General features: G+C 36.4%; 2 protein-coding genes across 7 annotated transcripts; one reads left to right on the forward strand and one right to left on the reverse strand.

Moving 5' to 3' along the window:
• Window positions 1–1,100: 1,100 nt before the first annotated feature.
• On the reverse strand, window positions 1,101–19,654 carry LOC112045725 (baculoviral IAP repeat-containing protein 2). Of its 5 annotated transcripts, none has more exons than XM_024082021.2 (3): window positions 19,433–19,654; window positions 16,015–16,089; window positions 1,101–3,305 (listed from the first exon to the last, which is right to left on the reverse strand). In XM_024082021.2, the coding sequence occupies exons 1-3, from the start codon at window positions 19,527–19,529 to the stop codon at window positions 2,242–2,244; spliced, it is 1,236 nt and encodes a 411-aa protein (XP_023937789.1). In that variant the 5' UTR covers window positions 19,530–19,654; the 3' UTR covers window positions 1,101–2,241. The 5 variants fall into 5 exon arrangements, with proteins under 5 accessions (XP_023937789.1, XP_023937808.1, XP_023937823.1 ...); XM_024082040.2 differs by lacking the exon at window positions 19,433–19,654 and adding an exon at window positions 16,458–16,594; XM_024082055.2 differs by lacking the exons at window positions 16,015–16,089; window positions 19,433–19,654 and adding an exon at window positions 15,219–15,564.
• On the forward strand, window positions 15,464–49,682 carry LOC112045759 (uncharacterized oxidoreductase YtbE). 2 transcript variants are annotated; one of them, XM_024082082.2, is made up of 6 exons: window positions 15,464–15,601; window positions 46,898–47,007; window positions 47,718–47,798; window positions 47,894–48,001; window positions 48,283–48,566; window positions 49,095–49,682. In XM_024082082.2, exons 2-6 carry the CDS (start codon window positions 46,929–46,931, stop codon window positions 49,446–49,448), a joined length of 906 nt encoding a protein of 301 aa, XP_023937850.2. In that variant the 5' UTR covers window positions 15,464–15,601; window positions 46,898–46,928; the 3' UTR covers window positions 49,449–49,682. The 2 variants fall into 2 exon arrangements, with proteins under 2 accessions (XP_023937850.2, XP_023937841.2); XM_024082073.2 differs by lacking the exon at window positions 15,464–15,601 and adding an exon at window positions 46,605–46,750.
• The last annotated feature ends 22,407 nt before the right edge of the window (window positions 49,683–72,089 follow it).

The raw sequence follows: 72,089 nt of genomic DNA on the forward strand, positions 1-72,089 counted from the left end.
TAGGCATTATTAGATATTTATACATAACTGAATGGCGCCTGATTATATTTTACGAACAAAACTTCTATGTCCAATTTTAAAACCACTCTTCTAAATTATGCTGACTGCCAAGCTAAGCTTAAAATCTAATGTACATATTTTAAACGTACTTACATATAGGTGCATTGTACTGTAGGACGTTTGGAAATTCTTACAGGAGGTTCAGACGTTCAGTAATAGATCAATAGATGATGTATGAACCTGTATTTAAGATAATATCTAGACGACCTCTTGGCGCAGTTGGTATTGCAGTGGATTTCAACAGAAGTCCAGGTTTCGAGTTCCAGGTCGTCGTCTAGATTTATTTCATCGTTAACCACTTGACGATATTTGCTTTTTTTTTGTTTGTAGAAAGTTAAAAATCTGTACTAATATTATAAAGAGGAAAGATTGTTAATGTTTGTTTGGATTGATTAGGCTCTGAAACTACCTACTGAAGCGATTTGAAAAATTCTTTCTCAGTTGGGTTGCTACACTATTATCGAGTGCTATAGGCTATATTTTATCCTAGTTTCCCTACGGGAACGGGAACTACGCGGCGCCTGCTAGTTTTAATATAATAAAAGTTAAATAGTGGACTTTAGTAGTTTCCTCAAAGTAAACGTTTATTTGAGCCGTGATATGACATTGTGATATGGTGGATATGACCTCTGCCTCCGTTTCCGGAAGGCGTAGGTTCGAATCCGGTCCGGGGCATGCACCTCCAACTTTTCAGTTGTGTGCATTTTAAGAAATTAAATATCACGTGTCTCAATCGGTGAAGGAAAACTTCGTGAGGAAACTTGCATACCAGAGAATTTTCATAATTCTCTGCGTGTGTGAAGTCTGTCAATCTGCATTGAGCCAGCGTGGTGGACTATTGGCCTAACCCCTCTCATTCTGAGAGGAGACTCGAGCTCAGCAGTAAGCCGAACATGGATAATGATGATGATGATGAAACGTTTACTTGAACTTTCTAAGCATTTGTTAATAGCCTGCACATTATCATAACTCATTTTACCAATATTGTTGCTAAGGAGCTGATTTTGAATAGCAATGAAAGAAAATAAAACAACAATTAATTTAATTTAACATTTTTTATCTTTATTAATAACATCAACAGGAAGAAATAATCGGCTTAATTATTATCTATGACAAAAACATATTACTGAATGTGACTCTTATAAATTCTCTCAATAATTAATTTCAGTGATATATTTAAATGTTATTAAGGCTAAAATTAAAATCAGTTCTGTGATACTATCAATTAGGTGAATTATACATGATATGAATAGTTTATTAATTAATTAAAATCTGTGCTTTCAAAGTCCAATTATTATTTCGCATGTCTTTAATTATTTTGTAATAGATATATTATAATTAAAATTTTAAATTAAATGCAAACTTTCGGTAAAACCATTAATAAAATCCCTAACAACTTCAGAAAATTTATTAATGAATTCACTTTTACGATTGAATAAAACCAATTTTATTTTTGGCTAAAATTTCTGAGCGTGTTTTACGACTTTACATTTCTTTTATCGTATGTCTACCTAATACTTTAATTTTCCCGTTATTGTCAAAATAAACTATTTACAGGAACAATTGTTTAACATCAAGTCATTTTTATGGTTCATTCTGCACCAACACAAATTACTAACTTACAATATGTGCAGTCACTAAAAATTGTATGGAAAAAAAATATTTCAATTAAATTCTATACATTATGGAATTAAACGTTACAATACATTTATAATGCAATACACAAAGTCACTGAATCTGTGCACTAAATCGAAGAATTAGATTGTTAGGATGTGTGCAGCGAACTATGGAGTCTACCGATGCCTAGTATCGTAATGTTAATAAATGCGCGACGACTTTGCCATTGCATTAGAAAGTTTCAATTCAAGGACTTTCATTTTTGTCGGTGGGACAAAATGATAAGCTAATATTTACAATAGATTTATTTACAATTAATGACATTTATACTTTTAAAACAATAAATAATTTAAAATCATTTCAACATCTACAATTAACTCCTGTTTTACCTCGGTCACCCGGAGTACTAGAATTGCCCCACCGCTTTGTATTTCAAATAGATAATTAATTACACCAAAAAAAAAAAAAATTAGATAAATCACAGTAGAAGCGGTCACGTGGTTTCAGCACGCGTCAGGGCCGCCCGGGGAAGTGACTAGCAACAAGTCCGGCTCCGGACGCGCCTCACGAGTAATAGAGGCGGACCGCGTTCGTGAACGTCCGTCGGCACACCGCGCATTTGTTGGTCGCCAGCGCGCACTTGGCGCACGCCACCACGTGCCCGCACGGCACGAAGCACACGTTGCGCTCCTCGTTGTAGCAGATCTTGCACAGCTTGGCGTCGTCCTCCGGCCGCTCCTGCTCCGCCGGCGGCGCCGCGGCCTCGGCCGTCGGCTCGGAGGTCGACGGGGCCTTCGCCGGCTCCGCGGCGGGGACGACGCACGCCTCGGATATCACCTTCTGCACGTACTCCTTCCCTTTGACGAGCTGCACGAACGCGCAGCGATCGAACCAGCGCGCGTGCTGCTCCCACGGCACGTCGTCGTTCTCCCAGTCCTTGAGCCCGCCGTCGCAGTAGAAGCACTTCGTCTTGTCACCGTGGCCGGTGTAGAAGAAGCCCGCCTCGGCGAGCTCCTCGGGCTTCTGGCGCATGCTTCGGGGCCAGTCGCTGAAGGTCCTCAAGCGCGCGGGCTCGGTCGCGTACCGCGGGTGGACGGGACCGGGCATGCGCACCGGGTTGACGGCGACGGGCGCGCGGGTTCCGCACTCGTCCCGCCCGGCGGAGGTGGGCGACGCCTCCATGGGCACGTTGCCGGAGCCGGCGTGACGCCGCAGGAACGGGCACTGCGGGGCCCAGCGCTGGTGGTCTTTCGCGGGGTCGTCGCCTTCCACCCACTTCATGATCTCCACTTTGCAGAACGCGCACCGCACCTCGTCCCCGCGGCCGAGATAATAAAACCCGTTCCTCGCGAGCAGTTGCGGCGAGAGAAACGCGACGGGCCATTTGTCGAACGTCTTCAGGCGCTCTTCCTCGCGGCGCATGTCGGGCGCGTCGGGATAGAAGCCGAAGGGGTCGCGGTTGTCAATTTTATCAGCGGAGGAGGTGGGCGAGGTGGCGGCGGGCGAGGCGGCGGGCGTGCCGGCGGCGGAGTCGCAGCCCGGCGCCAGCAGCGAGCTGAGCGGCGGCCGGGTCTTCAGCAGGTGCGCCAGCATCTCCGCCGCTATCGGCGACCCGGTATTCGTATTCACTGCGAACAAAAAAAACAACCTTTATAAAAACTGAATATCACAACAAAATATTCGGTACATTTATAAATTCTCTGTCAATGCGTACCATGTCCACAAAAAGGACGAGAAGGGTCTTTCAAATCATTGCGTAAATTAGTTTTAATAGTTATAGCTGCTATATCTTGAACGACCGGCATCTAAACTGTGATTGCAGTGAAATAGAAGTAAATAACAGATTTTATACCATGTTTTTCTGAGAACAAAATGTGATAACGGCTAACTAGTAAAGTACTGATAAGGCTATCGGTAAATGTAACACGTCATTACAGTTGCTAGTATTTCCCGTATATACCTACACCTAAACATATTTCTGAATTAAAGAATTCCATTAAACGTGAGGTAATCAGTATTGAATAATATTGTTTACAAATAGAGGATATTTGTCATAATATTTTTAAATGCAAGTACAAGATTAAGAAGTCTACCATATCCAGTGATGTGCACAACTATATTAACAAGGGCAAGGACAAGAATGATAATAGATAACAAACAAATAAATCTACTCAATCAAATAGTACTCAATCTAGGTAAATTGTGATTGTATAAAGTGCACACTTTTCATGAAAAGTTGATCAAAATCTCTGTAAATTGAACTAGACACCACACCAATACCATACTAATATTATAATGCGACAGTACGTCTGTCTGTCACACTTTCACGGCATTTGAATGAAAGTTTGTATAGACATAAATTGGACCTTGGAGAACAAAACATAAGTAGGCGTTTTTTTTCATCCCGGACAAATCCATAGTTGATATCAGGTAGATCATCAGCTTATTCGTCATCGTTAGCCTATTTAAATGGCTCATTACAGGCCCAGGCCTTAAAGGATATGGGACTTAAGCACACCACGTTACTCGAAAGTTGGTTGACGGGCATAGGGTTTTGTTTATGTTCGACTCTGCAGCGATCACTATCAGATGTTAATCACCATTACATAGAAGGCATTGTTCTGGAGCATGCTAGGAAAAATTTTGATATGTGACATTAAATAAACATAGGTAAGTAATAAGTAAGTATTGTCTTTCTTAATGATAACGACTGGGGCGACTGCTTATAATGAAGTTATTCGGTAGTCGACCAACTAAGAAATTGTAAGTGACCGGTTGTTCTTAACATTCTCTCTGAGGCCACGGGAATGTATGTATCATCACCAACTTCAGTATTCTTTTCAAACGACTCACTCGCTGAGTATTATTTTTTAAATCAGCTGAATATTTTACAGACAGACCAAGGATGTAGGTTCTCATAATCAATTGGCACATCTAGACCAACAAGGCAGTCAAGTATTACTGTACATTACATGAAAAATAGGCAGTATAACTTCCTATGACCACAAAACGTCGACAAATATGGAAACTTTATTTTCGAAAAAACGGGGCGAAATCAATACTTAACACTAGAGGGAAGCTAAACCCTCGAATACCCATAGCCCAATACATAAAAAACCCAGTGCTAGTTAGAAAGGTTCAAGCCTTAAGCTGTAAGCGGCAAACAAGTGTTCAAACAGTTCCACATAACAACAAGTTCGCGGCCGCTGGAGCCGACTGCGTCATCGACATTCCATTCCCGCAGCCTCCCGTCCCGCCCCCTCCCGCCGCCGCCCGCCCGCGCCCTCGCGTGCACTCAGTACGCATGCACCCAACGACCGCAATCAATTTTTACTCCCACAAATGTTTCAGGCCTTTTGAAGCCTTGGAATGTTCTTGAGTATCCCTTTTTTAGCTTTCACTTGTGAAATATTATGACGTAGATACCTATACACCTCGTACTTAGATTATATTTGAATTTGAATTATTCAATTTATAAAAGAGAGTTTGTCAGCCCATGATCCGAGACCTCCTCCTTATAATAAGTAAGTAATGTCATGTTAAGCAGATTTTTAGAACGAGATAGTCAGATAATCAGTCCATTCTCCTAGCATAGAGACTATGGAATTTGGACCGTTTTTTTTATTCTTTACAAGTTAGCCCTTGACTACAATCTCACCTGATAGTAAGTGATGATGCCATCTAAGATGGAAGCGGGCTCACTTCTTAGAAAAAGGATGAAAATCCACACCCCTTTCGATTACGTTAAATCGCTTGGCGGTACGTCTTTGCAGGTAGGGTGGTACCTAGCCACGGCCGAAGCATCCCTCCCATCAGTCACCGCTTTGAGAGGTTTCGGGAATTAAGACCGTCAACCGTTCAAGTATAAAACCTAATCTTCTCTCACCAATCCAGTGGGAACAATACTGGTGATTTAATAAACCTAGAAGCACTTATACCATTGTGTATTCTATGCTACCGGTACTTCTGGTAATTCTGGTGAGGAGTGATATAGGTATGCGTCTGCTAGTAAATGATATATTATATATCATAGTAAATATATTTATTATTATTATTATTATTAATGTCTACGTAATTTCGTAGAACATCTATCAGTTCTATAATCTATGGATCTATAATTTATTGGAAAGTTTTAAAGCAGCACTGCATCATAATTGTTTTGTTATTTTTTATCTAATTGAAGATAGATAGATTACAAATATATTGATGATACTTAAATACATATAATTACTTACGTACTAAAAAGTAAAACGTAGAACATAGTACTAATTAATAGTAGTAATATTAGCTGTGTTATTGTAATTTTATCTAGATTCAAAAGATGTTTTTTTTTTTATATATAAGCTTTACGGTCATTACAATGCAATCGCAGGAGATATAGCTCAAATTGCGTATGGGGTTCTATATGAATATTGACTACAAATCACTAACTTGATTTTACTTTCAATTAAGAAATGTTGAAACGGCATAAACCTGATGTATGCACATAAGATCATCTAGCCCCTACTTTATAACAACAAAATTAGACTTCTACGTGCCTTGGAGAATAAACAAACTTGTATCCAGTTACATTAACACCTAATAATAAAGATCTTGCATACCTAACAAATCATTAAAAAGACGTGTCTATATCTTATTCTTTGAAAGAAGATATTAATACACTTATTTAGTAGAGTTTTTATCAACAAAAAAAAAATCGTCAGACTATAGTCATCTACAGTTTAATAATATTCATGTTTGACCCTTTTTTTTTTTTAAATGTATTTTCCCGTTCCCATTAAACATGCCATTCCCGTTTCACAAAAGGGCACAATATCCTTTCGAAAACAATAACACTAACAGGCTAATGGCCGCTAGCGATCGATATTTACCATTTCTAATCTTGCAGTCGACTAGTATCGGCATTTTGTAGCTTTTATTACACTATATTTCCACTGAATCACTATAATTCACTTTTGCATGCTATCACGATTATAAAACTATATTTACATTTTTTTTTTATTAGAAATTTTTGGACAACTTTCGACGTGGCTCTGGCATTGCAGACTTCCCCATTTGTAATGTCGATATTGTGTAGGGTTGGGGCGACATTGAACTGTTCGCGCATGCGTCGAATAGGGAATAGGGAATATGTGGGGAACTCGGCACAGCTGTGTTGTCTACAATGGTCCCCCACTGTTATATTTTTCGGGCACATTGAAATGTATAATGACCAATGCAGTAGAGCTTTATGGTCAGGGTAGTAGGCACCAGCGGCGAAGAGTTCATGCAAGCCGATTCCCGCCGGGTTACCTTGCATATTCATTGTTATACTGTATCTAAATATATGATAAATCAGAGTTTGTATCACGCTATATGAATTTCCTTTTCTTTGGGACGGCTTACCTTCATCTAAATTCCATCCTTCGCCACTGGTACCTACCGCGATATTCAAAAAATCAAAAATCAAGTTGGCGCAGTTTACAAGCACTTTTGACACGTCAGTTGACTATTTGTAAAGATTCTACCACCGGTTCGCAAGGCAGGTTCTGCTAAGAAACCGGCAAGAAACTCAACAGTTGCTCTTTTTAAAAAAAAACATACAGTATTCCTGTAAACAGTATAGCAGATAAGGTATAAAAGGTATGGATGTAACGACAGGATATGTGGCTGGTCACCTATGAGGGTTCTGGACAACATAGCAGAGATTTGTATGTCGTGTTCGTAGCAATAACAAAGCTCATTATAGCCCAAGGTTTTTCACTTAGCATCAAGTGAATCATCATCCAACTGAACTAACTTTGCTTCTACTCTTTTCTGCGTCCAGACTTCATCCACGTGAAATTCTGTTAATTTTAGCAAAACTTTGTATCCTATATCAATGTAACAAGGCCTATAAAATTATGTTATTCCAAGCTACATTAAAACTCTTATAATGAATCTTAAAACGAATCTCGTCCCAAGATCTGAAATTGTAATGTTCTTATACGACTGAGAATGACCGCCAATGTGGAATGTGCTTGATCATGCCGACATAGGCTTACAGGGCTTTGATAATGACGATAATATATATAAACATATAATCTTCAGTATCAAAGTATGTATATCTATACATAGCTGTGTATGTATTATAACTAAATCGGGTACAAACTAACCGCTATACCTATGGATTTAGATAGAAATAGGTTAAAGTCTGGAAAATTTTATTTTAACAGACTATTACCTCAATATTTTTAATTTTATTTTTTACAAGTTAGCCCTTGACTACAATCTCACTTGATGATTATGCAATCTAAGATGGAAGTAACTTGTTACGAGGAGGATGAAATTCCAAACCCCTTTCGGAACGCTAAATCGCTTGTACGTCTTTGCCGGTAGGGTGGTAACAAGCCACGGCCGAAAGCTCCCACCAGCCAGACCTGGACCAATCAAGAAAACCTTTATCGGCCCAGCCGGGAATCGAACCCAGGACTTCCGTCTTGTAAATCCACATTTACAGGAACGAGATCTTCCTATACTTTTGTTACCGATGTGCCTATCTCGTTAATATAGCAACTGAAAGTCTATAAAAAACCTAATTTACACCATCAACATGACCAACGTGAAGTGAGCACAATTAATTATAAAATGTGTATATTTTTGAACAAAACAAATAAACGTGTATCACACGTGTGGTTGACAGATGTATGACCACCGCGATTCAAGCCTTTCGGTGCTCAGTCAGTACGACTATCAAGTATCAAGATTGAAGATGAACAGGGAGCGACTACGGTCTACGCGGGAGAGAATGTACTATGCACTATGTGGCCCGTAGTTCTCAATCGGGCGGTCGTCTGGATGCGACGTTGCCGCCCCGCTCGCCGGCGACCGGATTTCATTCATATTTGAGACGCGACGTTGCCGTGTGCAGCGGAAACCGCGACCACACAGCGTAAAAAAGGGCCTTAGGAATGTGGCGGTACTGCTGGGCGGGTCTAAGCTGTACCGAATAAAAAAAGCGACGCTGTGGAATGCGGACAGTACTTAGTGCTGGGTAGGGTTATGTTGGTACACTGCTGTCCAAATTCAATGCTCTCGATTGAGACGTTCTCATTAATGCTGTGAGCCTGGTACCTATTGATGATTATTTAGTGTTTTGTTGCTAATTAACACAAAATTTGTATATTCAGTAAGATTGTGTGTTAATTATTAGGCGTCAATACAATTTTGTCAACAATTTTTACACTTTAAAAAAATATAATATGTAGGTTTATTAAAGAAGCAAACTTGAAAAATCACTTAAAGCACGATGGTAGATGTATCTAATAATATTTTCTTGGATGGAAAGATGCTTACAACGAAGATAAAAATGTTGATTAACTAAATGGAAAATTATTTTATAACAACGCAGCACCGAATCCATAATGAGACAGAGTAAAATAAAATTCGAAACATCTAACAGACGTGTGGAACATTAAACGCTTAAGTCGACTGATTCTGCTCTGGGTTATTTTTAGATGTTTTTAACATTTTCAATGACGAAATGAACGAAAAGAAGAAATGAAAGACAAACTTCAAATGTCCTGTTGAACTTTTAATTGCATAAAACCAATTATAATTATAATAGCAATGAATGACCATACAATTTGAATTATCTATAAAAGAGATTCTATACTAGGTAATTATGGAAAAAGATAAATGAATTTTAAAATTTGCATCATTCCAGGTTTTCAACCAGATAAAATAAGTTCTTGCGACGTGTTTACCACATCACATCAATTAGAATTTGCACAACCCAAATCAAGACGCAAAAATAATCAGATCAGGGCAAAAGCTTTTAAAAAAATAAATGACAACATTTAAATACTGTGACATGTGTTTCATTCGAAATAAAAAAAAGAGTATAACAACAAAAGCAAAAAAGGTCTCGCATCCAAGGTCCATAGCACGTTGAGAGCAAATGAAATTCAGCATTGTGTCTTGAGACTCGAGACTCCGAGAGAGCGGGAGGCGGCGCCTTGCCGTGGGGAAGGGGCTACGACCGTGTTCTCATGCCTATGGGTGGTCGGCGCTCGGCTTTCGAATTCCAATGCCTCGCTGTAGCACCTACGCAGCTCTGTGTATACTGTATACCTACACTGTGCACCGGTTTGTAGTTGTACGTAGCTATATCATCTGAATTAACTCATTTTCTTGGAAAGCCTCGCTTAAATGTTGCACATACAGCGTTATGTAACCACGCCCGAATTGGCGTTTTTTTTTTATGGAATCGCGTGTGTAATTAACATACTGTTCGTATATGCTTCTATGCTTAGGGCCTAACAAAAGCTAATTCATGGTAAATGTAAGAACATGAGTTTTGGATAAAATCTATATTATCGCCATACTAAATGTAGAAATTGAATATTAATTGTATTCCTGTAAATGGAAACTTTTTCAGAATGAAAATTAATGTTCGTACATAGGTAGGTATGTACTTAACAATCTGAACCGGGTTTAAATTTAATTTTGCTATTATATTTTCTCTATACATATCCTCTACCTACACGTTATATTGTTTATGAATGGTCCCCTAACTACGAATTGGACTTTCCTTAAAACCGTGTCCTACATTTTCCTCTGTTCCCTTTAAACTGTGACTAACTATTGAGTCAATTCGCCCACGAACCATCATATGAAAACAATTAAACACTGTCCTGTCATCATAAAAAAGATAGAAAAACAAACCCCGAAGGATATAGCCCGGAAACGATATCAGAGGAAATGAGCATCCGCCAGATGCGGAGATTATTTACAAAGGCGGCGCAATGTTGAATATAAAACTGAATGAATGAACCATCAGCATCAGCTATTTTTGAATATGAATGAACCTTAAGAGGAATAGTACAATAGAGGGGTCTAATTATAGTCCAGGATTCTGGTCAATGTTTCAACAAATGATTGGCTATCAAGCATCCGTGAGTTGAATACAAAACTGAAGGAATGGATGGAAAGAATAATTCATCAGCATCAGTTATTTTTGAATATGAATGATATTATAGTCTAGGATCCAGGTCAATATTTCAACAATCGATTAACTACAAGCAAATTTTACGTGAGTAGTTTCATCTTCATGAGTTGCCAACGCAACGCAAATTCTTGATAGTGATAGCTGACATAGTTAGAATAGAATAAATTTTTCAACTAGGATAACGGACTACGTATTCTACGTATCATGAAAATGTTCAGATATGCAGCAAATAGAAATTGCTAATATAAGACCGCTTGCACCGAGACAGAATTTTTTATTCCCTGCTCCCTTGTTACCACATTTTAAGCATCAAAATAAAGCTACTCAGGGAAATTAGCATGATGGTAATAATTGTAATAGTGTTCCCAGTTTGCTAGACTATGATCGACGTATCTATGAAAATTTTCAGATAGGCCGCTTGCACCGAGACATAATTTTTATTCCCTGCTCCCTGTCACCACTCACGAAAAATTATTTCGATGATGATAATCTGTTGTAAAAGCGTTCCCCGGTTCCTAGACTATAATTTACGTATCTATGAAAATGTTCAGATATGCAGCAAATAGGAAGGCTTCGCTAATGTAAGGCCGCTAGCGCCGACCGCCGTGACGCTTCGTATAATGATACTCCAACTCCCACGATCGTAGTTGCGGGGCAGCATTCCATTCTCAAGTGTTTCTAACCTATAGTTTCCCGCGGCGGTTACATAGCTCTTTAGGCAAGTAATTGGATATGTCATGTCGGTACAGTAATAGAAGAAAGCTCGCTTGTGATGGGATGCAATCTTAGATATACTAATATCAATGCGAATATGAATGCGATTTTGATTTTTTTTCCACCAATGGATTGCATTATCATCGAGTAACACAGACTATATTTTATACCCTTATTCCCAAAAGAATAAAACGCGCGTGAAACGCCGCTAGTATGTATTTTTTTATCAGTGTGTAACTTCCTATCCTGCTGGACCGATTTGGATATTTTTTCATTGTTTATTATTTATTTGATGATTCGAAGATACAATTGAACCCGGTAGATGGCGTTGTGGTAGTTTTCAAATGATTCAAGAAATTTAAATTATGAAGAATAATAATTGTCTCATCCATTTTTATTGTTTAGTGTTTTAATTATATCCTGCCAACTGTCATACAAACAAGTCAACATTCCAGACAGGACATCTGTCAGCTATATTATAAAATACCTTATCGAATGATGAATGAAATTATTGATAGTTTGAAAAAACTGAAAAACATTGGAATGTTGTCAATTTTAATTGGCCGATGAGTCATTTTATAATGACACAAGGCTGTCCTCTTGGACCTAACATTTTCCTTGTAGGTCAACAAAGTCAAGCTGTATAAATTTTACTTCTTTGTGTCAGTATAAATTTCAAGTTGATTCTGTCAAGCATCTACCAATAACAAGTAAACTGAGAAGGTATTAAGTTTGCTAGCAATTGACGCTAAAAAAAGAATTTTTCTACATCTAAACCTTTGCGACCTTTGCAAGTAAGTAAAAAAGGAGTATTTAATATGTACATAATTTTTAATAATTCTAAGTACTAAATCAATGTGACAGATCGACAAAACAAAGTTGAATTAGCCAAATTCCTTGAGCTTTTCTATAAGTAAGGCATTCAATATGATGATGATATGGTTCAGATATAATTATACTGAAATAAGTGATTAACAATGGTACAAGGATACAATCACAGATGGCGTTTGTAGGAATTTAATACACAATGTTTTTTTTATTTATTTACAGCATAAATAGATGTCTTGTTGGAATATTTTTTTTATAAACCTACTCCTTTAAGTATGTAATGACAACAGACATATTTCCTTTTAACAACTTTATATGTATAAAAAAAACAGAGACAGTAGGTAACTATCAAAATCATTTATACCATCTACACACACGTCTGCACACAAAGCTACAATATTTGTGAGGTCATGGCATTATTTGAGGCACAAATTGGGTAAGCAAGGTCAAACTATACTATGACTAGCAGCTAACAAAAAAACATAGTTGATAAGTAAGTACCAACCTACCAAATAATAAGCAATTATAGGGTATTTCTGGAGTGTATAATTATAATAATTATGTAGGTAGGTAATTAATTTGTAACAATAAAAGTTCATATCGTGAAAAGTGAAAGAATTGTAGTAACTTGTAAACTGACATGACAAACTGAAATTTGTCTTCATAATGTATAAGCAAATAAGTAGGTAGGTTGGTATGTCTTCAAAAAAAAAATGAAAAATTTTGGTCAATTAAGACATTTTAAGTAAATTCCATTTTTTTTATATGCTGTATCTAGATGGCGCTACTAGTTGTTAAAAGTTAAAATATTTATTATTATGTATACATAACAGGTTTCAAAATCCATCAACAGATGTCACCACATAACAGGGCAGACTGGCAGAGACCAATGTTAATCCATAATAATTTATTAACTTACTCATATGTTATGTGAAAGTGAGTTTACTGTGCTTATGCTATGGATCTAATCATAAGGAAATGTATGCATATGCAGTCATAAGTACAGAAAAAGGTCCTAGTTTTTCAATAGGAAAAAAGAAACTTCTTAGACATACAAATCCAAGGGCATATAATACAATATAATGCAGCAAAGATTGTCATTGCTGTATTATATTGTAGTATATGTATAATATTGTGTTTTAGGTTTTATCATATTAGGTGTACTAGCCTGGAAATGTTTTAGTTTGAAACCTGTGTCTATGGAATGATGATTGTAAAGTAAAGCTTCAAATCATCATAATGACATGATCATGAAACATAGTATGATTTTTTATACTACAGGTACCTATGATTTGACAGTTTCATGTCATGATGACGTCACTGATTACATTGGATATAGGTATGAGGAGGATGAGGACCTAGTGAATGTGATTCGTAATTATAAATTCTAAGTATTATACAAAACAATACTTACAAATACTTGATATTTTCACACTCTAATCATCATCCACCTACTTGATGTGACAACAATAAAAGGTATACAACTACTTGATAAGATAGGAAAAGTTGAAAATCTTGGTTTATGTATAGATAATTCAGTTAAATATTTAGAAAATACATGGCATTACTAGCTTTTGCCAGCGGTTTTGCTTGCATTATAGATTATGTCAATCAATTCAATGCCAGATGTTTGAATATTATACTTATATCTTAAACAATATCTTTAAAATATTTCAAATTTACCTCGTTATACATATTATATTGATTTTATCTGGATGACCTTTGACCTGTCGATAGAAATATATACTGATGGCCTTTTCTATACCCTTGACAACATGTACCTAGTAAACGTTTCATTTTGATGATTGATGATTGGTTATATAGTCAAATAGATTTAATAGGTATTTCCCCAAGATATTTTATGGAGCTAGGATGGCAATGTATACCTCATGCTTCAGAGTGTATATTTAAGTTGTCAGTCCAGCAGGTTAATTCATTAACTTTGACATATTGTTAGTCAATATATACAAAATTGAGATTTTATGTATCAAATGTTGTCTGGTGCCTACTGAAATCACTTCGTGGATATCAACAGTATGTCAGTAGATGTCATTTCTCCATTGATTTGATGTTGTTTTTACCCTTAGCCCCCCACACACCGAACAGTAAGATGTATTGAATTTCCCATTTTATGTGTAATCTTCATACAAAATGGCTATTTTCTTGAGATATACCTATATTGATGCTGATACATCTTATACATAATACATAAAATAAATTCAGAAACCATAGATAAAGAGATAAGATTTTGATGGAGTGGCCTTTGTACATACTTTAGTCAACATTATTTTAAATTTTTCTTTATGTACATGATAGTTTAAAAACTCGTTAATAGATGGCGCTACTTACCACATAAGATTGTAATATAAAATTTATGTACAATACTTATTTAAAGCTGTGTATTTACAAAGAAACAGCATTCACTAATGCACAAGGTAATTAATAGATATTTATTAATTATTCTTTAACAAAACATCGTTTTTAGTACCTACTTTAGATTGTTAGAGTAGATAGGTAAGTCTTATGCTACGATTATTTTTTCCTTTGTAATTTTAACCATTATTATGATTTATGCGGAGAGAACAACATTAAATTAAGTTATATTAGAGGCTTATAGAAAAAAAAAAATTGTAATTTTATTGTGTACATTTCTAGCACTGAACAGCTGTTAACAAACCTTTCCATTGTAAAATAATTTAATATGCGAAAACTTAAATTACAGCACTAATCACTAGTACAATCACTAATCACTAATATTTTACAGTAAGGGTAGGTACTTTTCTAAATTCTAAAGATATGTCATTTTCGACTGGGCTAACGATGAGGTGAAAAAAATACCATGATAAACAAATAACCTAAAAATTTATTAGAGAAGTCGTTGAATCATTGTAATAAAACACACATTCCTCGTAAACGACATACGTGAACTGTAATCAACAGGAAAGTCAGTTTAATGACGTCGCCCTCGTTTCGAATCGCACAACAAATTACCGAAAAAAATGTAGTTGTGGTAAAGAGTAAAAAAATTCACCTCTTATCGAATCCATTTGGCAATTTGCAAATCCAAAAACAGTACACATCAACTCCCAACTCGCAACAGTTATTGTTCTCACTCACAAATATTACCGATAATAAAACTAACAACACAACTCTTCGTCCATGAGCGCGAAATCGCAACTGTCGGTGGAATCGATGGAGAACGGAATTGTACGGTACGGTGGCGCTCTCCGAGCACGCCGATAATACGTGTGCCACGTTCAGAAACGGTCTGTGGCGCTGCGCTGCGTTCCGAGCGCTGACTTCACTCGCCTGCGAACCCCGCGCCCGCCGCTTCACCGCGCGTCGGTTCCCAGTGCCAACTATTCTATCAGCTGTTTGTTATTTATTAATAAACATCAACAAAGAGATACATTTGTAAGTATTTTTATTTATTTAACCAAATAACAGTTCACTAACTTTGACAACAATTTAATGATTTTGTTTATTCTATTTTTTAATGTGCCCTGCTTTGAATAGCCTGCTTATGCCTAACCTACTCCACCTATCTAATATTCTAGTTACCAGAGTAGGTGCTAAAAAATAGGGACTTGTTTTATTTAAATTACTGTTTACTTCATTTTATTTGATTGACCATTTTCAACAATTCGTACGCTACGAGGAAAAAACAACCTAACCTACCTACTTCTGTATTTGAAATAGAGGTTTTCCCCTCGCACTACCTACCTATATTCTACAAAGTCTTCTAACGCTATTAGGTTATTACAAATATACCTACTTCAAGTGAAATAGTAAAGATGATGATGGTAAACATTAGTTTTTCATCTTACCTTTATTGACCCGAGATGGTCCAGCCGCTGCTTCTTCTTCTTCATCTTGATCTTCGGACGTTTCATTTTGCATTCCTGGAATAAACAAAAAACGTGCGTTAATTAGGTACATAGAAATGATACAATCGTAAAAAAATAGATAATTATGGTCTAAAAGTTCTACTTTATATTTATATCTTTAGGTAGGTACCTAAAAGTTACCTTTAAATTGGCAGAGTTTATTCACTGTTTTAGAAAATGGCACTAAATGTATGGAAAATTGACAACAATGACAAATGACAGAAAAATAATAAATTAAACAACCAATCATAGAAATAATAAAATACGTTCTTAAAAATTATCTCGAAAGATAATTAATAATTTGACAGTCATAGACATCATAGAGAACGGTAAACAGATTATTTATTAAAAAACTTAAAAAAAAACAAATGAATATTATTCACCTCGTAAAAATATCACAATATTATGTATTGCCAGATATTACAGTGCACCGGATTGACAGAAACACGCTTGTCGTTGTAAGCATGAATGGATAAACTGAGTTACAGATTGGTGTGATAAACACATCTTACGTAATAATAGGTGACGTTAGATCTACCTATACCCACCTAAGGCGGTATTTATTGTTTACATTTAACAAGGCGATGCATTATCACAATCATCTTGTTTTCGTAAGCTAAACGCCTGTTGCATATTTTCTTTGCTTACTCATACACAAGACTTTAATGCAATGCTACAAACAAAGGCTAAATAAAATTACAATTAGTGCTTAGGCGGGAAAATATAATTACCTATGACTAGCTAGTTCGTAAAAAATATAACTCAAAAAAAACTTCAACCCTTGAACACTAACCCAAAATTCTACCTTATGGGTTTAACCAATTTTTACAAATGTAACTTGAAAAATGAAGGACTTTCAAAACAATTTTTCAACCCCTATTTCACCCCTTTCTGATTTTGTTTTCGTGACAAAAACTATACTTTATTGTTTCAAATTGTGCCAAGTCTCATTTGAATTTATTCAGTAGTTTCAACGAGTAGCCCGGTCAACAAAAAACACACACACACACTACAGTATCGATCCTAACATGTATAATGCCCCCAACTACAGTTTTATTATAAATTTACATAACAGACGCGTCGCGGTTTCACCTGCGTAGTTCCTGTTCCCGTGAGAATACGGGGAAATAGCTTATGTTACTCGGTGAAGATATAGCTTGCGAATGATGAAAGAATTTTCAATATCGGTCAAGTAATTTTTGAGTTAATTCGTAAGAACAGAAAAAAATGTCTATAATATTAGCTACCATTTGAAACTGTTTTAATCCAAAGAACTAAAAAAGAAATGGCTGGAGCATTTGAAATAGGATATGTGAGTAAAAGGAGTAGATGATGAGATTACGCGTGATAGAAACGAATGAAAGAGAATTACATAAATATTACTCCACTTTTAAGTGGGAAGGACATGGAGATAATGATGATTTTAGAACCGCTTATGACACAGGTAGATTACAATTTTATAAATTCTTGACACGTAAATCCTTGATAATTAAACGTCTAATAGTAGTGTGGAGTGTGTAGTAGAGAACAGAATATATTTATTGGTGTTCAATATTTTCGATATGTGAGTTTACCTCGTCCCTCCTTTGACTCCCGCCTCGAAAACTGACAGATAATTTTATTTGTGAATGTTGATGCGATACTGGTCTGTATGTAATTGGTCTGAGGTCTGTGTCTACGATTATTGTAAACTAACTAATATTATAAACGCGAAATTTTGTATGGATGTTTGGATGTATGTTTGGATGTTTGTTACTCTTTAACGCCGCTACTGAAGCGATTTGGCTAAAATTTTGAACGGAAATGGATTTTACTCTGGATTAACACAAAGGCTACTTTTTATCCCGAAAAAATCCATGGTTTTCCGAAATTTGCGAAAACTGATGATTTTTATGATATGAATGTTTGTTACTCTTTCACGCCTCGACTACTTAAGCGAATTAGCTGAAATTTGGTATTGAGATATATTATAGCATGGATTAACACATAGGATACTTTTTATCCCGGAAAAATCCATGGTTCCCGAGGGATTTGTGAAAAACTAAATTCCACACATAGTCGCAGGCGTCCGCTAATATAACTATAAAAGCTTTGAATACTTAATCAAAAAAAAAATGAGAGCAGATGCTAATATGCCGCCTGGTAAATTGATAGAGGTTTTTAAAAAAATGAGGTAAAATTTGGCAGGTGCGCACGCAGCTTGCCTGGCGCGGGCGTCGCACAGCTGCCGCTCCACGTGCTTCACAGCTGTTGCCTCATCCCCAGAACCTTACACACAACTACTTTAGAAAATGCGTTGCAATAATATAACAGAGAACACAAAAAACTGCACAAAGCAGTTGCGTAATTTTTGTACTTAACTTTGCTTCCTCTTTACTTCGTTTTAGGTATTCTTTAATCTATGGTACCTTAACGTCTGAGCTTAGCATAGACAAGAATATAGTATTTGGTATTTTCCCTCCACGGAGCTTAGTCATCTAAATTACAAACATGCAGATTAACGTCTGGACGTCCAGGTGGACTGACGACATCATGCGAGTCGCAGGGATTCGCTGGATGTAGGTGGCTCAGTATCGTTGTTTGGTAGTCCCTACAAAAGGCCTATGTTCAGCCGTGGACGTCCATCGGCTGATTGAGATTTTCCATTTAACAGTGCTTCTAAATTTAAAAAAGAAAATTCTAAAGTTAAGAATACATAGTCGTATATACTGTGCCATGTGTACATAGAAGTCAGTTAAAAATATTAACAGTTCTGCGTGTAAAGCTCATTCCCAACCTGCCCATATGGCTAGTTCGGACTACTTTAGTATTTTAGTCGAGTACGAACAATTTTTGGATTTACCGCCCAAAAATCTACTAGAACTAGGCATTAGATAGCTAACTTACCTACATTACCTTAGATAGATAGCTAATAGATAGCTACCTCAGATCAGACCCAATAAGCTACCGACGTCGTCTTTAGATATCCTACCTATGTTTTCAAATTTCATTTCTAAATTCTACCTCATTTTACAGGGCCAAGATAAAAAATGTTTGCAATAAATACTGACTTCACAATTATCACCCAGATGTTCCCATGGACAATAACATTAAACCTGGAGAAATATAGGGAACTCTTCAAAGCTAGTCCCAGTTTATTATAATCATTAAATTGCAAACATTGTCAAACTGGGAGATCCCTAGGCCTACTGTCACTACTACATTCAATCAATTCTCCTTTCTTCCCAGCTTCCGTTACATGCACTGCGTAAATAGTTAAAGTTACACGAAAATAATATGTGGCCTTCAAAGCGTTCTAAACTGAAACATGCTAAGCCGGTGTGAGTCGCTAGTTCATAATATTAATGTAAATATTTACCTTCTGAGTCTGTGTTGTTTTGCGCACGCGAAGTAGATGGCTCAGAATCTCCATTACAACTCAGCAGTGATAGAAGCAGTTTACATGAAAAATTCATTGTTTACGATCTCACGATGGTTGCCGGCTATTGCCGGATTTTTCAGGAGCCCCAAGCGTCTGTTCTATCCGACATTTCCTGTTTCACTACTGTAGTATTACGGGAACAATGTAGGGCGACCGCGCCACTGGAAAATCGATTTACGTTACGCAAAATGATGCAACCGTCAAAGTGGAGTTTCCTACTGAATGCTGGCAAACATGTGAATAAAAAATACCCATGTTTTGTGTTTATAGTTGATTGAGTGAATGAATAATAATTACCTACGTAATGGATGTAGGATTAAATTGTGTTTACGCCCACAATTCTAATGTCGCGTCATCGATAAATAGGAACTTATTTTATCTTACACGTCTTGCATTAGGTAACTAGTTGACCCGGCAGATGGTGTCATGCCCTTTTCGGCACTGATAATCGTGAGAATCTAAGAAAGTGTGATAACTCTTTATGTACGAACTTGAACTTTAGAAAAGGATTTTTGCATTTTGTACAATTTATACTTTATCTTTGGCACACTACTGGTATTTAGTCGTAAAATAATGTAATCCTAAATTGGTATTGAAAATGTTTAGAATTGCTGATTCTAAGCATGTTTAGATTGTTATTGCAGCCAACGTTTAGATTATTATCGGATTAATCCATTCTCAGGTATTGACAAAAATAGTAACCAAATATCGTGAACCATCCGTAACTAAAATTTTGGATTACCAAAAGCAGGGGAATAAAAACATCCCGTTCAAACCTCCAAAAGTGCGCTACGCAAATCTAACATCGAAGAGCATTAAACCTTAAATAATGCCATCATCTGCCCATAGTGCTAGACTTATAACTAAAAGAATAGTTCATAATAAACACACAGGACTCAAATGAGGTCCTGTCTTTCATCAGTAAAACTACTCACATAATTATATTCACAGTATCAGACAGCTATAGTCAGTTGTGCGCGCCCTCCACTTTAGTATTTCTATCAAGCAGTGGATATGAAGAATTACTTATCAGCAAACATGAACGTAAAAAAGAAAAAGGTTAGGGAAATTAACATTTTAACGTAGTTAAAGCTAAAACTATCACACTTTTCGTAATCGTTACTACTACTACTACTGATACTACTGTCACAAAAAATTCTGAATACTTAAAATCATGTATCAAGGAAAGCAATGAATCCTATGGACTTAAACAATTATAATATCCTCACCAACTCGCTTCGTTTGTATGAATGAAACGGGTTAGTACCAAGTTGAGTATCTACATTCCACGTATTAGCTCGCTCGGGTTTGTGGTTATTCGTGACTGAACAATAAAAAGTTAGTAGTTAGGAGGTACCAGCATGGAGCTCCATATTATTTTACCTACCACCGATGGGTTACGTGAATTTGGGTGTTTTGGTACAACCGCAAGGATTATTCATCATCGAAAAAGACTAATATATTATGTAGTGTAATCTAATCTATTTATGGAGATCCGTTTAGCTTTAGATGAGTGGTAAGATGATAGAACAATTTCGATGGTTACTTTCCGTAGACGGAGATTTACACCTTACGCCACTAACTACTAGTATATTCAGACTTCCAAAAGTACATGCATAGTTCCTAAAGTTAATAGCATTACGTTTTGGTTTTCACCTACTAAGTTACTGACGGCATCTAACTATAGCCGTCAGTTTTTGTTATTAGCACGGCCTTTTATCACAAATAAAGGATCCCTAAGTCTGTCTTTTAACTTACTACATCTATCGGACGCGATTTTGTTAAATAAATACACTATTGAGATACACAGACATTCACGTTTAACTTATAATACTGATCATTTTTACGTCAGGTGTTAAACAGGGAGCGTTTCTGTGTTCGATTTTATACATGTAGCTTATTTAAAACCCTTGGTAAATACAAACAAAACTGCTACTAGTACCAATTTTTAATACATTTAATTTTACATTGGTACAGTGAACGACAAATATAAAAACAAACGATCATGAAACTGGTACTGTAGTACAAAACGGGTCTGAAGAAATAAAAGCGCTTCTGAGACCAACAAATTAGGTGTCGTACAAACGGACTGCAAGCCGTGAAATTCTGTTTTTATCGTTCGTTATCGTTAGTTTATTGCAATATTAATAAACTTTCTGTTAATTGATGAAACTATACCGAAATATCGAATAATTCTGTTTATTTTTGGCTGGTTAATGTTGGAAGTTATTATTATTTATCCAAACTTTCTTTGTAACTGTTTACTGTAGGTGTAGTCCACTAATCCAGTTAAAGCAATAAAGCGTTTTAATTTGAATTCAAAAACCGTGAAAGGCAACTGAGATTTATATAACAGAAAACGCAATTTATGTATTTTATGTTTTGAATAGACGCAATATACGTTATCAATGTGAAGGTTTCCATGCCTCATATTGAAATGGTAATTATTATGCTACTAGGTATAATAACAAAGAAACAACTACGAGAAAAGCTGTACCACCCACTGTCCCTTATACTTAGGCTGCTATTATAAGATCACCTGCGTAGAGTCTGGAAATACAAATTCAGTCAGTCTGCAATAAGCCCTTAAACGTACCTACATGGAGCCGCCCAATGGCGTCCCTCAGCGCGGTATGCGGCCTTCTTTTCCCAGAATCGTCTGAACGGCCGACGGCTCAAAGTACATACAAAAATACTTGAATGTAGAAAGCATCCTCTTTGCTCACGCATAAAATGAAACATGAAACTTATTTCCAAACATTTAGCTTTTAAAAGGCTGCTGTATTGTTTTACTTCATACAATTGGATGAATGCAGTTTTGTCCCCATAATTTTTTACTATGAGACTATAAATAATAATTTTCTGTTGCTATGCTGAAAGCTGTTGCATAAAAATAAAAATATAAAATGTCCACTTGTACTTCACTCACACACTGTACTTTAATGATGATTTAGATTTGTAATGTAATGGTGTATACTTTTACTTATTAAGGTACCTAGTATTGGCATTATTTACATTAGGCAACAATAAAACACAAAAATACAATTCATTCTATACATTTGTTAAGCTGTCTTGAGGTGTGAGAATGCGGCGAATTCTTAAAAACATTGGAATTTCTCTTCTACAGGTAGATGTGTTTTATGTCACGTACGATTCGTCAACAAGGTAATACAAATAGAAAACCTACCTCATCAATAGTTGCATAAGAAAATTGACGATAACCGAGCTCCACTTTTCAATTGACAGCAATATTATAATTATTCGCTTTTAATAGGTTTCTGAAATTGGAATGCTACACAAAAAACGTAACACAATACATTTCAATACAATGCACACTTTTTTCTATCCAAATCCGTTACATTCCATCCGCTGAAGCTGCGAGAGTCCAGAGCACGGAGCTATCTCGGCGAGATTTCGAAATTCCAAGAAAGGCAGAGCCTTATAAATTATCTCAAAAGCGCCGACGCGGCCCAACAACCAGAATACTTTTTTTTACTCCACAGGTAGGCTGGCGCTAAGAAGGCGAAGGAATTTATAGCTCGCCCCTATCGTCTCGAAACTTCACCATTAAACTTTATTTTAGATCAAACATAAATCGTTAAGTCTCTATTTATTCTGTTTCTCTTGAAGTTCAAAGCTACCTGACAACTTGTTACTGAGCTAAGTTATAAATCTTAAATTAACCTAACATATCTCTTGAATACCTTAGTATAAATGTACAAAATATAACGTTTAGTACGTATTAACAGTAATATAAACCAATTTCTTTGTAAATAAATACTCACAGTTACTTTTTGGCTAGCTAAAGTAGATATTTTTGTAACTTATCCATTCTTTATTTCCTTAAAGTTTATTATTCCATCATTAACGTCATGATTCGAGATATATTTATATCTAGAATGAGGCAATATCATATATTGTTTAAGTGTTATGTAAAAATTAAGAGATCTCACTTAAATTTAGAACAACTGAGAACTTCAATAATCAATTTCAATGTTATTAAAATTAACTAATAGCCATAACCAGACTTCCATTATTTTATAAAAGCTGAACGTTTGTCAGCTCAAACTCCTACCATACTCGTAGATGAGTATCTACGGTAGGCACCTATAGAGTTTGAACCATCGTTTGGGAGGAAGCAGGTTTCAAAGGTACCTTGCATTGTCCAAGCATGTAATTTTTATGTTTTTTTAAGGAACATCAAGATCAATTTCTCAAGTCGCCTGACATTTAGCTTCGTGACAACTTTGCTAGATACCCTTAAAGTTTTGATTTTTACCATTGCTTTTCGATGGGTTGCATAATTCATATAGTTTAACGGATGTTGGTATATCCAAGTTGGTATAGTTATTAAGCTTTACAAAACTTAGCATCATACCATTGCATCGTAAAGCTACGTTAACTAAACATCAAAATTGTTTGGTCCGTGCATCTTTTCTGAACGAACTACAAAAAATGCGCGTTGTGCCCGCGTGCACCACGATTCTTGGAAAATAGGACTCTTGAAACCATCGAAGACATTCCCGGGCACAGCCCTGAAGGTCGCTTCACTAATAATAGCAGCCATTGTACCAAGTACTGCAAGAATGCCATCAATTAAAACCAGAAAAAAATGTGCCTTCCGAACCGGTGGTGGAGTCTTTACTGTCTACAAATACTCAAAAGTGCTTTAAAACTAAAGCTTAGTTTACCTAGCCTACTTGAAATAAATAATTTTAATTTTTAAATGATCTTACATTTTCTTATAAAAATCTATTACATTAGATTAGTCTAAGATTACATCAAAGATTATAGAAACTATGTTTTACGGTTTCAGAAGGAATTGGAGACCAGATTGTACAAAATCGCTAGCCTCAGAAATGAGAGCAAATCGAATAGATTTCAACAACCATAAAGCATCTGCTAGACATTTAATGGTACAGACAGCTAAAGCATGGAACAACGGCTCTTTAACCTTCGGTGCAAGCCATTCTGGCGCTTGTGTGTAACGGGTTTTGGATGGTATTCCATTGAAGGTGTCTCTAGCGGATGGTGTACGAAGGAATTTGGGCCACGACGCTGACTCAACGCCGATCTAATCCCTTCCCTGTCGGAGGTATTCTCGATAGACTACGCGGTTACTGGTTAGACGCTAGTACAGATGTTAGGTGTCTAAGAAATCTGGTACATTCAAAGAATTTGCTGCGTAACGTTTAAAATCTTGAACGTTTACTTGAATCATAGCTTTTTTTGCCTTCGACATCGCTTAACGGCTTGTCATTCGCCTTTTTACAATACAGTAAATGCTGAAATATCTACAAGTATGTATCTCAAATCTAATTATCTTAAAATAATTAAATAGACAAATAATTAAATCAAAATTTGCTATCTGATGAGACTTGAGAGTATGATGCATGTATACCTACTATACTCGTATGTGAAACCAGTTGCAAATAAAAAACCGACCGTATTAAAGTTTATCAATTGCTTTGTGTAGGTTTGCGTTCTTTTTTGCTAAGATAACCAGTCTCCATTGTTTTAACCCGCATGCAAGAGCATGGAGAGTAATTTTATAACTTCATAGCCAAGATAAAAAGACGACGAAAACTAAAAAGGTGTTTAACTTTGCAAAAAATATGAAGCATTTAGGTGAAGAAATATTGGAATATGTAGTCCATGCCTTATTTAGCTCAATAACCATCAATTCTGATGCATAGATACATAATTTTCTTCAGATCACTAGTAACCCAAACTAATAGAGAGCATTATTTATTTGGTCCACCAGTGACTGTCGCAGCATTTACACAATTACAATCTAAAAAAAAACACAAACACAAGGCTCTGCACAATCAAATGAAGGTAGACACGGCATGCACATTTCCGTAATAATAAAATAAATTGACGATTACATTAAATCAGTTCATAAGAAAAAAAATACATTTTACAGTAACAAGAAAAGGAAACATTTTACAACTACTATTTGAATATACTATATAATACAAAAAATAAAATGGAATTGGTAAAAACAAAAAGAAAAATTAGTTTAGCAAATCTAGCAAAACTAACCTGCGATATGTCCTTGGTGAGTCTTTGTGGATATCTATAGACCGACTAAGTGCGTTATATAATTTACATAGCCTGGGCATAGTAGAATAGGCGCCAAAAACAGTTCTAGTGCGTTGCGGTACAAGTAAAGTAATAGCTTTGCGAGGGTATCTACTATTATTGGCCCCTTTCATAATACAATATATCCTAAGTTTAGTTTACGATTAAATTATTAATTCTCTAAAAAATAAGGGTAGATCGAAGTAACATTGGATGCTTTACTAGAGCTAAAATATATTTCTTTTATAGTTTCACCACGTTTTACTCCGTCTTTTGTGAACTGATCCTATTTCTATAATTTCAATTGTATTTTGTAGGTATCATTCTTTTACTATAATCCAGCCTAACTAGTTGGTCCTAATAGTAGCAAATAACCTTCATGTTTAATCGCCATGACAATGATTTTCCCACGGCTTTGATTGTTGTGGACATCTATTCATCTATATAATATATCTATAGTGGCTAATATAAGGTATGTCGCAATATTTACGACCTTCAGCCTACACATACCTGGCGATTGAACACCTATTTAAATGCTGCGATTTTCCTACGTGTCTACACGTGGGCTACATCGTAGGTGGGCTGTTTACGAGGAAAATTCTTTACTGCATTGTGCATATGAAAATTTTGTAGATAGAAGTGTAAACACATACATCGATGTATAGAACAAATATATCTTGACTTCTCACACTTACAGATTATACCTTGCCTTTTATAATTTGTAAACAACATTTTAAGAAATTTAAAGAAACACGTGTCTCTAGCGGTGAAGGAAAAACATCGTGAGGAAACCTCCATACCAGAGAATTTTTTTAATTCTCTGCGTGTGTGAAGTCTGCCAATCCGCTTTAGGCCAGCGTGGTAGACTATTGACCTAACCCCTCTCATTCTGAGAGGAGACTCGAGCTCAGCAGTGAGCCGAACATGGGTTGATAATGATTATAATTCAAACATATCTATGATTATAACAAATCTATGATTTTGCAAAGGACAGAATTTCATTGTCATTAAGGCTTTATTGGCAATTTTAAGGCTGGCGAAAACGCGGACACAATAATTATCTGTATATATAAAAATGAATTGCTGTTCGTTAGTCTCGCTAAAACTCGAGAACGGCTGAACAGATTTATTTTATCTTGGTCTTGAAATGTTGGTGGAGGTATAGAGAATGTTTAAAAGGTGAGAAAAATCAGAATAATTGCCGGGAAAACCATAAAAACAACCGTTTTCTATTTTCCATACAAACGTTTAAGAGTCAAGGGGTAGGGGTACAGAGAGGTAGGGCAGGGGTAGAGTAGAGATAGGGAAGAAGTGCACATAAGTCAATGCGAAGCTTGACCGGGTCCACTAGTTTGTAATAAAATCAAAAATAGTTACGATGACATGATTTAAAAATGAAAACCTATATTTTTTGGTAATAAGTAGTAGTATCCTTAGTAGTACTTATGTGTAAATGACTATCACAATGAACCAATAATAGGTAATTTGTATTCTCTGTACTAAGAAATTAAAGCTTCCCAAATTGTGGCCTCTTAATGCGCAGTTTGATAGCTACAAGTATGAAGTCACGACGCCACACCGCGTCGGAGGTCGTGAGCCCGGCATTGCCAAATTTGAAGGGGTGACGTCACCGGGCCTCCTAAATCAAATACAGTTCTGCTTCATTAAAAACAAGAAGGCTTTAAGTTTTTATCATCCATTGCTGAATCACAAACTAACTGAAATGAAAATAAACCACAAGGAGCAATGGAATATCTACAATACGTAAACGCAAAGATTCCAATATGTTTGCTTAGGATTATATTAGATTCTAATAAGTTAAAGAGCCGACAAAACGGTCACGTTGTATGTTCCAATACGGTCGATGTCTCCTTATAAAACAAAGAGCGGCTCGAATTACCCTCGTTTGTTTATTCCTTACTTAATGGATACTCTTGGTTTAAGATGATCTTCTTTTGTTTTCATAATTACCAGTTAATATTATTTGTTCTTTGATTTAAACAAATTAAGTTATAGAATGCTTATTTCTTGGAATATTATCTTGTTAATTCAATAGTGAAGCTTGATTTACTTAAACTAATTAAACTTTAAATTGTTGTCATATCTGTTACATTTATCATGACTAATTTATTTTGTTATTATGTAAAAAAAATACTTAAACATATACTAATGATTCAAAATTACCAAATTGTTCTCACTGAATAAGTGAATTTCGAGTTTCAAATTTTAATTGATCTCAACTTAAATAACATTTACTTCTTTGCTAACGGTATCTTTGGACTTCGGTTTAAAAACAATTTCGCTGTGATTCTACAGCTTTAAGAGCTAACTCGTTTCGATTCAACACAATCTTGTCTCGAACTTATATGGAGCAAAATGTAGACATTAATGTATCCTGTCTTCTTCGCTTCTGAGTCATACTAATGCGCAGTTTTTAAGATGACAATTTTGCATAAACCTATATAATTTTGTATGCATGTGGTCAAGGATCTGGTTTCACATCGTTTGTCTGTAGAGATTGCACAATGGTCATTGTGTTCATCGCCTTGGGATGAGCAAAGAATGCCCTCACACTCTGATACAGACCTATTGTACTCTTTGCACGCTGTTGAACCTATGTTGATATTACTGAGGTGGTTCGAGCATGTCTCTCACACTTGGATCAGAGTAATTCTCATGCGGATAGAAGTGTCCCATTGGATTTTCATAGCAAACACCGTACATATAAAATGTCACATAAATTGGTGGTACTAAAGACACGATCGAAAGAAATGAAAATAGAACCAAATATAAGATACTGCCTCGTTTACTTGATTTGAATGTGGTGTTAAGAGTAAAATGCATTTTGGTAGATTTCAATAGTTGATTATAGCCTAATAGATTTAGAAACGACAAAATGACATCATATTTGGCACTTATAAATTACATCATCAAGGAGTAAATAAAATGTATGAATAAAGTTATAGTTAAATAGCCCATGAAAGTGAAGGAGAATGATTGGATATATTTTTAGAGTAATGATTTTGGCTAGGTATATATAAAAGTAAGGTATAATATGTCTGTATTGTTGTATGTGAAGTAATGTAGTGTCTATTTATAGTGAATATTATTTTAAAAAGGGGTGTGGATTTTCATCCTCCTCCTAACAAGTTAGCCCGCTTCCATCTTAGGCTGCATCATCATTTACCATCAGGTGAGATTGTAGTCAAGGGCTAACTTGTAAAGAATAAAAAAAAAATGGTGACGTCACTAAAAAAAACATCTTGTGTTATAAAAACAAACAAGCACATATATATTTATTAAGTAATAAGGTATATAGGTACTTAGGTAATAGTATATAAACAAATGCCAGCTCTCCAATTGACTAGTTTCAATAGGAGGTAGCTTGTGGCTTTCGCAAGGTTTGCCCGAGCTGTTGCGATAGCAATGGCGGATAGAAAGCGCCGACCTCACTTTCACTCCACTAGCATCAATGACTCAAACAGAAACTTAAATTATAATATCAGATGACAACAATGTATGAAGTTTAATATACCCAGGAATTGTAGATTGTTAATAATTTAAATACCATAGGTGATAGATGATGTCCAACGAGTGTGAAGAAAGATTAAGTAGATAGAGAAGATCTGTGAAAACCGATATATGCATAAAATTCTACAACAAATGTAATTGTGTAACAATCTTATTGTTAAATATACATTTGTTGTAGAATTTCTTCTTTATCTTCTCTATCTCTAGTTCAGCGGTCGAATGATGAAAATATATGGTAATTTTGCAACGTGTAGTTCCCATTCTCGTGGGAATACGGGGTTAAAATAAAGCCTATGTTACTTCCTGAAAGTATAGCTTTCTATTGGGGAAACAATCGTAAATGCAAAGAAACAAACAATCAAATATTTTCTCTTACATAATAGGTTAAAGATGTAATTTAATAATTATAGCAATTTAAAAAACAATTTCAAATTCAAATTTCAAAATTATAATTATTTATTTGCATTGATTTGATCAGTAAACGCTTCTTGAGATATAGAGACTCACTAAGAAAGGGTTTCAAACATCAGGAGTGAGAGCTTTGCATGAGTTTATTCTTTTACGTTAGAGGGTTAGGATTAGCCCACATGAAACAAGTTGCAGGGGTCAGCTAGTACAGCATAAAATGATGTTATTGATTTTGCTTCTTGGGAATTAGTATGGATATTGTTGTCGAGCGTCATTCACCCAACCTATCAAGTCAATTGAAGTCAGTGTCAATTGATTTCCAATAACTGTTTACAATTGAGACGGACGAGGCATGCGGGGCCTTCGATTGTTTAATCAACATTCAACAGACCCTGGGACAGATTGTGACGCTCCAACGTGTTTCAACATAAGAATGGTAAACACATGTACTTTCTCTGTAGGAGGTCGGTTATCTTGGAACTGGTAAATTTTAAAATAAACACTACCTTACCAAGAATTAACTGTGAAATGTTTCTTTTTTCAAGTTTTAGTAATTTGAAAAAAAAAACAGGATAATCAATATGAGAGATTGACACTTTCAGCTGTTTTTCGTTGCTTTTTATGTTATAAATTCGATAGAGAATTTCTTTCATCTTCAAAGAGATGAAAGAAACAACAATTATCTACATAATTGGTTTGATAGAAGTTATTTCTTTTAAACTAACGAGTCTAATATTCATCAATAGATTAATATTGTGTGTTGTGGTTTGTGCCTTAGACTATTAAAATATTTGTAATAGAGATATCGATAAAGGTTTCTTCCCCTTATAATTACTGTTGCTATCTAGAGTTAAGGATACTGATAAACTGCTAAAATATCCAGAAAATTATACTTTGTATAATAGAGCAAGAGCCCACGACAGCCAGACCTTCGTTATTTTATAAAAGTTGAAAGTTTCTCTGTAGATGTCTCCTATACAGGTAAGAACGACCAGCGTCTATAAAGTTTGGGTTGTGGTTACCTGGGCAGGTAACAAGTAGTAAAGGTGTATAAAATAGTACTTGAATTTCGTTAAAGTATAAAGCTCAATTTTTTAATATTTCCTTCGGGATAACTTTAAAAATCTCCTCATCCATTGCCGGACACTTATGACAGTTGCTACCCCCTGCCAGACACCCCTAAACTTTAATAAATTATAATTATACTTTCGTTATAGTATAAAAGCTAAATTTTATATATGTTACTTGGGGACTTATAAAAAGATGTTACCTCAATAGCCGGACAGTTTTCGTGGTTTTTACATCTTGCCAGACACATCGAAAGTCCACTATAGGTGCGAGTGCGGGGTAACAACTGTTCAAGTAGGTGCGAGTGAGATAGAGCGCTTAGTCGAGTGCGTTCTTTTACTGCGCACCATCCATAGACGATACATTATTTATTGAGATAGATACGCAACTCTCATTTCAGTTAAAAAAGTTATATACCGTGATCACTAGATGGCGCATTCTAATTAGATTTATTGGCTACCCATAGATGGCATTCTCTCTACGCGTGCAATCTATATTTTAGTTGTATGACTATTGCTGTTTGTTTTACTTAATTCTTATATATTAATAATGAAAAAAATTTAACATAAACTAAATCACCTATTTCAGTATATAATACTAATGTACCCAAATATTTAAAATTGCCAATTTTTATAAATATATAGAAATAAGGAAAACAAACTGCAATAATCCTTCAAATATTAAAGGATTTTTAATCAAAAAAGAAAAGAAGATTCTTATTATTCAACGATTTCTTTTTTCTTTTGTGATTATGAAAATATCTTAATGCACTTCAGCAGCCTGATAACATTAGTGCACCAACTATGAATATTGACGTTTATGATTATAAATAACCACTGATAACATCTACACACTGGTCACTTACAACTGAAGAAGAAGGTGATGTTGAGGACGATTCTGCCATCGACTGGAGTAGTAGTGATGAAGAAAATGAAAACATCGACGACAATGTTTAAATTAATAAATAAGTTTAATTATCTTTTTTTACTTGTAATTATACTTTTTTTTTATATTTTTATGATATTAAACAAACATTTTTTACTTTATACAACATGGCTATGAACGTAATAAAACGTAAAGTTTAGGGGTGTCTGGCAGGGGGTAGCAACTGTCATAAGTGTCCGGCAATGGATGACGAGATTTTTAAAGTTATCCCGAAGGAAATATTAAAAAATTGAGCTTTATACTTTAACGAATTTCAAGTACTATTTTATACACCTTTACTACCTGTTACCTGCCCAGGTAACCACAACCCAAACTTTATAGTCGCTGGTCGTTCTTACCTGCATAGGAGACATCTACAGAGAAACTTTCAACTTTTATAAAATAACGAAGGTCTGGCTGTCGTGGGCTCTTGGGCTATAAGGCAGGATGCACGGTACAGTGGAGCGAGACGGTTGCGCGTCGAGGCTCTGACAGTTCACGAACATTTTAGTAATAACATATTTCACGCGATTTGTTAAATCCGACTCTGAAAATAGCTGCAGAAGGTTGATTTTTGATTGCCTCTTTTCAGAGCCTTAAGTCTATTTAACAATCAACCGGTGTAGCGTTTCCAAGCTGTAAACAAAAGATAACCAAGCATCATTATCAGTATGACTTTGAACCAATGGTCATTAAGATAAAGCTTATATTTGTTTGATGACGAAATGGCAATTAGAACATTCTAGAGCTTCGCAGCAGTTCTGTGAACCGCTTCCGCCGCTGCTCCTTCCGTCTCGGGTTGCTGGCTGCAGACATTCCTCGGCCGGATACCGGACCCAGCCCAAGAATGTGGACCAGACGAGTACTGATGGCATGATAGCTTAATGTACCTTAAGGGCAACTGCTAGCATTCCTGGCAAGATATCCAAGGTTGATCTTCCCAAGCTTTTAAAACGTTATTATTTATAGTATATACATCAAAATAATCTGATATTTCTGTATGGCTTCATTTATCTTATTTATTAGTTTTATAGTTTACAGCTAAGAGCTGTAGGGTGCCGTTTTTATCTATGTTCAGTATCGTGAGAATGTTTATGGGATACGATTTCGTATCGCTGTAAGTTAAGCGTTCCATTCAGGGAATGTCGCCGGCGACTGGCGTCGGTCCCACGCACATTTGCGATCCATGTGTTACAAACTGACAATATGAGCACAGTGAAGGTTAACGTCAATCTTGAACTTATTTAACTATTGGTGTGTGTTTGATACAACTAAACAGGTTCAATATTATCACTATTCTTAAAGAAAGGCCTGAAAATATGACAATAAAAGGATACTTCCTTCCTTGGAAATACTAATCTTTCACCAAGTATATACCTATTGATTAAGAACATACCTAATGCTCTTTCTTATGTTCTTTCTCCTTAAGGCTTCTTGTGGGAACTCTTAATCCGATTTTGACTCTGCGGCATATTTATACTATGTGATTATTATTTTTGACATTCTTTACCTATATCATTAATCAGTGTCGTATTTGTCTAGTACTTGCTGTAACTTTTTAAAAACCAAATTATTGTCACTGATTATATTTTTAAGGTTTTTAATATAAGTAAAGTAAGGTTTTATCAAATGTTATTCAAATTATACATTCATAAAGGCTGTTAATGAATTAAGAAAACCAACGCTATCATAATACAGATTTGTCAATGAGACATTCAAGAGTGATGGGAATATTTTTCGGGAGCGTAACGGTTTTTGTATTATTTTTTGTCCTCTTTGACCGTGTGAAGGTGCCTCAATGGATGCAGTATGTGAACGGTTCGACCAATTTCACTGGAGCTGCTACGATGCACATCAGTTCCCGTCGGTGATACGACAGAGCCCGTTTCAAAGGGACTGGGAAGATCAACACTTATTGGTTTGATGCTAGGCGTTTTCAATGAATCGTTTCTTTGAGCTGCGTCGTTCTTTAGAACTCATTGTTCGCTGTTTTCACACGTAGCAGTTTCTTGGAATAATCGTGGGAGGAAATAATGTTTTCTCAGGCCTCGCTATTAGCTGTTACATGGGTGAGAAAATTATTTACATAGGTGACGATAAACTGTAATCTATTGAGAAATTCTACAAATTGAAATAACAAAAGCATTGCTAAAATTATAGTAGACGAGGTCAAAAAAACCTCGTACCGCACCAGGTGAAAGTACAAAAAAATCAGTGCCCCAGCGAACGTGTTAATATCAATACAAATAGGTCCATATGTAATTGGTCTGAGTTAAATATTTAAGATGACATCCGCTGTCAGTGAAATATTATGGAAACTGCAATTTGTGTGTCAGCGCTATTAGAATTTCACAAAATACTCGACAATCCGAGTATTACGAACATAATATGTTGTCGACTCGAATTCTTTATTTTTTCATGTTTTATTGTTCAGGTAAAGTTTCGATCGAGTTTACCGCACCCCTTGACGAAATTAATAGATCTCACATGGTTGTAATACCCGTCTAATCAATGTCATTATAAGATTTATTTATTTATTTATTTTAAATCAACTTATGCGGCGACCATTTAAAAAATAATGCGATTATAATTTAAAAGTCATGTAGCTGCGAGTGCTCGATTACTAACAGTTAAAACGCAACGGCTAATATTATGACCTTTACTTATCTATTCTAAGGTTAGTGGCCTGGACTATAAATTGCAATAGACGGTTATCCTCTACAAACTGCAAAAAAAGCTAAGCCCTTCTCGATGCAGCGGAATGCAGGTCCGTCCGTCCTTCAAGCTATTAAGGGACATCGACTCGGCCTAAATTACCATAACGTGTCGCACTCGTTAAAGGTAAATTAGTTAATTGACTTAAAAACCCTGACTCCGTTGATTGGTCAAATGTTAAGCGCGTTTTAGTAATCAAGAACGCCGCCCAAAATTACTTTTTAATTGCATTTGGAGGGAAAAGGGGGATATATTGGAATTTTATTATTATCTTAATGTTTAACTAATGATCACGTAATTTCAAAGAAGTCGTTGATTTACTTTATTTTACAGTAACATTTAATCATAGGTTTTCAAACTATTACCCGCAATCGTTTTGTTCATTATTTTTAGAGATCGTGGAACGGCTTCAAAATCTAAATCTAAATCTAATCTACAATACAACAAAGGAAATACCCTACAGATTTCCATTTTTTTCGCCAAATTTGTAAATATTTCTAAGTTAATTAGTAATATTAACTTTGTAATAATAACAATATTTAATCTATTCTTCAGCCGGAACAGCCAAACATCGATCAAGTAAGCGGATGTACCTATAACGAACCTAAGCGATGTTATCTTATCTGTGTAAAAATGGTTATCTGTGTAAAAATTACATGTGTGTGTGTATTGAGATCAAATATGTATATGTATAGGGGCACAACATATTATAAATATTTTTTCGTTGTGTGAGTTTACCTTGTCCCCTTCAAAAAATGACGGCCAATTTTGTTGGTGAATTTGGACGCGATACATGTCCATATGTATGTGGTCTTAGTATTTATAGCAAAGTGCTGCCATCTCTGAAAGACGTATTAATTTAACGCTTAACAATCGACATCTTCGAAGGATGCTCCGATTTCGGGGTCGAGTGCTGTTGCCGCTTGAAACTCTAGGCTGCTTGAAAATAATTGTTCGCGAAGAAGACAAATAAATTATTTATTCACTGTTCATAAAGAACTTCCGCAAATTAACGGCTGTTTTTATTAAACAAAGAGTTTATATTTTACCCCAGTATATACCAAATTCATAGATTTAGCAAAAGTATCTCGGCGCTTGACCTTTTTCACATGGCATGTGGCGAGCGGAGGCGGGGCAGAGAGCGGGGGTGCGGTGCCCAGGGTTGCCAACCGTATTATAATATTTGATTATGGGATCTTAAAGAAATATATCCAAATTATTTTGAAAAATACCTACTACATTTTACTGCCTGGATGATTCAGTTCGCCTATGTGGCTTTAGATTTTGAGGTAGAATTCTGGGCAGGCCTATGAAATATTGAGCTTTATTTTCTTCTAAAGATGCAGCCCAGAGTTACGGATATAGTCGTTAATTAAATCCCGGTCAAAGTTATCATTACATACTCAAACATTATCGTCCTTAGCCTGCGAACTTTCAGCTGCGTGATAACTGATAAGCAAAGCTTAGTTCAACTCCCCTCTTCTATAAGGAGGGGGCCTGACCGTGAAGAGAACCATTCTTATTTTCACTATATAAGTATTTATATTTAGTCTATACTAATATTATAAAGAGGTAAAGTTTGTAAGTTTGTAAGTTTGTCACATTTTTTAAATGGGGTAATCTTCGGAACTACTGGTCCGATTTTAAAAATTCTTTCACCAGTAGAATGCTACATTATCGGGGAGTGCTATAGGCTATATTTTATATTGGTATCATATATATTAGCCGAGTTATCACAGATTTTGTCATACAGGTCGGACTGAAAATCCACTTAAACAGACTTATTCAAAAGCGCTGCCTTAACTATTGTGTAAATTTGAAATTAATGTATGGAGACTTTATGTATCTTTAAAAGTTCCACAAAAAAGTCCGCGACACTATGTATAATCTATCTTCTATATATAAGCAGATATAGTACCTTTTGTGTTTTAAAAATTATTAATTTTATATACTTAGGTTTACGTCATTATTTATACAACTAAACTTTAATCCTTATTAAAATAAATTATTTAATAATCACAAGGATATTATGGAGATAAGATTTGCCCTTTACAGTATGTTAATTACTTAAATAGTTTCGGAGATAATACAAAATTTCTAAAAGACGCAGAAATTCCGCTGTATGACGCCCCGCGCTTTCATTTACGTAGTTCCCGTTCCCGTGTGAATATGGGGATCAAACATAGCCTATGACACTCGCAAATAACGTAGCTTTCTATTGGTAAAACAATTTTCCAAATCAGTCCAGTATATCCAGAGATTACCTCCTACAACCACACGAACTTAACCTCTTTATATTATTAGCATAGAAGTCTCTATTTCTCTTGGTCATACCACCACTCTCGAAGGACTGGAACGATTTTGCTAAGGGTAGGAGTAAGATAGAGAAGTTACAGGGTAGGGTAGGGTACGGGTAGGGAAGCGTAGGGGTAGTGTAAGGGTAGGGTAGGTTTAGGGCCGGGTTTAGGGTAGTGGTAGGGTAGGGGTAGTGGTAGGGTAGAGGTACGGGTAGGATAGGGAAGTGGTCGGGTAGGGGTAGGATAGGCGTGAGATAGGGGTACCGGTGGGATAGGGGTAGGAAAGGGATAGGGTACGGGGAGGGTAGGGGTAGGATGGGGGTAGGGTTGTAGGTAAGGTAGGGGTAGGGTAGGAGTAGGTTTAGGGTAGGGTAGGGGTAGGGTGGGGGTAGGGGTAGCGGTAGGGTAGATGTAGGGGTTGGGTAGGGTTGGGGTAGTGGTAGGGTAGGGGTAGGGTAGGGTAGGGGTAGTAGTAGTAAATTTGACATCGAAATTTACGCGGACGAAGTCGCGGGCGTCCGCTAGTAAGTATATAAATTTATAATAACTAAAATCAGCTATCATAACATAACACAGGCAATACCGACGTTTAGATACTTTGGGGCTCACGTATTTAGAGCGTTTGATCGTTTTGCAGTAACAAACAAAAAAAATCGCTGTTCATGATGAACTTTTAATTAAAGCCTTACTTTTATTTGCGCCTCAATAGAACAGCAAAGGGTTCAGACTCCTGACTCAACACCAAGTGGTTATAGGTTTAATCCTGCTGAACTATCGTCGTACCCACTCTTAACACAGTCTTTCCAACTTATTTGATTATATTAAAAAGACCACACAACTGAAGTAAAACTTCTTTAACGTAGATATTTTTCCAATTCTCCGTTGGTTTCGCCTGATTACACTTTTCGTAGCGCAATAAAACGTTATTAATTAACGCAGAAGTTTTACTTTAAATAAAATTTTGCAAAAAAAAAGAACGTCTGTTTCTATAAAACACTAGCCAACGCCCCGCGGTTTCACCCGTGTAGTTCCCGTTTCCGTGAGTCAAAGGGAATAAAATATAGCCTATGACAGCCACAAATTACGTGGTTTTCTAGTGGTAAAAGAATTTTCAAAATCAATTTAGTAGATCCAGACATTACCCCCAAACAATACCACAAACTTTACCTCTTAGTAATATTTATATAGATATTTACTTTCTTGTAGTTGTCAACCCTAGCGGTGCCGGTCGCTTTCTCACGGGAACGCGCGGTGATTGCACCGCATTACGCCCTGCATTGGGCGGCCCGTACAGCTACAGCCCACACAACCACGAATAACTATGGACGCGATAAAGGCTATGATAAAACATTGTTTCACACTATTTATAATTATGAAAACTCCCTACACTCCTATACCGGAACCTCAGACCAAATACGTATGGACTTGTATTGCACCCAAATTCACCAGCAAAATTTTATAGGGACGAATTACACTGACTCATCGAACACAATATATGTATTTTGTGTCCTTATACTACACACAACTATTAATTTGATTCTCAATACATACACGTGTAATTTTTACACAGACTACACATCGCTTAGACTCGTTACTCAGAGTTATCGATGTACTTGATCGATGTTTTTTGTTCAAATATACAAACCAGCATTTTTAAGGATCACGAAGAAAACGCCAATGAACCAACGATGCTATAGAAACAGTTTTTATGAACGCGTTATTTCGCGTTAGATCATTGATGGGCTTAGGGTGACAATGATATTATCATGATGGTAGGTATACGATCAATATCAGGTGATGAACAATTTTACAACATGGGTACACTTTTAGTTGATGTAAGTACTCGTGTAGTACGTGGTACCATTTCGTTTATTAGTTATCAAAAGGTACCCAAGTCAATATAGACAAAGCCGCTCCATAAATGTAGATTAGATTACTAATAGTCGTTTATGACTTTTTATCACTAATTTATTTCTTTATTTTTACTAAGCATTGTATGTCAATGAACTACTTGACGGCTACGTGTAGATGACGCGGCATCCGCAGCGGCGCCGCACCGCAAATCTGTATAGACAGGGAAACATCGATGCGATGCCGATGCGGCGTCGGTGCGATTTTATCTGTCTATAGCTACACTACACAAACTTGCGGTGCGGCTGCGGCGTCATCTACACTAAGCTAAGGTGCTGATAGACTTAAGTATTCACTTGTAACGAGCATTCGTGCGAATGTTACATCGCAGAAAAACACGAGATCATTTTAGCGTGCATTCTATCAAGCGTTCTGGCGAGTATTCTTGCGAGCAGATTTGCTTGGAGCTTTTTGCCTAGCCAAGATGATCTGTTTCAAGATGTTCGGCTCGTTGTTCGGTTTGACAAATATAAAAATGGCGATTGCTCGATGTTCTGTTACAAGTGAATGCTCAAGTGTTAGACTAATTACATAAAGACCTGCCTCTTTAGACATTACTTTTCTGAAAGTATATGATCAACGATATACTTTGGTATGAGGCTCAAGTCTATCAGCACCTTAATAATCACAAGAATACCGAGTCCAAAACTATTTCCTCGTTGCTCCGTCCATTGAGAGTTCCGCGACTTCATTGCAAGGCGGCGGAGTCTTGGCTCCAATCAACAATGGAATGCGTCTACTTTTTGATCGCTCAGGGCGGCTATCGCTTATCGGATCGGATCCAGTTTTTATCCCGTTTTACAATCTGTTACTGCTCTCGAAAACAAGGATCGGGAATTTTTATTACAGTTATATGAAACTTGATCTTCACCCGTATTATCGAAGAATTATTACCACAAAATTTTAATTTTACATTTGTATCTTAGATGATTAATTGATCTCGTTCCGCTAGCGAGACCTATCCTTAATCAATGATTTGTAAGTAGTTAATTTACAATTTTGAAATCATCATCATCATCATCTTCACCATCATTATCATCACCATCATCATCGCCATAATTATCATCATCATCATCACCATCATCATCGCCATAATTATCATCATCATCATCATCATCATCATCGTCATCACCATCATTATCATCATCATCATCATCAGCGGCATTATTAGGTATAAGTATACTTAAGCCGATAAACGTCTACAATAAGACGTTCGCCCTTTGTAGGCACTTCCAAACACCATGGTCTTGTTTCAGTCTTGAAAAGAATGGACCAACAAACTTCCTCGCAACATGCTGAATCGTAATCTGCGTGCTTTTTTGATGTCAAAACTAGAATGCGGCCCTCAAATCATGCATACTCAATACCTTACAGTGCCTGGTGTATCAGTTAACAAAGTACAAATTCCATGCGAATGAAAAAGCTGACTATACGTATACAAATATGCTACTTGTAATCAAATAATATGTAACGCGTGACATAATCACACGTGACGTAAAGGAAATACTTGTTAATTATTAATAAGTACGAGTAGATATAAAATAAATACGTACAGAGTTATGACTAATGCAATATTTTAAGAATTTTGTTATGTAATTTTCTGCGGACATGATAAGAAATAGATTAAAGCATGCTGAAATATTGTCGTGGTTGTAAACAATGTATCGTCGATTACTTCTTCTACTACTTAGTCACACTTCATTACTGAGTAAACTTGGAACCATGGAATGTTCTGGGCTAAAAAGTAGTCTATTTATATTGATCATTAACTTACTCTGTCTTCCAGTAAAAGTCTCATTAAAATCAGTTCAATTGTTTCAGAAATTAGATTGGACAAAAACAGACAACAAAGCAAACATTTGTGTTTTAGTACCTATTGTATAAATAACTATAAGCATTTGAGAAAACACTGTTATTTTGAAATCACAGACATTCTATTACCTATTAGTATTGATATATACTTACAAATCTAAATTATACAATTTATAAATCGAGATAATAAACTCACTTCTTATATCTTTGCTGATAAAAACTTTTCCGATGACATCACCTTGTTTATATATTAAAAACTACCAGACGCCCGCGGTTCCATCCACATCAATAAGTATATCATTATCAGCCCATTTGAATTGCCTAATGCTAGCCACTCACCACCAAAACTGATCGTGTGTTGATCGCGATCTGCATCATGTCATGCAAATCATACTGATCGATGTCTTGCTGTTCCGGCTAAAGAATCGATTCTTTTTACATATTGTTTTATTACAAAATTTATTTAAATAACATAGAAATACTTACAAATGAAACGTAAGTAACTGGATCTTTTAGTGAACTAGAATTTGTTAAATTGTGGTTAACCGTTTTTTACACCTGTTATTCGAGTACACAAAAAGGCTTTTACGGAGCTCTTTACACGACGAAAACGTTTACAACTATAAAATATCGATTCTTTGGAGACAGTTTTTATAAACGCGTTAGATCGTTGATCCTTTACTTTGTCAGAGAGGTATCGTCTAGCGAGACAGGTCCTATGTAATTAGTCTGAGTTAACATCATCATAGTGCATTAGGTACTTTTTATTTTTATAAAGAATATTTGCCATATCTGGTCCGAAAAGACTGTGCTAGGAGTGGGTACGACAATATACCAACGGGGCGGGGATTGAACCACCATGTTGATGAGTTCGACCGCTCTTATCGTTGAGCTATTGAGGCTTTTTGGGAGGAGGGCGTCATTTTTGTAACAGTAAGGAGGAGGCGTCAATAAACGTAGTCACGCCAGTGTTGAAGGTTGACCGTTAAAGTAGTTGTGTCCAGTAGAATACGACGTGAGTCACAGCACGCCCACGTATGGCCCGAAGTTAAACCCAACTACAAATATGCTTTAATAGCGCCGATACGAGGATTCATACCGCTTGAACTCACTCAGGGCTGGTAGAATGTTTGAATACAGAGTTCAAGTAAATAAGTAATTAGTAACTAGTCACTTATCTTTTTTTTCTTACCGGGAAGAAAAAAAAACCCTACGGACTTCTGCCGTCAGGCAGGGCATGTCCGACTCGCACGGACTGAAATCATCATCATCATCATCATTATCAACCCATATTCGGCTCACTGCTGAGCTTGAGTTTCCTCTCAAAATCAGAGGGGTTAGGCCAATAGTCCACCACGCTGGCCCAATGCGGATTTGCAGACTTCACACACGCAGAGAATTGAGAAAATTCTCAGGTATCAAGGTTTCCTCACGATGTTTTTCCTTCACCGTTTGAGACACGTGATATTAAATTTCTTAAAATGCACACAACTGAAAAGTTGGAAGTGCATGCTTCGGACCGGGATTCGAACCCACACCCTCCGGAATCGGAGACAGAGGTCATATCCACTGGGCTATCACGGCTCTTAGCCGACTAGATAGGATAGGACTAAAAATAACACCCCAAAAACTCTTCGGTCAGCACGGAACCGCGTAGCATTACTTCGTGTTGACCGATAGTCACTTACCTGTGTAGTAGGCCTAACATGCGCGCCACGACATAATACCTCATGAAGACAACGGCAATGCTGTAGCTTAGCAAGTTCGTTGATGACACTCCCACGATATGCGGGCGACGGGGGGAAAGGCCTGCGCGGGGCAGAGAGAAGGACTGCGCGGGTACGAAGTCCTGCGAGCGGCGCATCGCTACCCCCCGCCCGGCGCATCGAGAGTGTTACGTACGAATTTGCCAAGCTATAACGACATCATGTAGATTGCGACCAACACACGATCAGTTTTTATCCAACTTTCAAAAAGGAGGAAGTTCTACGTTCGGCTGTATGTATGGTTTTTTTATCGGATGTCTTAGAAATTTAGGTATCTTATTAAAGTTCATATTAATTTAAGACGTTCAAGTTACGCAGCCCTAGCAAAGAGAATTAAGGAGGTTATTAAATTATATAGCCTTGCTGGAACTGGAGCAGATAAATTAATTAAAGCTATACGTTCATATATAGATATATCGGTAATTTTTGACAATAAGTACTTTAAAATATCGTCGTCATCAACCCATATTCGGCTCACTGCTGAGCTCGAGTCTCCTCTCAGAATGAGAGGGCCTTTTAGGCCTTAGTCCACCACGCTGGCCCAATGCGGATTGGCAGACTTCACACACGCAGAGAATTAAGAGAATTCTCTGGTATGCAGGTTTCCTCACGATGTTTTCCTTCACCGATTGAGACACGTGATATTTAATTTCTTAAAATGCACACAACTGAAAAATTGGAGGTGCATGCCCCGGACCGGATTCGAACCTACACCCTCCGGAATCGGAGGCAGAGGTCATATCCACTGGGCTATCACGGCTTTAAAATATACTAGAACGGAAACAAGATAATCAATATCATAATAACACCAATACTTCTATTCACAATCTTAATTGTTTGTCTGTCTGTTCAACCTAATCTCCGGAACTAGTAAAGAGATATTCATACGGTTTTAACCAATGATAAAAGGTCGTTGGTTATGGAGTAAGTTCTCCCTTTTTCCCAACATTTCTAATAGTAAATAGCGATGTACTGGGTTAATTCTAAAGTTATCTGTTTAAATGGATAACACATTTATCAAACTGACCTTAGAGTAAACGTGTTATTCGAAAGTAGTTGTGATTTATCTTTCAATATCTTATCAGGGATATACAAAAATTGATAACATGATACTAATAGTCAGCCACGGAATGACCATCGATCGAATAAGCTGTCGCGTGCACTATTTTTTAACTAGGGTAGGCAATATACGGACAAATTGTACAAAACGGAAAATTCCTTCTTCAGAACGCAGGTACGCAGTGCATTTTGCATCTATTAATTGAACGCCACTGCCAATAACACTCAATAGTTCTACTGTAAGAGGAGAAGAATTAAATAGGGATGATGTCAGTTTTTTAAATCTTCTATCTTATATATATATATATATAAAACTAAATTGCTGTTCGTTAGTCTCATTAAAACACGAGAACGGATGAACGGATTTATCTTATCTTGATCTTGAAATGTTCGTGGAAGTATAAGGTAGATTTAAAAGGCGAGAAAAAATAGAATAATTGCCGAAAACCATAAAAACAACCCTTTTCTATTTCCCATACAAATGTTCAAGAGTCAATTATAGATTTTAAGGGTAGGTTTAGGAATAGGGAAGAATTGCACATAAGTCAAATCGAAGTTTGACCGGGTCCACTAGTTGTAGTTGTATATAAATTAAGTGTATTTTGTAAAAGTAACAGGGTATATGCGATCATTACTTTCGGAGCTACAGGGATTTAATGGGTCATATTTGCGGCACTGCCACGGATCCCTGAAAAACGCCCCACACAAAATGATGTCGTCGATCAATGATCGTCAGACTTGTATGGGTGTTCAAACAAAATTACAAATATCTTTGTTATTTGTGCGTTTATGTTTTTGAACAATCGACGAGACTTGTAATAAAGCAACGTAGTGGGTTTAAACTCTAAACATAGGCAACTCTCTTCTCTCTGCTAAAAGAGTACATAAACCTTTTGCTTTTGACGTTTAGTACATTGTAGGAAAATAAACAAAAAAAATACAAAATTCAACCTAAACTTCTATCTAATAGTTCAACCACAGAACAGAGATCGCTAAAAGCTATCTTATATCTGTGAGTTCAACTGTGTAACGGTATCGTAAACGGATTTCTCTGAATTAACATCATAGAGGGTCTACAAAATTTGGCGGAGTTCGTTGACCTAGTTCAGCCATTGCAAATTATCACTCTCTAGCTTTTTTTACCTTTTTGAGAAAGTATCTGATTCATTCTCTACTTTGATGTCAATGACCGGCTGACCAATTTGATTTTGCAAGTTTATTCTTGCACTAGCCGACCCCACGCGGTTTCACCCGCGTGGTACCTGTTCCCGTAGGAATAAGGGTATAATATATAAAGAAGAATAGCAATGGAATAGCATCCTTCTTCTTGCTCGATAAATGGGCTATCTAAGACTGAAAGATTTTTTCAAATCGGACCAACAATCCCTGAGATTAGCGCGTTCAAGAAAACAAACAAACTCTTCAGCTTTATAATATTAGTATAGATATAAAGGAGCCACTGGGTGCTGGCAGCTCGAGACCGTTATGCTTGGAGGTCTATGCAAGAGGCATTTTTGGTAACATTTAATTCAGGTTACCAAAAAATTAAAGTAATCGTTACTTTAATTTTATTAATTAAATACGAGTATTTTTAATTTCGTGACCAAAATGTTCTAAATCAGAAATTTTAAAATCCTCAAAAGATCTGCATACGTCACCACGTAACATTATTTCTCGAGTCAATATGCGGTTCAATGTACTGAGACCATATATTGTTTCGTCGAATTCGTTGCTATACTACTCAGCGGCTCGAGTAGTCAGATTGCTTTAATAAATTTATTGCCAACAAGTAATAACTACGATTTTAAGTTTGATCAGTTGATACGTTTATTATAAGTGCATGTTATGAAATCGAATAATCTTTGTAGTACTATGCCATGTACATACATATTAGGCTAGTCAATTAAGCAAAATAAAGAGGTTGGAACCTTGGATTGAGAGATAATAGGCTGTAAACACGTACAATACAACTTCATTTTGGTGTTCAAATCTGTGCCGTAAGTTACAAAACAGTGTTTTTGGGTATTATCACAGTTTCTGTAACTTCATTGACGTTAAAACATAAATTATAATTACAAGAATTCCGTTTTTGCACTACGTACGCTCGGAACCCTAAAAATACGTAGGTACGTAGAAAAAAAAATTATGCTCTAAAATTTTACAATAAATGTTTTACATCATAGAAGCTAACAAAACCTTGCAGCTTATTATCTCTCATTCTGAGGTTAAATCCTTATTTGACTGGGCTATAACGCATAAGCCAGATGAAGAGTCACTATTGGACACTAGTTATAATAGGGTAGTTGACTCATACCAAATTTAATATATATAGTACATGGAATAAGGTTCCAAAATATATTGATATCAATTAATAAAAGTTAAGGATTTCCTAGAAAACTTATTTTAAATATCACGTATTTATCAAATTTTCCAAACATCAAAAACGCTGTCGTCCATTTTGTAACGTCACAATGTTACTTGATGTACTAAACGTCAAACTAATTTCTTGTCAAATGCTTCGTTTGTAAGGGATTTGTTATAGTGACGTCATGAAACAGTTGAATTATAGACCGTCATGGCTAACAGGCGTTTTGGCCCGTATTGTCAAAAACATATTTAAAAACTAAACTTCTCATGTAATCACGTCTCAAAAAAATATGAAAAATATTTTTTTTAATCTAGTAGAACGATAATAAACAATTTAAGACCTTTAAAAAAAGTGTCAACTAGCCTATTCCATAGCACTAAATACAGATAGTGAAATTCAGGGAGGCATTGAAATATCCGACAGTTTCCCATCTCTGCTCGCTGTGGAATATACGTTACGAATATTTTATCTATTTTATACTGAAACACATTTGTTTGATGTGGAAATAACTTAAGGATTGTCTTACTGATACTGTCATTCCACAATCTTCTTTAGGCAATACGAATCGTTTAGCCAATTGAGTTAATCGATACCGAATTGGCCTATATTTCTACCCACGCAGTTCCGATTCTGGAGTTGCATCAGGGCCGGCTGGTGGTTATTTTGGTCGCGTGACTGCGTCAAGACATGACGAGGCGCCATGAGATCACCGATTCTCATTATTTGCCAAATGGGGATATGTTCGGTCATGACAAAAAACTAAAAAGCAAACGCCGCGCATGTGCAATTGTACCGCCATCTTGCCCGCCATATTTATTACTTTTATGGATCTTAACGAGCCGTTTTCTGCGTGCTCTTTTATAGTATCTGCATGTATTTTTTTTTAATAAAATAGGCTTTATTGACAAAACTATTAACAAAATCGCATTGTACATTTTGTTCAGCATAGTGTAAAAATTAAAAGGTTAAACAAATTTGCTTAATCATCCTCAAAGGCTATGATCACTTACAAAGAAGCCCTTTTCGTTTACGTCTCAATTACTTAGTTATAACTTTGATTTTTCTAATGTTTTTTTTGCAATAGTGTATGTCCTTGACCATTTTCACGTCCAGTCGTCCGAATCGACCGTGAGACACTAGTCAGTAGTCACCCTTGCTAGTATGCTGCTTTTTACTTCACGTTCAACGTTCACTTAACTATTACGTACCTGACAATTCTGACGTCATTTTATTTGTACTGATTGATTTAATTTTAGTGATTCGATCATAATTCATTTAGTCTATAGGTTTCTCTATACACAAAGTTTCAAAGGTACTCAGAAATAAATTTAATGTGTTTTAGTTTTGACATTGTCGTTGAGTTTAATTCATGTTTACTGGCTGCTTTTTTCTTTTCTTTGTGCACTTCTTCTTCATATTAACTATGCCGAGATATATTAAAGGTTTGATTTCTTTCCAGGTTTTTGTCTGCATAAACATTGACATTCACGATGGCTGCGAAAGGAAAAGAAAATTATGGTGATTTGCAGTTCAATTTAAGTAATGGGGTCACGATGCCAGCTGTGGGGTGTAAGTACATATCATTATTCAGTACTTTGTAAGCATCCGATCCCCCGAATTTCGTGGTGGCGGCCTTCTTGTGATAGCATCATCGATCGCCTATTAAAAGGTGGATGCACAATCAACGATCAAAAAACGTCCCCACTCAATGAGTTCCAAACTCAACTTCTTGGCACTCAATTCAAGTAGTCGCATTTGCAAATTCAACCTTAAACTCAATACTTAAGGTTGAATTTGCTCTGAATTTGGGATTTTATTGGACATTGAACTATATGTAAAGGCCTTTAGGTATAATTTTCTTTACCAATAATTCTAAAACTGTCAAAGCAAAATTGGAGAGTTTTTAAGTGAAATTTTCTACATGATTGTGCGTCCTTTTATTATAAGAGATCAAAGCATATCAAATGAAAGGGCCTAACTAGTAGAATACTATAATTCTACTAGTTAAGCCATTTCCCACCCACCCATTTATTTACCCATATTGAGGTAGTTGTGAAAAAATTAACCTATTTGTGGTGACGGCCACGGATTTACAATTTAATTATAGTAGGTATTCTATTAGTAAAGCCCTTTCATTTGATACCCTTATTGAGGGTGTAGTGAAAAAATATTCTCCTTTATCCAGCGCTGTCGCAAAATCCGCTCTTATTCTTTACGATATTTTGCGATGATTCGATACATTGGGATTTCGCGTATGTATATTTAGATTTTGTTTTCAGTGGGAACATATCGTGTTCGCAACAGTGAAGAACTTTACGTGGCTGTTGACAATGCCTTAGAAGCTGGATATAGATTATTTGGTAAGAATTCTAACCGTTTAATATCTAAGATACTTTATACAATGACTTAAATTGAAATTTTCAAGAATATTTTTATAAAAACTTTTATATTTCAGACACAGCTGCTGTTTATTATAATGAAAAACATCTAGGACATGCATTACGTCGCCTTTTGCCAAAATACGGACTTCAGCGCAAAGACATCTTTATCACAACTAAATTATGTAAGTGTTTTCTTACTATACCTTTGTAATAGATTAACCGAAGCCCCGCGGTTTCACCCGCTTAGTTCCCGATACCATGAGAATACGGGGATTAAATATAGCCTTTTACACTCACAAATAACAAGGCTTTCTAGTGGTACAATTTTTTTTTAAATCGGTTCAGAAGATCCAGAGATTATTCCCAAAATTACCACAAACCTTACCACTGTATAATATCAGTATAGACGATGTTTTTTCTTTTTTTATTACAATTTAACTGCATGAGTTCATCTTTCTTGCAGCTCCGTCTGACCTCGGTGGAGCTTCAGTCGTCTCTAATGCTCTCAATACATCCTTAGACAATTTAGGCCTGGATTATATAGATTTGTACCTGATCCATTTTCCTGGCGCTGCCGGAATACCCGCTCAGAGTCCCAAGAATGCAGAATTACGTGTAGAAGCCTGGACCGAAATCATTAAACAGTATAAGCTGGGTAAGATCAAGGCGATCGGCGTGTCGAATTTCACAGTCAGACATTTGACGCAATTGGCTAACGCTACGGACTTGACACCTATGGTTAATCAGGTTGGTGGTTATTAAATTATTTATTTCAGTTTTATTATGTGAATAGCTTCAGTATCTATTGGAAGATGTATTGTTTCATCCTCCGACGCAAGTAATAAGCTTGTCCGCTGTGTCTATGCCGTGTATGTCCAATGTCTGTGGCAACGTAGCCTTTATGTCGAATTGGATGCATTTTTTTTTATTTTAACGTAGTTCAGCGATAGTGTGAGTGGGATATCAAATAAAAGAGTAATATGATATTTAGATATCGTATGACCTAAACTTCGAGTCCACTCTAAAACCCGTATGACTGCGCAGTAGGTATAGTACCTATACCTATGCAGTTCTTCTGCAATAACAGAGCGAACTAAAAGTTTTGCTCATATTATAAATGAAATGAGTAAGTTACATGATAATAATTTGATCATTTTGTTAAAAAGTTACGGTACGTGAAAGGTGATATAGATATTACTCAGTATACATATAATTTTGAGCTACATATTCCTGACTGTTGGGGGTTTTCCAAAATTTTTGAAAACTTGTTTTCAGGTGGAATGGCATCCTCATTACTATCAGCCAGATTTACTACAGTATTGTAACGACCACAACATACGTCTACAAGCATATTGCTCTTTCGGTGGACTGGCCATAAATAACAAGTCTTTGTTTGATGATCTTGTGGTAGTAGACATTTCTCGTAAACATTCAGCAACGCCTGCCCAAGTTTTACTCTCGTGGGCAGTGCATCAAGGAGTAGCCGTCATTCCAAAATCAACCACACCACAGAGAATCAAAGAGAATATACAGCTTAACTTCGGACTGTCCGACAAAGACATTTCACAGATTAATTCCCTTGGTGCTGTGAATTGCAAGTATGCTTGGGACCCTAACCCAATCGCTTAGTGTTACATGCTTTTTTAAGTGCTAATACATCAATTACGTAACTATTATTGAGACATTTAATTTACTCCATTCAATAAATTAAGTGGTTGAATTTGTAATGTACAGAATACACAAGCTTTCACTACATTCTGCAAAATATCATGATCTTTTGTGAAGTGATGTCTAGTATTATTAAGTAAATTACTGTTTTTAAATGTTCCTTAGAATTAAAAACTGAATTGTTGCATTTAAACATTTAATGGTTTTATTTTATTACCGTTCTTTTTATAGACACTTATAAACTGGGCTATAACTTCCTTTGGTAATGCGGTCTGTGTGGTTTGATAATTTATATTTCATACAGATAGTTAAATATCGAAACAGTTGCTGTCGCCATGGTAGCTTATATTATGTAAACTATAGTAAATTAAAGTACATATTCTTCTACTTCTTTTTTTACAACGCGTTCTTTTTCAACATTAATAGAAGTTACTTTATAATTGCCATCATCTTTACTATCAAATTTTAGATTTCCTCTGATTTATTTGTCCAACTTTTAGATTTCCCCTATTTTTTTACTGTCGATGATGAATCAGCCATTTGTTATATATTATGCATAAGGTCATTTTGCATTGAAAAGTAAACGTTACGTTAGTTTAGTAATTAATAATATTCTGCGCACAATTACGAGCTTTATGCGATAACATAAGATATTAAAGACGAAATCCTTATTTAATTTATAAAACTGGTACTTATTATAAAATTGGTTGGCTATAAGAATATAATAACCGGTTACTCTAATAGATAGGTATAATAAGATGACAAAAAAGATATTAAAACGTGTATTTGGCCAGTACAAGTTGGAACAAGTTTAATTCTAGCAATATCAATAGGGGACCACATTGACACGGGTCCAAAGTGTTATTATTCACAGATTTCGCTACCTTTTATTCGCCTCCCTAATGCAGGGCCTGTACCAAATTACGTATTAATAAATTCAATCCAGTTTCTATTCATATGTAATTCGGTGTTTTTGTAAGAAACTCTTATTGGAGCGACAACTGCGTCGCAGATGCGCGCTGGGTTGAGAAATTAGAATAATATATTCGTGTGAACTCGAAATAGTGGCCACCCTGGCCACCTATTTGAATTACATGAACTGGCAGTAATTTATTTATTTAACTTTTAAAGAGTCTCAGGGCTCTTTTATGCGTTAATAGCTGTTAACTAGTATGAGTATGTACCTACTGCAATACAGATTTATTCTTAATTTTGAAACCGTCTTGGTCGTTGTTTGTGTATTTAAATTTGGATGTATTATTTAACTTTTAATAACTCTAAAAGAGTTTTATAAGCTAGCAATGGTAAATAAATTAATTTAGTTAACTTTTCGGTCTTCAGTATATTTTATTTACGCTCAGTTTGATAATAATAATCGTAATCAAGTAATTGCTAACGTGTAGAAATGTAAGATTAAGGACAAAGATTATATTAAAATGTTTAATTTAAAAATTCGCGGTCTATCAAATTTAATTTAACTAACTGACGCCGCGGCGTTTATAATATATAGCATATAACCTTCCTCGATAAATAGGCTATTTAACATTGAAAGAATTTCTCAAATCGGACCAGTAGTTCCTGAAGTTAGCGCGTTCAACCAAACAAACTAACAAACTCTTCAGCTTTATAACATTAGTATAGACTAAGTACAAGTTTTTTATGTTGGACTTTCTTATGATTTTATTATGTGTAGTTGTCAACTTATTCTGCCTTTCGTTACCTATCTATCTTTTTATTTTTTAATTTTAATAATAAAAATTTTAATAAGAAAAATACAACCGACTTCAAAACCTAAAAACGTACCCACTAAACTAAAAAGCGAAAAATAACATCATAATATGTTCTACCTGCTGATCAGTATGAAGGCGGTGCTAAGCCGGTGATGTATTAATTCAAGCCATGTGAGCATATCTTATAGATTTAGATTTTGCAGACAGTGTTGTTTCATGTGGTCCTGTCAGAAATGGCTTAAATTAAGACAGCACCGGCTAAGCACCGACTTCATACTGATCAGCAGGTAGAACATATTATGATGTTATTTTTCGCTTTTTAGTTTAGTGGGTACGTTTTTAGGTTTTGAAGTCGGTTGTAGTTTTTTTATTAAAATTTTTATTATTTTTAAATTTTTAGTGTAAAATTTCATCTCAAACGAATACATCAGACACCTAATGACAGTCACAACCCATCTTGGTACAAAATTCTCAGCAATACAAATTAATCAAGCCCAAGCACGAGGTAGCTACCGTAATCCGTCAAGGGGTTCCCTTCATTGACCTTGGTCTTCATCATCAGACCCCTAATAACAGACACAACTCATCTAGGTAGAAAGTTCTCAGCAATACGAATTAATCAAGGCCAAACACAAGGTAGTTATTGTAAACTGTTAAGGAGTTCCCTTAATTGTCCTTGGTCTTCATCACCAAACCCCTAAATGACAGTCACAACCTATCTATGTGGAAAGTTCTCATTAATACAAATTAATCAAGCCCAAACACAAGGTAACTGCTGTAAATCGCCAAGGAGTTCCCTCGTCTGTTTTATGACTCCATCATCAGATCGATTTTAAACCTTCATAATTTTGTATTTCTCAAAGGTACTAAATGGAAAAGTTTACAAACACATTAGACACCCATATAATTTTCGAAAGTTCCCCTCAATTTCTCCAGGATTCCATCATCAGATCTTGTCATGATGGCAATGGGACCAAATGGGGACTATACCGTTTCAAACAAAAAAAGAATTTTTGAAATCGGTCCAGGCGTCTTTGAGTAATCGGTGTACATACATAAAAAAAAAAAAAAAAATACCGACCGAATTGAGAACCTCCTCCTTTTTGAAGTCGGTTAAAAAATAAAAAGAATCTTTTAATTTTAAACGATTTTTAAAAAGCAGGAGCTTCTATGATCATCTGTATGTTTTATTGAGTCTACTCTTAATCTAATACCTCCCTAAAAGCGAATTTGGACTAAGTTATCTGTACCTATTATGCTTTTAGTTTATACAAAAGTGTTCAGACAACAACTACCAATACAATATTATGCAACAGCAGACATTAATATGCTCGTGCGCACGATCTAACTATTGTCACACATTGGATACTATTGTTTTAGATGCGTGACTGTAATAGGCTGTTAATTAAATATTAATTAGTTGTTTCGTTTATATACTATGTAAATATAATGCTATATAGACAATGGCATCGCATAGTAAGATACGGACATAAATGGCCAACCTTAAATTGAAAAATATTCATGAAGATACGTAAAAGATAATGAGTTTCAGTGAATGTTGAGTCGTTGTGTTGTAGGGTAGATCTGTTTTTTTTAATGAGGCACGCAATGGACACTGTTATCATCTAGTCACCCCCACTAAATGTTTCTGATACAAGCTACCAAGATATTAGAAGGATATAGAAGCTTACTTATAAATATAACTATTAAATGATGAAGTAAGATGGAGTAAGCTGGTATTTTGTATTAAAAAACCGAATACGATCATTCTAAATCGGCATTGGTGACAACTGCGGAACCCTACACTGCGCTTAGCCCGTCATGCACTTGGCCGGTTTTTATTATTGATCTTCACGCTACATCATCATTTTGAATATTGTAGGTATTACGTTATTAATATTCGCGTGACAAAATGCAATGTGGGTTGGAATCCTCGAAAGAAGGTCGCTGACTTCCCAATCTTTATTTCGTTTGTGTAAACACAATAAGAGGTTTCGCAAACGACAAAGAAAACTGACTAACTCTTATTTATACTTGTCCTTTCTTGGAAAATAAGATAAAAGGGCCTTGATTGTGAAAAATCATAATATGCTTTACATACTTATAATTTAAGGTTAGCGTGACATCGTGAGGAAACCTGCATACCATAGGGAATTTTCTTAATACTCTGCGTGTGTGAAGTCTGCTAATCCGCATTGGGCCAGCGTGGTGAACTGGCCTAACCACTCTAATTCTGTGAGGAGACCGGAGTTCAGCAGTAAGCCGAATATGGGTTGATAATAATGATGATGAGATCAAAGTTAGCGTTTGATAAGAGTTATATTAATTTAGAATGTCGCAGTTTTTGGAAATAGGTGGTGATAGTTAATGATGATAAAATAGCAACTCTTGAGGTTATTGCCAGCTCTTGTCAGCAGAGCCTGACTTTCGAACCGGTGGTCTCTACAAAAATAGCCAACAAGACGTTTCGAAAGAGCTTGTACGAGTAAAGTAAACTCATGTTATATCCAAAATTCAGCTTTCTCGGTTAATTTGCACTTCCATACCAACTGGAATATTTGTCAATTTAAAAAAAAAGTGCCGTAATTTGTTGTACCTTTAAGGAAGCCAGGGGTGAAGAACCTTTATTTTAGGTGTTTATTAGAAAGAAAAGTGTCAAATTAAATATGAATATTTTGATGTATAATGCCAAGTTAGCTATTGACTGCGATTTCTTCTGATGTTAAGTGACAATGCGATATGGAAGCAGGCTTCTTAGAATAGATACAAGTTTATTTTACCCATATCTATCTCTGACGGTTTCATACGCGGCATCGTGCCGGGATGTTTTTTTTTATTCTCTACAACTTAGGACTTAACTACAATTTCACCTGATGGTAAGTGATGATGCAATCTAAGATAGAAGAGGGCTGACTTTGTTAGCTGGAGTAGGATGAAATCCACACTCCTTTCGGTTTCTAAACGACATCGTACCGGAACGCTAAATCGGTTGGCGGTACGTCTTTGTCGGTAGGGTGGTAACTAGCCACGGCCGACGTTTAGTACTAGACCATACTTGAGCCAATTTAGAAAATACTAGCTGACGCCGCGCGGTTTTACCCGCGTGGTTCCCGTTCCCGTAGGAATACGGCTATAGGCTATAATATATAGCCTATAGCCTTCCTCGATAAATGAGCTATCTAACACGGAAAGAATTTTTCAAATCGGTCCAGTAGTTCCTGAGATTAGCGCGTTCAATCGAACGAACTCTTCAGCTTTATAATATTAGTGTAGATAAAATTCTAAACAGATCCGAACTGGGAATCGAACCTAGGTTCTCTCTGTTGATCAATAAATCTAGTATCCGTATTATAACATACGTAACATGTGCGTAACATGAGTTCTTTCCCCCTAGGGACAACAAGTTGAATAGTGTCATTAGTGTCACAAAATCGATCGGTCGCGGCCTAAACCTATGGAACGGATGGTCCCATTAACGGTAACGGTACAGACTTCGCTTGCAAATTATATATCACGACTAGCGGTAGCTGGTGACTTTGGCCATAATTTTTCATTTATATTTATAAAATATAACGAGCCTTGATAGCCCAGTGGATATGACCTCTGCCTCTGATACTGGAGGGCGTAGGTTCGAATCCGGTCCGGGGCATGCACCTCCAACTTTTCAGTTGTGTGCATTTTAAGAAATTAAATATCACGTGTCTCAAACGGTGAAGGAAAACTAAAGGCTAAAATTCAGAATGAAAATGGATTTTACTCTGGATTAACACATAGGCTAGTTTTTATCCCGAAATAATCCATGGTTTCCCGAGATTTGCGAAAACTGGTGATTTTAATAATATGAATGTTTGTTACCCTTTCACGCCTCGACTACTGAACCGAATTATTTGAATTTTGGTATTGAGATATATTATAGGATGAATTAACACATAGGCTACTTTTTATCCCGGAAAAATCCATGGTTCCCGAGGGATTTGTGAAAAACTAAATTCCAGGCGGACGACGTCGCGGGCGTCCGCTAGTATTGTATATACGAGTAGACTTGCTTTGATAATGACCATCCAGTTTATTATCTTCTCACTCATCAATGTCGCACCGGAAGCATTAGAAAGGAGTTAAGGATTGACATGAGCGTTAAAGGGATAGAAGGGAATGCAATTTCATCGGAGGCAGTAGAAAAAAGCCGCTCTACCCGTAGCCGGCGTGTGTGAAACACTCCGATGCAGTATTCCCAGCGCGGTTGGCGACATCCACCCGATTAAGGCGAGGACGATCGCGATGGAATGTGACCGCACTTCGAACCCTCGGTATAAATTACAAGCGGAAAACTTTTGAAGACCTCTAGCATATAATCTGCGTGATCCTGCCATCTTGTGCCACCTTCGCCGTTCTACTACATGACTGCTAGGCATCGCAGTGATCTACACCGCTACGTCATCAATATTCCTCGGACGCGTACTAAGCGGTTTAGTTCCTCTTTTCTTATACGCACTGCAAAGATGTGGAATGCTCTTCCAGCTTCCGTTTTCCCCACCTCCCACAACATGGGTATCTTCAAGTCAAGAGTGAATAGGCATCTTCTAGGCAAGCGCGTTCTACCATAGGCTGCATCACTGCTTACCATCAGGCGTGATTGCAGATATGCGCTTGCTTATACAAAATAAAAAATAAAAAAAAAAACAAGACCTAAGGGATCACGAGGCAGAGGCAGACCACGCTATCGATGGGTCGACGACATAACTAATTTCACCGGCGAAAACTGGCTACTGAAGGCAAAATACCGATCAAAATGACAGCACCTGGAGGAGGCCTTCACCGCTAAGGCTAATTATATCTACTGTGGCTAAGGGTTCTTCTTTTAAATAAACTTAAAAAACATTTAAGATTTTAATGCACTCATAAACTAAAATACTTAGTACCTAATCAATTGTTAACTATTATGAAGAAATAAAAGGCTTTTTTATTTTTATTTATTTTATAAGCCAAGATTACTCCCTTGCTGCACCTTGGGAACCCAACGTCTATCAGCTCTTCAAACTATATGCCCCGTCTCAGTTTCGCGACTCATTGAGCTATGACGGTGTCTTTGGTTCTTCTGCGGATCTCCTCATTCTGATTCGATCACGCATACTCCAAGCATAGCCCGTTCCATCGCCCGCTGTGTGTCTCTGAGCTTTCTTATGAGGTCAATAGTTAGGGACCAAATCTCAGAACCATACGTCATCACTGGCATCACGAACTGTTCGCCGTCGTCTTCATCATCATTAACAACCCATATTCGGTTCACTGTAGTGCTCCTCACTGTTTTACTACCTAAACAAATCCAATACTTACTGCAAACTTCGGAAGTATTTTAGTACCTAGGTAATCACTAATCAACTTAAACGTTACTGTCAATCGTTCTTTCGAATTTGACGCTGACGCTCTTCCACGCGTTTCAATACGAGTATTGACACTTAATTATTGGTCACTGACACTCAAACAAAATGAAGTTCTAAAACAGTCTATAAAAGTGAATTAATAGCTTAATCGATAATTTAATCAATTAACCGTTTCCCGATAAACTTTATAACGTAGGTAACCTACCTAATGGGTGCTTCGTAGAAAAAATATACCTAATTAGTCCATTACTAACAAGCCCATAGTTTTATCGTAGCCTGTATGAGCCGACCATAATCAGTAAAACCATAAACACTGATTAGTTATTCGTTCTCGTTCGCGTTTCAGCGATAGTATCAATAAAAGTGTTCCATGGTGTTGTAAAATAGCTAGTTAATGCAATGCGTATTTTTTACTGCATTTCATTGAGCGTTGGTTTATTTTCTGATTATGTAAGTTCCGTAGGCTCCTTATTGGGACATCGCGGTTTAACCAGGGGGTAGTTTGAGCATTGGACGTTAGTTCCAAAGTACTGGAATAAATATAAACAGACGACAAGAGAGTCATGGCAGACAATCCTTGACAGATTGCAGCGTAAAATTCTTTAAATTCTTTAAATGATGAAATTGACTGTAGGTCCATATGTCGCTGGTTCAAATCTGGCTCGAAGGACCAAAATTTTGGGTTGGACAAAATGAAATTCAGGCGTAGATTTTTTTACAAACAGCATGTAAGTATTCCTTGGTTCCAAGAAAGTGAAACACAGAGGTTATCATAAAACTAGGCAACTGACACATGACGTTTGACATTTAGTTTTTTTAAAGTGTGTTGCTACCCTTTTTAAACGAACAATGATTATGAATCTAAAGAAACAAGGCAAAATAAGCGAATAAATTGACACATACAATAGGTACACAATTTCAAATAAAATATAAATAATAAACATTCCACAATCCACTTGACGATAATCTGGTAAAAGCTGAAAAGGATAAAGTATCAAAATACTTGGACCTTGCTCACGAGATCACCACGCAACGTAGAATGTTGACTCAACTTATTGTTCTGATAGCCGTTCCAGTCAATGATCTTGCATCGAAAAGCTTCGGTCAACACCTTAGAAAGCTTTCGATTGACTGTTGGATCAACTTAAAACATAGTATAAGTAATTAAACAATACAAACAAATACAATACCACCACAATATTGGAAAGAAGAGGTCCGAGTCTCACAAGAGAATAAGAGGTGTTTTATCCCCTCTGTTCTTCTTGTCCTGATTCTTGACTAATTGACTCGGGCAGAACTTCTGTACGTAGTCGTACATTTCAAAATCAAAATCAAAAAATCATTTATTTCAAGTAGGCTCAGTTTACAAGCACTTTTGACACGTCAGTTGACTATTTGTAAAGACTCTACCACCGGTTCGGAAGGCAGGTTCTGCTGAGAAGATACCGGCAAGAAACTCAACAGTTGCTCTTTTGAAAAAGTCATACAGTATTATAATTTACAATTGATAACAATTACAATTTCTTATAGTTTTATTTCTATCAATATATATATACTGTTATATATATATTGACAGGCTACTGTTAGTATACCTATTTCTTTAAACTTTTGACGAAGGGACTCGCGTGATTTTAATTGATATATTGCTCACATATCGTCTGCTGCGGTCGCATAAGCAAAATAAATCCGAAAAAAAAAACATTAAATCTGAAAATCGTTGAAGTTCGGCATTATCTTCTGCTCCGATCTCTTGTAGATGTGGAAAGACAATATTGTAGAAAAAAAATATTTCAGATTCCTGCTAACACCATTCACACGTAACTGTAAGTTAATTCTTAGTTGAACAGTTAAACTCCAAACACATTGTTGAGTCATGAACTCTTATGACTTGCACCAAATGAAGAATGAATCGACTCATCCTTGCCAACTACCTACATAAATGACACTTATGCCCCTTTAAGATATACAAATAGTTATACTCACTCGGTTTATGAAAAAGGACGCTCACTAATAATGCACACGCAGTTATGATATAACCGGATATCTTATATACGTCCTACGTGCATACTGATGTTATCAGTACTTAAAAACTTAACAAATGTATAAGGCTGATTAAGTATAGTGAGATGTATTTTTAGGGATTGGTGCAATGATATTAAATACATAGATGTGTATGCGCGTGAAAAATGAGGCGCTCAAAAGAGGAAAATACACAACTCGATGTTAGTTGTGGTCAACAACGAACGTTATAATACCTAAATATCGTCTACAATGTCGAGTTGTGTGTTCAGGCAGTGTAAAAACTGTTCATAAGTATATAATGGAATTAAAGTCTAAATTTTGCATGTGTGCGCTCAGTGTTGTAACTTATTCGGATCACTTTTTGCGGTGATTTTGTAGGGACGTAACCGATCTATAGTATTAAATTATAAATAAATCGTCTACTAACGCGACTTTTTATAATGTCCTGTAATTAATGGATAAAACGCAAACGGTAGATACACTAGGTACCTAATTATCTAAAATTGAATAGTTTTGAAAAATAACTGCATTAATCATTTCAAGCAAGTAGACAGATAAAACATTTCGTAGAAAAATTGGAATGTGCACACTTGATTTTTTTTAAGAATAATAAAAGAAGTAATTCCCTGGTTAACAATTAATCTTAAATAACTCTTAATAAATGAATTCACATTTAATATCACGGATGTATCAATGCCAATAGAATAGAAACAGGAAGTTGCTATCTGGGCAGTTTATTGGTGTTTCGAGCCATGTAGGGGTCAACGCACAAAGGCGCCGCCGACTACTATCTAGACCCTAGACCAGACTGGAACTAGAACAAAGCCTAACGGTGCGCCGTTCAAATATTTTACTACTGCACTATTAGATTCAACTGATCTGTTTAAATATTATATCTATTGTAATTTCAAGGAGGAAAACTACAATCACAATATCTAAGTGTGCATTGTTCTTGAAAAGCTCTTCGATATGATCTTAATGGTTATAAATGCTTCAATAGCTACCTAACTAGAGGTCTAGGGTTTGATTATAGTTTAAGGACTTGCCAGACCAACTCTTAGCACAAGCGTCTTGATTACTTGGAGGGAAAAGAGGAAAAATTATCATGATTAACACCATTAAATTGAAAATTATCTAAGCCCATCCATCCGCATTAGAGTATCGTGGTGGGTCTACGCTCTAGATTCCCTTCTCCTCTCCTATCGGAAGGGGGGGCTGACCCTGTAATGATTGCCATTAAAATAGGCTGATGATGTTCATATGTTACATACATTGTTGTAGGGTGAACCCTAAGGGCAATCTTTTTATTGAACAAAACATCACAATTGGGCTTAAGTGTAAGTGACGGCAATTTATTACGTTCACTATGAGATGTGAATTTTATATATCGCATTTTAAAAGGTCGGAGTCTATAAGAATATTTTTAGGGTTCCGTCACCTAACCTTCCAACATCGAGCTGAAAGTTTTTACTGAAATTTTATTAGAGAAAAGAAAAGTTCAGTGTTTCTTACCCAGGACCTCGTGATCAGAGCCATACAGGCTTACTTCTAACGATATTTATTTCCGATGTATTCTTTTATAATGGTCGTAGAAAAAGTAATGTATGCCACTGCACGTAATTAGCCATTGTGGCACTCGCGCTGTCCATTGCATCATTACATGACAGTCGCAGGAATAACTATTTATAAATATTTAAGATTTGATGCATGGGTCAAATGAGCAATAGTAGAATCATTAGAAATGTTATCAGGGATTGTCTTGCAAACGCTTGGTGCCAGGGTCCAATGACCATTGGAGCAAAAAAGCAAAAGTTATTAATTGGGGACTAAGTAAGTATTTAAGATTTGAAGCATGGGTCAAATAAACACTAATGGAAACATTAGAAATGTTATCAGGGATTATCTTGCAAACGCTTGGTGCCAGTTTCCAATGATCATTGGAGCAAAAAAGCAAAAGTTATTAATTGTGGACTAAGTAAGTATTTAAGATTTGAAGCATGGATCAAATAAACACTGATGGAAACATTAGAAATGTTATCAGGGATTGTCTTGCAAACGCTTGATGCCAGGGTCCAATGACCATTGGAGAAAAAAAGCAAAAGTTATAATTGTGGACTAAGTAAGTATTTAAGATTTGATGCATGGGTCAAATAAACACTAATGGAAACATTAGAAATGTTATCAGGGATTGTCTTGCAAACGCTTGGTGCCAGGGTCCAATGACCATTGGAGAAAAAAAGCAAAAGTTATAATTGTGGACTAAGTAAGTATTTAAGATTTGAAGCATGGGTCAAATAAACACTAATGGAAACATTAGAAATGTTATCAGGGATTGTCTTGCAAACTCTTGGTGCCAAGGTCCAATGACCATTGGAGCAAAAAAGCAAAAGTTATTAATTGGGGACTAAGTAAGTATTTAAGATTTGATGCATGGGTAAAATGAGCAATAGTAGAATCATTAGAAATGTTATCAGGGATTGTCTTGCAAGCGGTTGGTGGCGGCGGTGCAATGACCGCTGAGTAACACCGCTGATAACCCTGCCCTGCCGCGGGTGCTTTATTTCTGCTCGCCCTGGTGGTAAACACTTGTGCGTCATCCCTATGGTCCGCCGTCCACAAATACTTTGCACATGGTAAGTGTCTAATATTGTTTTATAAGAAAAAAATAACTTTACGAGCTATGAGATTATAGTAATCCCGACGTTTTTTGAGGACGACCATTCAAAAATTAGGGGATGGGGAGGTGACATTTAGTAGTAATACCGAAGTTTTGACGACCTCTGTGGCGCAGTGGTATGCGCGGTGGATTTATAAGACGGAGGGCCTGGGTAAGATACATGGCGGGACGATAAACGATTTTTTTAATTGGTCCAGGTTTGGTTTGGGCTATAGCTAGTTACCGTCCTACCGACAAAGACGTACCGCCAAGCGATTTAGCGTTCCTGTACGATGTCGTGTAGAAACCGAAAGGGGTTTGGATTTTCATCCTCTTCCTAACAAGTTAGCCCGCTTCCATCTTAGACTGCATCATCACTTACCATCAGGTGAGATTGTAGTCAAGGGCTAACTTGTAAAAAATGAAAAAAAAAGAAAAAAAAAAGATTATAGCAATCCCGAGGTTTTTTTTAAAGAGGACCATTTAAAAGTTAGGGTTGATGGGGAGTTGACAATTAGTAGTAATACCTTGGCGCAGTGTAATGCGCGGTAGATTTACGGAGGTCCTGGGTTAAAGATTTTCTTAATTGGTCCAGGTCTGGTTGTGGGAGCCTTGGGCCGTAGATAGTTAACACCCTACCAACAAAGGCGCACTGTCAAGCGATTTAGCGTTTCGGTACGATGTCGTGTAGAAACTGAAATATTGCATCCTCCTCCTAACAAGTTGGCACACTTCCATCTTAGATTGCATCATCACTTACCTTAAGGTGAGGTTGTAGTCCAGGGCTAACTTGTAAAGAATAATAAAAAAAGTATACCTCTGACTAGAGGACGCTCAACTCCTTCTACCTTTTCAGAATTTTTTAAAGGAAAGAATTTTGTACGCAGCACACGCAATGGAAGCTTTCAAAAGAAAAAAAAAAACATTTCTAATTTCTGCCACATTTTTGATAAACTAACACGATTTTCACTCTTCTATTGGCCGTAGCGTGATGTTTTATAGCCTTCCCCAATAAATGGGCCAACGACATTGAAATTCGACAGCAGTTCCTGAGATTAGCGCAGTCCTTCAAGCAAACGAAGATACTATTTAGCTTCATGATATTGGTATAACGTTAATTAGATATGCGATAAATATTAAGGGAATAAAAAGAAGATACTTTTTACGTGAACATAAAAGTTATACCATCAAACTCTACAGGAAAAAGTTGCCAGAGCTATTATGGTAATTTGTGGACTTCATTATATCCTTGACTCGACATTATTAGTATGCAAGTGAGGTTCTTTCCTTTAAAATCTGCCCAGAATACCCGTCCATGCAAGGCCTATAGTAAACCTAAAATTTATTCTAAACGTACAGTGCGAAAGCGTCATAAGCTGTCACGATTTTACAAGCGATGAGTGGATTGAAGTCAATGCACCAGCCACTTGGCTAGGGGGGCAGGACTCTTTCTAATGCCATTTGAAAAAATTGGATCAAAAGGGCTGCTTAAATTTTTGAGGTGTTCAATAGTGTTTCTTTTGAGACGGGTTGGCTCACAGACAATAAAGCGTAGCTAAAATCAGAGATGGACTCATAGAAAATTGGTGGTTGGCGAAAGATTCTTCTAATATTCGTTTTATCTTTTTCTGTTTTATGGTAAAATAATCATTAACGACCCATATTCGGCTCACTGTCGAATACAAGCCTCCTCTCAGAATGAGAGGGGTTAGGCCTTAGTCAACCACGCTGTCAATTGAGGATTGGCAGACGTCACACACAGAGATCATTAGGAACATTCTCAGGTATGCAGGTTTCCTCACTATGTTTTTCCTTCACCGTTGGAGACACGTGATATTTAATTTCTTAAAATGGACCCAACTGTAAAGTTAGAGGTGCATGCCCCGTAGGTAACGCATTGGAACCTACGTCCTCCGAATCAAAGGCAGAGGTCATATCCACTAGGTCATCACGTCATAATAATATTATGTACTCTTAAGGATATAGATGACACGCCATTGTCTTTCTGACTAGGGTCATCATCAATAGTAATGATTTCATTATTAAAGTAGATTTTTTTAGATATAAGTAAATTGCCAGGTGGTTAGGGTAGGCCTGGGCCGGGGATGGACATTAGTTTTTCCTGAAAAGCTAAATTCACAGCTCAAACCGGATGATACAAATCGAGATAGGCTAACTACTGGACCCAATCGCTTGTACTTGTAATATTTCTGATTTTACCGTTTTACTGGGACACTGACTTGTCCACCATGTTTTTGTATTCTCTGGGTTATAGTCCTTATAGCCCTACGTCGTCGCTTAGTAGTCCTTAGTCCTTTTTAGGTAGGCACTTGGCGCCGCGAGTCATTCGCAAAACAAAGAGCCAGCGCACACCGAAATAAAAATATTTACGCAGCGGCTGTGAGTCAGGCCGAGCTTTGTTTGTATGAAGGAATAACTCGTAAAGAAAAATAAATTAAAGTCATTCGCGTAATATTAAACATGCTCGGATAACGGACTTGAGAAACACAAAAAGTCTTCTTATGTACCTCTACATATTTATTTATTATTTATTTATTTATTTATGAGAATACTAGCGGGAAACCCGCGACTTCGTCCGCGTGGAAATCAATGTAAACTTTCAAACCCTATTTCACCACTTTAGAGGTTGAATTTTTAAAATTCTTCAATCACATTAATCGTATTTTATTTATTGAAACTGTAACTCTAAAAATGACGGACTTTCCATACTCATATTTTACAGCTTGCTATTTTTATTTTAGGGTCAAAAGTACCCTATGTTTTGCTCCAAGGTCCCATTTACCTACCATTATACCAAAATTCATCTTTATCAGTTCAGCTGTTTAACCGTGAAAAGGTAACATACAGATAGACAGACAGACTTATTTTCGCTTTTATATGTATGTTATATTCCCGGCTCCACTGTCGATTTTTACTCCAGAAATATATTCTTTGGTAGTGTTTCTTTGGTTGTTTAGGTAGGATTGTTCTTGTCTACATTTATTTATCGATTAGATTAAGTGTTTTTAAATGTTTGTTAACTGGACCTAGTTTAAATAAACGAGTTTAAATTTTTTTTAATGCAGTGAAGTTGGAACGCGTTTGAAAGATGCCTTCACTCTTGCCTTGAAGGTGTTCATATTATAAAAGGCAGAATTCACAAACCCGAAACACCATTCCACATGTACCTACAAATTAAAAACATTTACACAAGTGATCAATATAATCTGGAATATTTCATTCAAAGATGTTAATAGTTAAACACTCGATCATCTAAGAGGTATTCGCATTAAAGCGGTTAACATCAATTAAGTTCTATTTTCATTGAGCGTGAGTCAGATAGCGTTCATTGATAGGTACTCGTGTCTCCGTGGAAGGGCAACGAGCGTAGATCGTTAGATGGGTCTTAAAGCGACGCGGAATAGGGATGATGACAGTTTTTTAAATTGTATATAAATTAAGAGTATGCTAATAGTAAAGCAATTTTGTAAAAGGAACAGGGTATCTGCGATCATTACTTTCGGATAATAGATTTTTAATAGATTTTGAAATTTTATAATCTCATTTATTTTGCAAATATCCAGACAATATTTGCTTTTTATGTATAAATTAGTTAACATTGACGCTATTTACCTGAATGTATCATAAAAATCAATATATTCAAACCATCATTCCCATTGTCATTGGTTTCGCACATTGAGTACGTCGTCACTCGTAACACATTTCTCTTTATTGATGTGGCTTGTGTTTTTACACTTCCAAAATGAACACGAAGGCATAATTAAGGTATTATAATAAGAAAAAACAGTAAATATTTTTTTAAGTCCACGTCCACTCACAGTATGCGCTTGCACGTCTTTGGGTAATGACATAAAATTGTGCGTTCTTTAGTATGGCGGGGCCCATCTAACGATTTATATCGATGTGGAAGGGAGTGCGAGCTGTTTGATGCAAATTGTCGTTATTTCAATTAACTAATGCCTCACGTCCGGCGAGACTCGTGTCGGGAGACTTCGCGTGCAAAGGCCGCGCCGCCATGACGCCATCTATATCTGCAATTCTACACAATTATGATAAATACAAAATAAAAAAATAATCTGAAGTGCTTGAATGTAATCCGAAAGAATATTGAGCAATCTTGAGTGTCAGCAGACTATAAACATCTTGTGTGTAAGTTGAATATTGTAGTTGATACAAACGACTCTGAGAATTCTATTAAGTATTGGGAAATATTGCTAAATATTTTTTTCATGGCAAACATGACTTTTCTGCAGTCATGTTAAGCATGATCTATTAACTAAGTACCTAATAGATCATGCTTCCCATGACTGCAGAAAAGTTATGTTTGTCATGTTTATTAATTTACCTAATAACGCGCTTGTCTAGGAAATGCCTATTCACGACCTTCAAGGCAAGACTTTTTTTGAAGATGTTTAAAGCAAATAGGAGGCAGGAAATACTTAAATCTTTTGATGCAGATCACCTTACACAGACGAAGTTTGGTCAATAACCGTTTTCTGTCTATCACAATGCGCGATTTTGGGTCAAGTGCAGTCCACTCTCTTATGTCGACGAACCATTTTCGCCTTTGTGAACGGGCGCTTTCATGCCCATACTTCAAAGATTATTCTGGATACCATTGGGTACTACTACGAGTATACCTAATTGGAATATTATATTCTATGCCATCGGATAAACAATCAACCCTCTGCCCTTTTGCCTTCTATATTCACCACTACAATCAAACTTGCTTTACTTGTTGATTTAAAGTTCTCAGATACCAAAAGATATAATTAAATATCTCAGCGTCCAGTCTAAGCCTCAATTTTCAAGTAGTTACAAATTAAAAGACTAATGTCAAACAGCAGTAAATGTGCAAACTTTATCACTTTCTTGTTTTGTTACATTATAAGAAATCGTTGATTAAGCCTTGTTAGAAACTAAGCATGTAGAGATAACCTTTATTTTTTGTTTTGCATCGCATGGGAACAGTTCTTAGAATAGATGAGATACACTTATCAGTCACAGATATCTTTAAAATGTCTAGATGTAACGCCGGTGATAAAGCTGAGCACGACAGAAAGGCACACCTCAAAGATAACAGATGCCGATTTCTAGGAACTGCAAACAACATTACTATTTTGTAATCCTTGACAAGCTGATCCTTGATTGGTATATCTCGTTTAAATTATAAAAGCTGTTTCTATTTTTTGCTGTTTCTGTATATGAGACAGAATTAGAAACATTGATACATTACCTATTAGGAAAAAAAAACATGTGCATCTTTGAACGCTCGACAGAAGTGATACTTAAATCTGCTGCCGTATGCGTTCTTCCATCAGCAAGGAAAGGGAAGTCAGACAGCGTGGCGCCGTAACGCGTTACGTTACGAAGCGGTTTCCCTCCCTTAAAAAGTTATCACTTCAAAAAACCAGTGTTTCAGATGTTTGCCAGAATGGATCGGCTGAAGTGAAGATAGACAAGGTTGTTTCAGAACCCCAAGAAAAGTAAAATTAATACGACCGGAAGCAAATATGGTGGTAAGAAAGATTGAATCTTATAGCTGGTTCATTGGATTGAGCTGCTCTTCTCTAGAATGAACTAACTGTAAGCTTCAATTCTGACCAGAAAACATTGCCATGATCTGGAGGAGGCTATTGTCCTGAGGCACATTGACATAGGCCTAATTAATTTTATTTATTAGGTATATTATTTATGTATTAATGGTTGACAAAACAAGCAGATTACCATCTGTTAATTAAGCGGAAAATCACAAGGTGTGACAAGGTTACGTATATGGACCAACACAATTGTTTTCAAGTTCGGGGTCGCCATTCCAGCACCTTGGTACCCCAACGTCCACCGGCTCTTTGAACTACATATGTGCCTCGTCCATTGCCACGTCAGCTTTGCGACTCGTTGAGCTATGTCGGTGACTTTGGTTCTTCTGCGGATCTCATCATTTCTAATTCGATCACACAGAGGCACGAGTTTTAAATGAATTAAATTTTTCAATACTAACTTTGTTTTTTTTTTTTATTATTTACAAATTAGCCCTTGACTACAATCTCACCTGATGGTAAGTGATGATGCAGTCTAAGATGGAAGCGGTCGGTTAGGAGAAGGATGAAAATCCACACCCCTTTCGGTTTCTACACGGCATCATACCGGAACGCTAAATCGCTTGGCGGTACGTCTTTGCCGGTGGTGGTAACTAGCCAAGGCCGAAGCCTCCCACCAGCCAGACCTGGACCAATTAAGAAAATCTCAATCTGCCCAGCCGGGAATCGAACCCAGGACCTCCGTTTTGTAAATCCACCGCGCTTACCACTGTGCCACGGAGGCCGTCAAAATTATAATTAAGAGTCACGTTTATATTGATTAGGTACATTTCCGGTAACCTTAAAGTTATCACTTCTCGCTCAATACCTATAGTATAGGTATTGAGCGAGGTTTTATTGTATAGGTCCTATACAATAAAAAATATTAAAATATTATCTGTATAGGAGCCTATACCTAACAATATTTTATCTCCATTTTATCATTACATTCGTTGACGTAGGTATATACGTATTAAGTATCGTATTCGTAATCAACATTGGATGTTTAGGGGCTTTGTGTAACTTTTTAGCATGGTGTCATATTTTATTCCCAATCCAAATAAGTGTTTACTATGAAGAATGCTAGAACTAGGTCCACAAGCCTCTTTACTAAGATTACTAAGAGTACATTAGCTGTGGTGTATAATGGATAATGATTTATTACCTGGAACCTCAGGGAATTTACACATTGTATGTGTCTATATAGCTAGATTATATATTATGTATACTGTGGCTAGACTGACAAGTTACAGCTGAGTGAATCTTGCATTCCTAGAAAATAAACAAGTATACAATATCTAATCAATCAACATCAATACATACAATATATATGTAAGTATAAATAGAATTGAAAAGTGGTTATCAGTAATTTTGAAATAAGTAACTGTGTTTTCTCAAGTGCTTCTAAAGCTGTCTGTCATCTTCATCTGTTTGTCTGTCTGTTTGTCGGACCTAATGTTTGGAACTGCTGTACCGATTTTAATGGGACTTTCACTGGATGATCAACAAACCCCATTGGTTTGTGAAAAAAAAACTGAATATTCACGCGCACGAAGTCGCAGGCGTCCACTAGTTTGTGAATATGTTGAAATGTCAGGTAAAAATAATTGAGACGTTCGAGTAAATCCACCCCAGGCTTCTATGACGTTCACGATACGTCATTAACGTTGTGCGCACATACCATTGTTAAGCGATATTATCAAATAATCGGTATAATTATAAAACGATAAATGTATATGATATACTGATACGCTTACATCGAAAATGTTAATATTTAAAAATACATTAAGTCTACATCGACACATTATTATATTTATGCATGAATATGTTGGTCCCTCTGCGTGATCGAATCAGAAACGAGGAGATCCGCAGAAAAACCAAAGTCATTCAAGCCATGCATTTTAAGAAATTAGATATCACGTATCTCAAAAGGTGAAGGCGAACATCGTGAGGAAACCTGCATACCAGAGAATTTTCTTAATTCTCTGCGTGTGTGAAGTCTGCCAATCCGCATTGGGCCAGCGTGGTGGACTATTGGCCTAAGCCCTCTCATTCTGAGAGGAGACTCGAGCTCAGCAGTGAGCCGAATATGGGTTGATAACGACGAAATATTATCATTATTCGATGTAAATGTATATCATTCATCTATAGGTCACGCAGCGCTGATTTTCAGCTAGAATCACAGATTGGGTGTCGCCACGAACCCAGGCCATACGAAACCATATCTGAGATTTTTTTTCGTTCTCTATGTGTGTAAAGTTTACCAATCCGCATTGGGCCTAGCATGGTGGCCTATTAGCTTAACCCCTCTCATTCTGAGAGGAGACTCGTGCTCAACAATGAGTCGAATTTGGGTTGTTGTTGTTGCTGTAGTAACCCTTAAAATAGGCTTAAATGACCTTAAATGACGGGCTCCGTGGCGCAGTGGTATGCGTGGTGGATTTACAAGACGGAGGTCCTGAGTTCGATCCCCGGCTGGGCAGATGGAGATTTTCTTAATTTGTCCAGGTCTGGCTGGTGGGAGGCTTCGGCCGTGGCTAGTTACCACCCTACCGGCAAAGACGTACCGCCAAGCGATTTAGCATTCCGGTGCGATGCCGTGTAGAAACCGAAAGGGGTGTGAATTTTCATCCTCCTCCTAACAAGTTAGCCCGCTTCCATCTTAGACTGCATCATCACTTACCATCAGGTGAGATTGTAGTCAAGGCTGATGATGATAATCGATTTTCTGATCTTTTTGAAAAATAATAGACTATGTAGCAATGCAAAACCCCGGCAGTTTATTAGTGTTCAATATATAAGTGGTACTGTCACGTAATGAATCAGGTAATAACGTAAAATGGACGAGCCAGTCTTTGAGTGCTCTTCTTTCAAGTATTTACTATTGCTGAGTGGTAGATACGTATACCAAAAATTTTCTTAGAAGTCTAATCACCAAAACAAACCCGTCTTGTCACTAAAATCACATATTTCACTTACGTTATACGTAATTTCTAAAGAACAAAGTGTCTAAATCCTTTATTATACGCGTACAGTACGAATTACACCAAAAACTACACCGAATTTACGATTTATTCACATTTATTTTCTGAAAAACAAAATCACAACGAGATTAATTTGCACAGCTTAACTACGATTACGGCAATTTGACATTTCGTAACGCTAGATTGTCTATGAAAAGCAAGGATGGGTAAATAACATCAAGCGTTAACTTATCGATAAATGATAATGAATGATTCTTTAATAATTGATATGTTGTTAGTTTAAAGATGAGAAAATGAAATATTTTATAATCATTTTATTTTAAAAAATAGTTTTTTAATAAAAATGTTATACAATACATATGCTCACGTTATTCTATAGCGTAAAAGATATCTTACGAATAGTAGCATTATTCAAACACTGGTATGGATAACATTATCTCAATACGATTTTTAATAAAAATCGTCAAATCAAGATTTTAACAAAAACTAGCAATGTAAATTTAATTTGCAAAATGCGCGCGATAAGCTGTTTTCCAAGAGGTCAAATAGGCAGGTCACGACTAATAGGTATCTATCTATACAAAGTCACAAACAAACTGCGCGACGTTGTATTGCCGACCGCCGCCGGTGCCGAGGAAAATAATTGCTATCTCTCTCTAACCTAAGCCGCGCGGCGTGGTTAATAGGTATTTTCAAAATATTGAAACTTTAGGTCCTTTCGCTAGACGCTACGCTATTTTTTCTTTAGTTCGTGTTCGGCGGTCTGTTGACAAACAAACCAAAATTCAAAAACCTTTGTGTATGTTCTATGTTATGTTAGTAGTGATTTTCTGTAACGAATACTCATACAATTGTGTCGTTTGTATTGTGTGTGTTTGTGTATGTTGACTGAGAAGTCTTGAAATGCTTAGATCAAATCAATTCAGTACTCATGAATATTGTACCTACTATGACGACAGAACGTCTCGTAAACGAGAAACAACCTAAAGTAAGTTAATTACCTGTACCTAGTTAAAAACTTGTAAAGTATAAAAAATAGGTATTAGATAGGTAAGTGTAGCCAGCCGATTTGCTGTCGATGCGTACGTACCTACTCGTACGTACACAGTAGATTGCGGAGCGTTGTTATCGCATTGTTCGCTGTACATTGCGTGCTCAAAATTTTCAAAATCTGAATTTTCTCATTTCCCACGTAATTGTTATTTAAAATATCGTTGTGGAAACTAAATTTAACCTCTTCACGCAGTTTTCGGTATCATGTCCCTTACACCCAGTATGTACGTGGATACGTGCACTTTTTTGAAGTATAAGCAAATCTTGGACGTTAGTACGTCCCCAAAAGATTAAAGAAAGAGACGGCCGCGTGGCGCAGTGGGTAGTGACCCTGCTTTTTGCATCCACGGCTGTGGGTTCGATTCCCACAACTGGAAAATATTTGTGTGATGAACATGAGTGTATATAAGTATTTATATGTAGTATATAATTGTATATTAATACTATAATATCAACTATCTTAGCACCCATAACACAAGCTACTCTGTATGCTTACTTTGGGGCTAGATAGTGATGTGTATTGTTTAAGTATATTTATAATAATAATAAAAAAAGATTACCCCATTTCTTAACCACGCGTACCCATAGGCATAAACCGTGCACCGTTCACCGTTTGTGACACGTGATATTTAATTTCTTAAAATGCACACAACCGACAAACGTTACTATACGTTCCCTTTTAAGATAACGTTGTATAGTAACGGATGTTTTAGTTTAGGTATTTCAGTTATAACGATACCTACTTGATATCGTTCCGATGCCCGCCGTTAACTTCTCAACCCTACTGATTGTCTTTGATTCATAGTCGGCCATTATTGTTGTGTAAAAAAGTCATCTAAGTAAATTTCGAGTATATGTGTGTTTTGCGATAAAATTGTACCTTGATAACCTACACAGCTGTTTGTGTACTTTAGTAAGTACTGTGTAGGTAGAACTGCCTTGAAGTGTCTGCCTTGATACACTGGATTCAAGGGAAATCGGGTTTGTACCCGACTTCAAAAATGTGTGTATGTCTTAGTACGGATTGGTCAAATCTTGGAATCTAAATTCACTAATTAATAGAAGTTAGAAAAAGAATAATTCTTTTTTTCTGCAACATGGAGATTTTTCTATATTCTTTTGACGGCCTCCGTGGCGCAGTGGTATGCGCGGTGGATTTAAACGACGGAGGTCCTG

The sequence above is a fragment of the Bicyclus anynana genome, chromosome 13, assembly GCF_947172395.1.
Source record: "Bicyclus anynana chromosome 13, ilBicAnyn1.1, whole genome shotgun sequence".
In the NCBI taxonomy this organism is placed as follows: Eukaryota; Metazoa; Arthropoda; class Insecta; order Lepidoptera; family Nymphalidae; genus Bicyclus; species Bicyclus anynana.

Excerpts from the sequence above, each read along its gene's own strand:
- LOC112045725 (XM_024082021.2), bottom strand. The coding sequence starts at position 19,529 with ATGAATTTTTCATGTAAACTGCTTCTATCACTGCTGAGTTGTAATGGA. Across the intron at positions 16,090-19,432 it reads AAACAACACAGACTCAGAAG|GAATGCAAAATGAAACGTCC; the intron begins GTAAATATTTAC and ends TGTTTATTCCAG. Across the intron at positions 3,306-16,014 it reads ACCATCTCGGGTCAATAAAG|TGAATACGAATACCGGGTCG; the intron begins GTAAGATGAAAA and ends TTTTGTTCGCAG.
- LOC112045759 (XM_024082082.2), top strand. The coding sequence starts at position 46,929 with ATGGCTGCGAAAGGAAAAGAAAATTATGGTGATTTGCAGTTCAATTTA. Across the intron at positions 48,002-48,282 it reads CTTTATCACAACTAAATTAT|CTCCGTCTGACCTCGGTGGA; the intron begins GTAAGTGTTTTC and ends TCTTTCTTGCAG. Across the intron at positions 48,567-49,094 it reads TGACACCTATGGTTAATCAG|GTGGAATGGCATCCTCATTA; the intron begins GTTGGTGGTTAT and ends ACTTGTTTTCAG.